Source organism: Humulus lupulus, chromosome 9 (genome assembly GCF_963169125.1).
Source record: "Humulus lupulus chromosome 9, drHumLupu1.1, whole genome shotgun sequence".
Lineage (NCBI taxonomy): Eukaryota > Viridiplantae > Streptophyta > Magnoliopsida > Rosales > Cannabaceae > Humulus > Humulus lupulus.
In genome coordinates, this window is record NC_084801.1 from 135,195,547 (window position 1) to 135,267,635 (window position 72,089).

General features: G+C 37.2%; 1 protein-coding gene across 1 annotated transcript; it reads right to left on the minus strand.

Moving 5' to 3' along the window:
• Nucleotides 1–31,425: 31,425 nt before the first annotated feature.
• Nucleotides 31,426–35,906, minus strand: LOC133802590 (TPR repeat-containing thioredoxin TTL1). The gene is made up of 7 exons (XM_062240930.1): nt 34,594–35,906; nt 33,629–33,824; nt 33,345–33,529; nt 32,926–33,259; nt 32,630–32,834; nt 32,432–32,538; nt 31,426–32,308 (listed from the first exon to the last, which is right to left on the minus strand). The coding sequence occupies exons 1-7, from the start codon at nt 35,532–35,534 to the stop codon at nt 32,156–32,158; spliced, it is 2,121 nt and encodes a 706-aa protein (XP_062096914.1). The 5' UTR covers nt 35,535–35,906; the 3' UTR covers nt 31,426–32,155.
• Nucleotides 35,907–72,089: the final 36,183 nt, after the last annotated feature.

The following is a 72,089-nucleotide window of genomic DNA, read 5'->3' on the forward strand; positions in this document are numbered from 1 at the left end:
AACATTTTGACAAAGCACGAGGTCGAAAAGTTAATTTTTAAAAATTAAGGGTAATCGACCAAAACAACCCTTACACAAAACATATATTTCTTTATGCATAATTTAGAGTATTTATAAAAATAAAAAAAACTATGCAAAGTGTATAATAATAAATATATAAATAAAATTACGTGTATGACAAGCTGTTTGAACTTTGTTAACTGGGGTCAAGACGCGCTCATATGTCCATATAAGGAGCATGTATGGGTGGGGTGAAAAATACTTCTTACGACACAATCTTCCCAAAAAAAATTAAAATATATATTTTTTAATTATTACAAAAAACTACGCCAAGCGCGGTTATATTTTTTAGTATTATTAATAATTCTCATTACCAACACACATTACGACACAATCTTTCAAAAAAAATTAAAATATATATTTTTTAATCATTACAAAAAACTGTGTGAAACACAGTTATATTTTTTAGTATTATTAATAATTCTCATTACCAACACACATTAAAAATACCAACCCAATAAAAGTGTCCCAAGTCTCTTAGAAAAAATTTCATTCATTGACCAATAGTCTTAAAACACGTAATGAGTCTGGTTTCATACACTTCCAAAATAATGTGTAAAAAACTAGAATACTTGGCCACACTCAACATACACTTAATTCATACATTATGATGTATCATTAATTCTAACTATATAATTTAAAATGATGAGTCCCACGTGAAAATATTTAAATGGCTAAAACTGATCACACGTCATAATGTATGAATTGAGTGTGTGTTTTGAGTGGAGCTATGCTGCTCGTCATGAGTACAAGCAACATCAGGAGCCACATCCCTCTTTGTTTGTCAATTATTCTTTTAAAAATGGGAATTTGGACATCACTACCTCATCTCTTTCTTTAATCATTATAGCATGAAGGGCACTAATTTAGACAAGTTATGAACTTATTTATTTATTGATATTATACAAGAAAAAAAAAACTGAGTGTATAATTAAATGAGTGGTTATTAGGCCATTTGTTTAAATATATTTTGTTATATCGTGGATGCATCACTAATTGCTTCACTAAGATCATCTCTAATTAGTGGTGTAAATTTTGTGTTTAATTTGACTCAAAAAAATGAGTCAATACTATGTTTGGTCCAATTTTTATAAGAAAATTTTACATAAAGTGTCAAAACTATCACAATATAAATTTTTTAACTGTCACACTGCAATAATAACTTTTGTACTAGTCACATTTTTTATGTTTACCGTATGAGTTTTTTTTAATTATAAAAATACTACTTTTGCCTCTTCCGTGTAATTTGTATTGATTAAGTTTTTTTTTTTAATTTTTTTCTGACAATTTCCCACTCTTCACAATATAAACTCTTCTCTCCATTGCTTTTTTTTTTCTGCTCCACAATCACACTACTCTCTTCATTTTTTTCCCCTAAAAATTGTGTTCTTAACAGTTATTGAAGCATTTAAGCCCACGTTCTTTGTTGTTATATATAGCATTATCTGTCATCTATGGCTATCTTACTATCGACATCTTCTACTCCTTCTCCTTCTGTTAAAAAAATTGCTAAGTCTCCAAAGATTTCTAAACAAGCTTTGTTGATGGGGAAGAAAGCTTCTGTGAAACGGATTGAAGAGAAACCAAGCTCTCATAACTCGTCCAAAGCCGAGTCATCGAAATCTCAATCTCAGAAACGGAAGTTGGTTTCTAATGTTGTTGAAAGGAGGATGGCGAAAAAGGTGAAATCAAACAAAGTTTTGGGAGATGATTCGAAGGAATTTGTTGTTAAGGTTTTTATGTTGTTTGTACTGTATTGTTTTGATGTTGGTTTTTAAGGTTTTGCATGTTTTTCTTATCATTTTGACTATTGAATGTACCGAATTTGTTTGTTGTAATGTTTGTTTGAATACATATTGTAAGTTTTAGTAATTTGCCCATTTTAAAGTTTCTTATATCATCATGTTGTTTGGTTGTGTTATTATTGTTGTTCTGTTTACATTTTTTCTAATTTTATTGTGTGTCGGATCGTGATTTACAGTTGAATGAAGATAATGTGTTTATTTTAATGTTTGTTTGAAATTGCATTATAAGTTGTTAGATTAATTTATAGTTTTGGTAAAAAAAAATCGGAGCTTATTTTTTATTTTTTATTCTATTTTATTGTTGTTGTTTCTAAGTTTACTGTTTGTTTTTGTTGTGTGGTTGTTTTGGTGTTATTTTATTATTGTGTTTTTTGGTGTTGTTTTGATGTCCGTTGTTGTTTATGTTATGTTTGTTTTGTTGTTTTATGGTTGTTTCGATACTATTTTTGTTAATTTAATTTTTCTATATTTTTTTTGTAGGATTGGCATTACTTAACCAATCTGAAGCAATATTTTACCGCTCAGGTTGTATCTTGTTGTACTTATCAGGTTATTAAGGACTTTAATAACTATTTGTCTGATAAACAAAAAGATATATTTTCCGAAACTTTTTTTGGTAGTTTATTGAATCTTCCTGCATTTAATCGTCAGCCTCAATTAATGCATGGGCTGTTATTCAGGGAAATTAAGCAACCAAATGAGTATGAGCAATGGGTTATGATTAGTGGTATTAGGCTGAGATTTAGTATTGAAGAGTTTGCTTTGGTTTATGGTTTAGATTGTGAAGGGGAGTGAAATAATTTGAATTTCAAACAAGAGTCAAATAGCTTTTTGGATAAATATTGGCCAGGTTGTGATAAGATTTCTAAGCAATCTATTCATGAGTGTTTTAGGACTAAGAGGTGGGGTGGTGATGATGAAGTTGTTGTAAAGTTGGTTGTTCTGTATTTTGTGCAGTGGTTTCTACTTAGTTCTAGGAAGGAAAAACAAGCTATGTGTGAAGATTTTGATGTTGTTGATAGTGGTTGTTATAGTGAGTATGCATAGAGTAAGAAATCTTTTGATGAAACCATTATGTCTTTGAAGGGTAAATTAGATAGTTGGTACAATTTTGTACAAAATTCAAATGAAGAGAAGAAAGTTAAACTTTATTATACATTGGTTGGTTGCCTGCATGTGTTTCAAGTCTGGTTTTATGAGTGTTGTCAATATATGGTTGGGAAGTACTGCAAATTGGTTTTTGAAACTATTCCAAAAATTGCTAGGTGGAGTTGTTCTAGTACTCCTAATCTGGGATTGTTGAAGGTTACTGTTTTTTATATTCCATCTAAGAAGGTATAGTTTTATGTTGTTTATATGTTAGTTTACTGTTGTTTTAGCATTTTCTGCCAATTACATTTTAATGTTTTTATGTTTTTTGGTTGTTGTTTTGTAGAAATCTGAAGCCAAATGATAATGAGGTTGTTGTCTACAAGTTGCGTGGGTTTGCTTTCAACGCAGATGTTGATGAAGTTGGGGAAGCAAAAGTAGATTTTGTGTCTAATGTGGGTCTTGTTGGTGGTGAAATCCCAACAACCCTCCCTGATGGGTCCACCCAATTTGATTCTTTAAATGTTAAGATGGATTCGTTGGTGTCTAAGCATGAAGGAATGGCTGCAGAGTTATTGGATTTGAAGGAGTATGTGAAGTCTCAATTTATTGTTGTTACTATTCTGTTGTCTACTACGCAGGAGAAGTTCGGCACTATTTTTGTGGATGCATTTGATAAGGTAGTGTTGTTTATATGTTGTTATGTTATTGTTCTAGTTATATTACAACCTTGGTTTATGCATAAATGTTTGTTGTTTAATGTATTGGTTTTTAAATAAAGGGTGAAGAGAATGATTCTGATGATGATGATGATGAAGGGAGTGACAGCGATCGTGAGAAGAGTAATGAAAATGAAGAAGAGGTTAACGAGGAAGAAGAAGAGGATGCGAGGAAAGATGAAGGCGAGGACAAGGGGGAAGAAGGAAATTATGGTGTAGACATTAAAGGAAAGCAAAATAAGATTAGTGGAGAAGATGATGATGAGGTTGACAGTGAAGATATTGACAGTGACACGGAATAGAAGGTATCTACATAGCCGATTTCAGTCCACTCATGGCATCGACATGAAGATTTATTTATTGTTTTTGTTGTTATATTTGAAACTTTAGTTTTTTGTTATTTTGTTAAATGTAGTTTTTTTTTTAACATTCTTTTTTGTTTTTGTTTTTTTTTTGGACTAAAAACAGATTTAGTTATTGTCATGTTCTTACTTTAATGTATTTATGTTACTTGATGCATATCCATTTTTTGGATAATTATCATTGTATGGTTGTAATTATTTTATATTTTCAATTAATATTTTATGCTTTGTCATTGTTATTGTCAACTTTTTTTTTTGCATAAAGTTATATATTCATTGTTATTGTTATTATATATTTTAAGTATGTACAGTTTTCTTTTTATTTTTTCATTATTGTTGTTTTATTAATGTTGTAGTGTTACAATTTTGTTACTAAAATTATCAATTTCAGTAAATGTGTTTTTATGTTGTTGTTTTTGCAGGTGGCTGATGTTGTAGCAACTGTATCTGATGTTGTGAAACCTATGAAGGAGCGTGAACTTGATGCTTCTAATGAATCTATGGATTTTGGAGATGATGCAGTTGTTTTGCCTAAGGAGGACATAGTTGAAAACGATGTTGTTGTATCTAAGGATGTTATTGATGAAAAAGATATTGTTTCGGGCAAGGTAGTTTGTTTATTTTTATTTTATTTTTAAAAAATATTTATTTTATTCCATTGTTCACTTTTTATTTTATTTTTGAAGGCTGTCAGTGAAAGATTTTGATGCGTTTTTCAATGGCTTAAGTCAGCTTCAAATTGTAGAAACTGTGCTATCTGGACTAGAGGCTGTTTCAAAAATAAAGGTTTGGGTTGTTGTTTATTTGTTGGTGTTTTATTGTTGACATGTTGTTATATATGTTTGCTATTGTTGCATACATTTTTCAATCCAATGTTGTTTTACAGATTCCTTCTAGTTCCTCTGCAGTTTTTGAAAGCATGGTCATTGGTGATCAATTAGGCCAGGAGGGACTTGGTGTTGTACCAGCGCAAGAGTCTAATGCTATTATTTCTGGTAGTGTTGTTGAGGTTAAGGATAGTAATATTATAGAGAAAATAATTATGAAGCCTAGAATAGCTTTGAAATCTTCATTCCAGCAATATTTTGTATCTTCTGGTTCTGGTTCTGGTGAAGTGGGTGAAGCATTTTAGATGGTGACTTATGTAGAAGGATTGTTTCTGCTGGATGACAACATTGGAGATGTCCCTAATGAAGAGCATGAGAATGAATTTGATCTTTGGCTTCTTTATGGTCGAAATAAAAGAGCAAAGTATGTTATTAGTATTTTTTTTTTTTTATTTGATATTGTTCTTTTTATTTTTAATATGTTTTTTCTTTATTTCAGAAAAAAAAAATGTTTATTTGAACGGTAAGAATACATTTAAGCATGCCTTTGACTTTGGAGTTGATACAGTGAATGATAAGATGTGGTTCCACAGACTTTCTCATTGTGGAGAATGTCTAACAGACTCAGTGAGTTTTTTTTTTTTTTGCTCTTATATATAATTTTTGTATTTTTTTCTAATGTTGGTATAGTGTTGCGCTTATGTTGTCATGATGTGGTTTATCAGAATTTATTTTGTTATTCTTTCATATTGTTTTCAGCATATTGATGTCATATTCTATTACTTAAGGGAGAATGGGAAGTATTCAGCTTCTCCTAAGGTGAACTTTACAACAACAGATTATTTTTTTAGCGATAGCATATCTTCTCTTTATGAGAAATTTTTGCAAAAGAATTGGGCTGCATCAATTCTTAACCTTAGGTATTTAGTTGCTCAGTTTATAAAGGGTAAAAAGCTTATGTTTGGTAAACCATGGATTGAGTGTGACCATGTTTTGTTTCCAATCAATATGAGGAAGGAGAGCTATCGGATTCTAGGGCGTTCGAATATAAGGGAAAGGATTTTTTACATGTATAACTCCTTGAAGTCTGGCCGGTATGAAGCTGCATCTATGGCAGCTATGGAGCCATATTCTGTCTTGCTGCCATTGTTTTTTGAGTTGCTAAATTTTTACAATATTAGAGCGGACCCTAGTGAAATTTCTATTGATTCCAAGGCTCCTTATACTGTTGATAGTGTTGATGGATTACCTCAACAAGACAGCAAGTAAGTAATGTCCTATGTTTTTTTTATTTGTTCTATTTAATATTTTTAATGCTTGTTTACATTTTACCAATTCATTAAATGGTGTCTGTTTTGCAGTGATTGTGTTATTTTTGTTGCATCCTTTGCTGGGTAGTTTGCTGATTGTAAGGAAATTTCATCAAGTGATTTTTCAGTTGAAGATCATCGTTCTAGATTGGTTGTTCTTCTTTATTCTTATGGAAAAATGAAGCAGATAGAGATCGTTGCTAGTTAACCTGAACTTCAAAAGAAGTCTCCTAAAAAAGTTAGTAAAAAGTTGGAAGAAAGTGCAAAAAACTGCGTTTGAAGGATTCATGATTGTGTTTTTGTTGTCAGCAACTTTGTAACAACTCTTTAGCAACAATAGAACATCTTCAAACATTGTGTTTTTTTTTTATGTAATTTCAGTTTTCTAGATAATAGTCTAGTTTCTTGGTTTATTTTGGTAATAGTTATCTTGTTGGTCCTATTTCATTTTCAATATATTTCCAGACTTTCATATTTCTATTCTTTGTCATTTTTGTTTGTTTGACTATTACAACTATATATCAACAAAACAACAACATCCTCATAATATAAGCAATTATGTTTTAAAAATAAGGTTTAAAAAGAATAACTAGTCATCAATAATTATGACTTAATATCTGTATGATGCATATGTCCCAAAATCTATAAAGACAATAAAAAAAATATTTCATTGTAAAACAAGGGAGCAACAAGAATTAATCAATTTCCTTCCAATGTTTAAGTATTTAAAATAAAACAATTGAAGCCAATGTTATTTATTTAGGTGATTTGATAAACTAGCATCTTTTTTTGTGTTGCTATGTTATTATTCTCAACTTCTTGGTGGTCGGGTTCGACATGTCTTCCTATTATGACCTCTTTGTCCACACTTGTTGCACTTGTTCTTCTTTTTAGTTTCCCAAGCAGCTATAATTCTTCTTTTCTTTGGTCTTCCAGCCTTCACTCTTTCAAATGGAGGCAATGTTAGGGTTTTATGCCCTAATTAAAACTCAATTTCTTTGTAATCTCATTTATCATCAATAAAAGAATAGAAATCATTTTTTGACTTAATCAATCATTTTTCTCACATGTTTTATTTTCATGATTATTTGTTTAATATAAACTTCTATTAAATCCTGAGCATATAGCTAATCGTATTTATAGGGACGTAATCACAGTGGAATATAAATATGATTATATGTTCAAAATAAGTTAGTCCTAAGATTAGTCAGTGCACAGGATTTACACTGACTTGTCAATCTACGATATGATCTACTTACACATTGTAGTGTTATGTTCTTTCCAGAACATTAGCAAAGTAGATAAGATCGGATGTATTTCTTACATCGGACAAGACCGATATTGACAGTTGATAAGATAAGTAAACATACCATTATAATCTATTCTAGTAATATCATATAGTTGATCATAGGTCAATTCAATCTTAATTCTGAGTGGTTAGTATTCTAACTAATTGTATTATTTGAGTTCTTTGACTTGTTCGTTACCAGCTTACCCTACGGACTAGCCAATACTTACATCTTGGGAACTCGGTAGTATAATGGAGTGGGAGTGTTAATCATAGATATGAACATCTATAGCTTCTGATGAAGAAGTGAAACGATGGTTTCCTTTTAGTTTAGTAAGGTGTTAAATGATAGAGATCTCATTTCAGTAATTAAATTAGTTTACTGAAATACCATTTACAAGAAACTAAGTGTTTTAAGGATAAAATACAATGAGGGGTAAAATGGTATTTTAGTCTCATCTCATTGTAGACCGTCTATAGAGGATTGAGTGACAATTATGGTTGTAACAGTGGATAATGAATAGCGTATCTATATTTGTCATAGAGCGTTCTATGAATTCAAGAGTGCAATTCCAAGTCATTAGTGGAGTCACGATGAATTAATAAGTTAGTAAATTTATTTGTTAAATTTATGACAACTTATTGGAGCTTTATTTCATAGGCCCATGGTCCCCACTGTAACTTGGATAAAATCTCTAGATAGACTCAATTAATTGATTTAATTATCAAAGTTGACCAGGTCAATTTTGGATAGTTTCACAGAGTTATGTAATTTTGAGAAGAAAAGAGAAATTATGGCATATTTATTAATTAAGATAAATTTGTATATAAATTAATAAATAAGTTTAAATCAAGGTTCAAATTATAAATAATTAATTTGATAAAGGATTTAAATAATTATTTAATTAATTAAATCAATAGAAAATAATACAGGCATTGATTTTAAGTCCAATGGGCTTATAATTAAATGGGAAATTTCACGGGCCTAAAGTCCATGATAATTTCAACCTAGGGCTATTAATTGGCTATTATTTTATTTTATTTTTAATTAAATAAATGACCTAATTGAGTCTATAAAAGGAATGTTAAGTGAGAGTTGAAAGACAAGTCAGATTTCTGAAACACAAGTTTCTGATAGGTTTTTTATTCTCTCTAAACATAAGTCTTTTTCTATGCCTCATTATTGTTTTTTTCTCTTCTTTTCTCTATGTGTCTATCTCATGTGTTGAGAATTGCCCACTCTAGTCTAGGTGATTCTAAGGATACTTTGGAAGGCAGTGAAGAAAATTGAAGATCGGTTCAGTTTCTTGGTAATACTCTACGACATAAAGGATACAATGATTAGAGAAACTGAAGGAAGGACGCATTCATTCTGCTGTGCATACTGTAAGTATTCTTATCATTGTTTCTCTTTGAATTCAATTTTAGAAACATGTTCTAGGTTATCTCATATTAATTTGTTTAATATTAGATCTACATGAAAATAAATAAAGATCTTGTATAAGTTTCCTAACAACTATCCTCAGAGCCTTTGGTAATCTTTATTTTCATGCATGAACATGTTAAGAATTGGATTATTTGATGTGTTTGAATAATTTGATGGATTTTCATATTTTTATGAAGCATGTTGATTTTATGTGATTATTAGCAATTTTTAGGTTATTTTGTTGTGTGTTTATATGCCATTAATTTTATATATGCTTTATTTTGTGTAAAACATGTTAAAAATTAATTAGAAAATGATTTTAGTTTGAAAAATTGCACAAATTTTTTTTTTTTTGAAAAATTGTTTATCTAGCTGCCCCCACACACGCGCGCACACCTGTGCACACCACCACCTGCACGCGCATGCGCACACCCCCAGACACCGTATGTGCACCCATGCGCACGTTCCCCAGTCGCGCGTGCACACCACGGCAGCCAAACTAATCCGTGCACACGGTGAACGGTACCTGGGAGCTGTTCATCCAGAAATTTTTTTAAAAAAAAAATTTTTAAAAATAAAATTGTGAAAATTAATTATTTATAATCAAAGCCAAAAATATCAGATTTGTCTTTTTATTTATAAGATATTTTTGTTTGTTGAGATGTAAATAATTAGATATTTTTACAAAGACTAAATTCAAATTTAAAAATAGACTAACAACTTAATTTTAAATATTAATATATTAAAATATTATAATTAAGATATCAGATATTTAAGATATTTTCTTTTAAATAGTTGTTATTTTTATTAAATCTTTATTTGAAAATATAAATATCTGTTTATTCTATAGTTTTTAATATTTAAATTATTTGAAAGTTGTTAGTTAGATATTTTTATGGATATTTGAATTTGTTTAACTGTTATAAGATATTTTAGGATTGTTATAACTATTAATTTGTTTTTAAATGGTTGAAATATTAGCTTATAGTTGTAACAACAAAATATATTTTTTGAAAATCAGTTAAGATATTGATTTTTAAATTTTAAATTGATTAAATTTTGAAAAAATATCACTTTTTTCAACTAATTAATAAAATATTTTTTAGTAAATGGGATTTAAATTAACTTTGGTTAATTGTTGATAAATCTTATTTAAATTAAATTAATATTTTTTTTCAAACTAACCTAAAACCAAGTTGATTGTTGATAAATGAAATTTAAATTAACTTTTGTTAATTGTTGATAAATTTCATTTAAATTGACTTATTTTTGTAAAAATTTAATTAATTCGAATTTTTTGATAAATTCTAGATAATTATTGTGGTATTTTTGCAAATAAAATAAATTATGGTATTTTTGCATAAATTCATAGAATTGCTCATATAGTAATATGATTAGGCCCATCCAATTATAACATGTCTGTTTACACTATATGTGGTATTTTTGCAATTGGGCTTAGATGCATATCGTGGCCCCTATGTTTGTTAGATATATGGTTTTTGCCAAATAAAAAATTCATAAAATGATAGGTTTTATTTGGGCTCATTATAAAATGTAAAGTTTAAATTCCTCTCTTGTGGGTGATTCCACTTGTGAAGGCCCATTTGCTTTGCATGACTATAGTGGGTCTAATCAATTAATAACAATTAATAAAATGAAGGTTTAAATTCCTGTCTTTTGGACCTTGTATGGAAGATTGGGGGCATTTGTAGTGGGAACGACATATTAGACTAAGCCCTCCTTCATACAAGCCCAATTATTAAAGCTCATTTATCTGAGTTGGACTTAATTGTATATATTCATTATATTAGTTAAACCTAAATATTGATTAGCAACAAATTAATTCTAAATTAATTGAATTTGTTTCAATGTGACACTTTAGAATTAATAGGAAATTATAGGACTTTGGTTTTAAAAATTCTATTTTTTTTCAATTTTTGGTAAGCCATAGTCATTAATTTTCTAAAATTAAATAATAAAAATACTATTTTCAATTTTATAATAAGCTTATTTTAAGAATTATATTCGATCTCCACCGTTGGTTTAACAAAGTCAGTAACTTAATGGGGCCTCGAGACGCTTTGATTCGTCCCCCTACGGAAGGTGTTCATTAGTTATTTTAACAAGGTTAGATTTCGAAAGATATATAATTATAGGTCAAATTCTACTAGACTCACCCCTGCGGTGACTACTAGGACTAAATCTGTGATTATCAAAACCGTGAGTCTAGCTCATAAAATAAGAGATTTTTTTTCTTATTTTGATCGAATAGTAGGTTGTTAATAATGCTGTCCATTATTAAATAAGTTTACAACTTTATTTAACTAGTGGCATTTTTTACTCTCGCCAACCGGGACAAGGATATCATAGATTAGTTATAAAACCTAAAGAAATAGAGATATGATTATTTTGGTATTTTTTCTCATATCTTACATATTTTTGGTATATGTTGTACTATTTCTTGAAATTTTGTGTGAATAGGAGTTTTATTGAGAAAATGTGATTGATTTCTATTTTATTGATAATTTGAAGTTTTAAGCTAAGTAGTGCCTGTGTCTACTCCCATCCTTTCTCAACTTTTGATGGAGAAACTCACTAGAGAAAACTTCCTCAATTGGAAGCAGAATATCAACATAGAGTTGATTGGTGACAACTCCGAGTTCGTCATGATTGAGGAATCCCCAGAACGAGCATCGTGTTCGCACGTTCATGATGGCACCGTCAATGCTCGTGATGGCATCGTAAATGCTTGGACAAAACCGTCTCCGCACATACGTGATGACACCGTGAATGCTTGAATGGAACCGTATCTGTACGTTCGTGATCAACTCAACTATGGTCTGACGCAGCTCATGAACGAGCTTCAGTTTATTGAGCTTATCATGGGTGGACCAAGTAAAGGAGGAGAAAATAAGACTACTGCAGTTACTGCTGATCTAGCTAAGGCTAAAGCTAACCAAGCTTCGTCTTCAAAAGTTGGAAACAAGAGGAAATATGGACAAAACAACAATCCCAAGCCTGCAAAGGCTGCAAAGACGAGTGCACAACCAAATGCACAGACGCCTAAGGAGAAGAACAAGAAAAACAAGAAAGGTAAAGGTAAGTGTTTTCACTGCAAAGAGAAGGGGCATTGGAAACAGGATTGCCCCAAGTTTCTAGTAGCGAAAAACAAAGGTAATGATTATAGTTCATTTATCTTAGAAACATGTGTTTTAGATAATGATAAATCAGTTTGGATTATTGATTCTGGATCTACCAACCATGTTTGCAACTCTTTACAACTTCTTGAATCGTGGGAGAAAGTGGACGAAGGCAGCTTAAAGCTTAGAGTTGGGAACGAAGCATTTGTTGTGGTCCAAGCTAGAGGATAGCTCATCTGAAGTTCGAAATAAATACTTAATTTTAAAAGGTGTATTTTTTATTCCTAATTTTAGTAGAAATTTAATTTCAGTTTCCATGTTGCAATTAGAACAATTTGTTATGACTTTTAGAACAATTTGTTATGACTTTCACAAGTTCTAATATATCTATTTTCTTCAATGGATCACAATTGTGTATTGCATGTTTGGAAAACAGGCTTTATATTCTGCGACCTAACGAACCCCTCACTCTTAACAATGATTTATTCAAAGTAGCTAAACCTAGGACCAATAAACGTCAAAAGACTGATAATGATAATATGACATATTTATGGCACTTGAGACTAGGCCACATTGGCTATGATAGGATTCAAAGACTTACAAAGGATGGGACTTAGAGGGAACTCACCTTAGGTGAATTACCTGTCTGTGAATCTTGTCTATGTAATGACCCACTAATCTAGACTAATTGGACCATTATCGAAACTATACATAAAAACTTACATTTTACGAAAATACCATAATTTATTGAGTAACTTGAAAATAAGAGTTATTTACAAAGAAACAGAATACTAAGAAGGATTTTGGGATCCCATTGTCTTTAAAACAAAATAAGATTTAAAATAAAAGACATTACATAATAATGCGGAAAATACACATAAAAACCATAAAAAAACATAAAAGGAGACTATATCCTCGAATCGAATAACGCTCGGCCCCTTGACTCCATTCATCATCGATACACATCCTCCAAGCGTCACGAATCTTACCGCCTCTAAACTTATTTTCCTGCACATAAACAGAAAGGAGTGAGCCTAATGCCCAGCAAGGAAAACCTAACACATAGTCATATACATAATTTCATAATAAAATATAAAGACATATCATAACACATAATTCACTTATTATAATGGTCATTATTACTTGGGGTCCCATAGACTAAACAAGCTTATGCCCATGAGATTAGTGGGGTCCTACCAGCTAAATAGGCTTATGCCCACAATCCTTTTGGGGTCTTGTTAGTCAAATAGGCATATGCCCAAGCCTACAACATACACATCAATAACATATAACATATGAAAACATAACACATAAAATAGCATAATCATAAACATGTAGATTCTAGCCTATTTTCCTTACCAAAGTTATCGAGATTATGGACTGAGTTGGGATTGTTGGAACACTCCTAAAACCATAAGAAAGAGTAAGTCTAAAGAAAGGAGATGAAATGAAAGAGATGGAAAGACTAAACCATAGAAAACATACTTACCAACTTATATGCTTAAAAGCTTGGATTCCCTAACCAAAATAAGAATAAGGTTAGGGGACTGAGTAGAAGGTTTTGAGAAAGGAAATAACATAAAAATACAGAAAAGAACTAGAGTTTTGGGTTTACCTCAAAGATTGCAAGATCAATCTAACATCCACCGAAATACTATAGCACTCACTTACTTCCCAAAGTGTTTGATAAGCTTATGATGTTTAAGCTTATAGTTTTTCCCCAAACCAAGTGTTTACACTCTCTCACTCACTTAACACTAGCAGCCTCTGAACTTAGAGCAAATGGTGAATAATGGCTGGGTACTAGGTCCTATTTATAGAGTTTGGGAATGAAAATATCTTGATTTTACTTGAATAAAAATAATGGCTTTTTAGGTGAAAATCATTTGAATAATCGTTCAGCAGAGGCTGAAGACTCGTTCAGAAGATGCTGGACTGTTGAAGGAGTTTGAATGGCTGAAGGGAAAAGAATTCAAATGTATTTGAATTCATGCTGGTGGAGGCGATATATCGCCCCCTATAGGCGATATATCGCCTGGACCTTTGTTCCCGAGGCGACCGTGCATCGATTCGTGTTTTCCGTATCTACGTGCTGCGACATATCGCCCCCTATAGCTGCGATATATCGGCATACGCTGAATATTTAAACACGAATTTACACATTTTTAGCTGAGTTTGAATGGAGTAAACAGCCTTGACTAAGCCCTCAACGTGCTCAAAGCTGCTGACTGACCCTATACATTCAAACTTTTACCCTTATTTAATTTAATCCTCAAAAATACTTAATCCTTAATTACCATTCAAAACATGTGCTTAAAAATCCTATTGGTTGTTGTCTAAACCTTATAATATAATAATATAATCCTTAATATCAGACACATTAATCAAACCTTAGGTTATACTTAATATTCTTAAACTATAGGTTAAACTTAGAAAATCTATAAGTACTACTATGAGTGTCCAAATAACTCCCGGTCTGAACCAAAAATCCAAAGTAACAATGATAACACTAAACATACTATAATACTACTAAACAATTAGCTAAGTAAAGTTCTTGGACTCTACAGTCTAGAAGGCGAACTAACCAAGTGTTCATTCTCTGCAAAGGGTGATGGGGCCAAAGAACCACTTGGACTTGTGCAATCAGATGTTTGTGGATGTTTGAATGTACAAGCTAGGGGTGGTTTTGAGTATTTCGTCACTTTCATTGATGATTACTCTAGATATTCATCTCTTTACCTAATGCATAGGAAATCATAAACATTTTCAAAGTTTCAGGAATTCCTAACTATGGCTCAGAACCAATTAGGTAAAACGTTAAAGATTTTTCGATCTGATAGGGGTGGAGAATATTTGGATATGTAGTTCCAAGATCATTTAACTGAACTTGGGATTTTATCACAACTTACTACATCGGGTACTCAGCAACAAAATGGTGTAGCGGAACGCTGGAACATAACTTTATTAGAAATGGTTCGATTCATGCTTAGTTACTCAACTCTACCAACTTCATTCTGGGGTTATGCAATTGAAACCGCAAACGATATTCTCCATGTCATGCCATCTAAATCAATCTCCAAAACACCTTTAGAACGCTGGAATGGTCGCGAACCTAGTTTATGCCATTATAGAATCTGGGGGTGTCCCGCCCACATCCTGAGGAAAAAGGAAGGAAAGCTAGAACTACGAACTGAAGTTTGCATGTTTGTTGGCTATCCTAAAGGTAATCAGGATGGACTTTTCTATAGTCATTCAAAAAAGAAAGTGTTTACTTTTACGGATGCTACTTTTCTGGAAAATGACTATTGCCAAAACTTCAAACCACGCAGCAAAGTAGTTTTAAAGGAGATGATTAAAGAATTGACTCCAACCAATGTTCCATCATCATCAATGCGATTTGATGATGAAATTCCCACTCTTCATGTCCAACCAATTCAAGTCGATTTAAATGAAGATTGCACCACTGTTCTTGAGCAAAAAGTCACGGAGCCTCGTCATAGTGGGAGGGTTTCAAGGAACCTAGTTCGCTATGGTTTGGATGGTGAAACCAATATGGTTTTTGGTGACACTGGTGATGATGATCCATTGTCTTTCAAATAGGCAATGGCTAGCCCTAAAAAGGAACTATGGCTCGAAGCCATGAAACAGGAGATGGAGTCCATGTACTCAAATTATGTCTGGGATCTTGTGGAAGCAACTAGTGACTTTAGGGCTATTGGATGCAAGTGGATCTACAAGAAGAAACAAGGTGTTGATGGAAATATCGAGACTTATAAAGCTCAATTAGTGGCAAAGGGTTATACCCAAAGAGAAGGTGTGGACTATGAGGAACTTTTAGTCTGGTAGCTATGCTCAAGTCCATTCGCATCCTCCTATCCATAGCAGTCGCTCTCGACTATGAGATCTGGAAAATGGACATCAAGACAACTTTTCATAATGGAAGCTTGGCGAAGTCATTTATATGGATCAGCCAGAAGGTTTTAAAGTAGCTGGACAAGAAGGAAAAGTTTGCAAGTTGGATAGGTCCATTTATGGACTTAAGCAAGCTTCTCGTTCCTGGAATCTTAGGTTTGAAGAAATAATCAAGACCTATGGCTTTGAACAAAATATTGATGAGCCTTGTGTTTACCAACTGAAGGCAAATCAAATAGTGGTATTCTGGTTCTTTATGTAGATAATATCTTACTCATTGGAAACAATGTTATGAAATTATCAAATGTGAAGAATTGGCTAAGCACTCAATTCCAGATGAAGGATTTGGGTGATGCAAGTTAAGTTCTAGGTATCCATATCATTAGGGATAGAAAGAACAGACTCTTAGCTCTATCTCAAGAAGCTTACATAGATAAAGTGCTTGAACGTTTCTCAATGACAAATTCCAAGAGAGGGCGTTTACCGTCCTGCCATGGAATTCATCTTTCAAAGAAGCAGTCTCCCCAGACTCTTGAAGAGGAAGATGCAATGAGAAAAGTTCCTTACGCATCTGCAGTTGGAAGTCTGATGTATGCCATGTTGTGTACTAGACCAGATATCTGCTATGCAGTGGGAGTAGTGAGCAGGTATCAGTCAAACCCGGGACTAGAACATTGGATAGCAGTTAAGCATATCCTGAAGTATTTAAGACGGACTATGGATTATATGTTAGTCTACAAGGGTGGTGTTCTGAACCCTGTAGGCTACACCGATTCATATTTTTAGACTTATGTCGATGACAGGAAGTCTACTTCTAGAATGGTGTTTACTCTTGGGGGTGGAGCTATGATATGGAGAAGCGTAAAGTAGTCTACAATCTCATATTCCACCATGGAGGCTGAGTACATAGCCGCGTCAGAAGCAGCTAAGGATATAGTCTGACTAAAGAAGTTCTATTCGTATCTTGGTGTTATTCCATAAATGGATAAGCCGCTTGTGTTGTTTTGTGACAATACAATAGCGATAGCCAACTCGAAAGAACCTCGTAATCACAAGAGGAGTAAGCATATAGAAAGGAAGTATCACATTATTCGAGAATATGTGGCCAGGGGAGATGTGAAAGTTATGAAGATTGCATCTGAAGACAATCTTGCAAATCTGTTTACGAAGACACTACCAGAAGCTACATTTGATAAGCATATCAATGAAATGGGATTAGTAGAATTAAGACATTAGTTTCAATTAGTGCAAGTGGGATATTGTTAGGGTTTTATGCCCTAATTAAAACTCAATTTCTTTGTAATCTCATTTATTATCAATAAAAGAATAGAAATCAGTTTTTGACTTGGTCAATCACTTTGCTCACATGTTTTATTTTCATGATTATTTGTATATAAACTTCTATTACATCCCGAGCATATAGCTAATCGTATTTATAGGGATGTAATCATAGTGGAATATAAATATGATTATATGTTCAAAATAAGCCAGTCCTAAGATTAGTCAGTGCACGGGATTTACACTAACTTGCCAATCTACGATATGATCTACTTACACATTGTAGTGTTATGTTCTTTCCATAACATTAGCAAAGTAGATAAGATCAGATGTATTTGTTACATCGGACAGGACCGATATTGACAGTTGATAGGATAAGTAAACATACCATTATTATCTATTCTAGTAATATCATATAGTTGACCATAGGTCAATTCAATCTTAATTCTGAGTGGTTAGTATTCTAGCTGATTGTATTACTTGAGTTTTTTTTACTTGTTCGTTACTAGCTTACCCTACGGACTAGCCCATACTTACATCTTGGGAACTCGATAGTATAATTGAGTGGGAGTGTTAATCATAGATATGAACATCTATAATAGAGGTACGAGGTTTACTATTTGATGTGTTTGAATAAATTTCGAGGATGAAATTATTATAAGGAGGGGATAGTTGTAACGACCCAAAATTACTAATAAGGCTTAAGGGCCTTGATTAGTGTGCCGGGAGGGCACAATTGGAAGTTATGTGAATTAATGGTGAAAATGCATGATTATGTGATAAGCATGCTTATATGATTATTTGGATATATGTGATGCATGACGATGCATATTAGAATGCATGTAGGCCCTGATTAGGTTATAAGGGCATATTTGTAATTTTGGCCCGTTGAGGGCATAAATGTAAATATTTGTGATAAATTGTTGAGACCACATTATTATGTGAATATATTTGCAGCTTGTGACTCAAGGCGATCCTAGTGAGCGGTTTAGCATAAAAGTCACGGCGGGGATTTATACCTAGCTCGGGGTGAGTCTGGGGGTATTTATGAGAATTTAGAGAATATATTGGAGATTATTTGTTATTGAGGAAAATAATTGGTAATTATATATGTTTCGGGAGGTAAGTGGTAATTATTAAAGACACTCGAGGAATTAGCGGGAATTGGGAGCAATGACCAAAATGCCCTTAGAATGATTTAAAGGTTTAGTTATTATTGGGAGGGCAATGTGGTCACTTGGCTTAATAAGGGGTAAGTATTACTCTGCTTTTTTTTTTTTACCCTTAGTGGAATGTTTAGAAACTAAAGGAAGCTGGAAAAAGAAAAGAAAAGAAGAAGGAAGGAAGGAAAGAAAAACAGAACACTTGGAGCTAACCCTTCTCTCTCACTCGGTTGGCTATTCTTCTTCATTTCTTGAGGATTTTCTGGAGCTGTAACTCAGGGAGAGCTTGGGCTAGAGCTTGGAGTTAGCGTCTTTAATTAAGCTTGAGGATTAGCAAAGGTTACTCACCCAATTGAGGTAAGTTTCAAGGTTTTCTTTAGTTTCTGGTTTTTATGTTGAAATGGTTTTCTAAGCTGAGTTTTGATGGGAATTCAAGGGAGTTAAGCCTGGGGATTTGAGGAATTGAAAGATGATGAGGTGTGGAAGATAACCTAGGTCAAAATTCTCCATTGAAGGTATGAAATTCTGGCTTTAAAGTTCTGAAGTTTCTGATGTTCTGTTGAGTTTGAGCTTCAAGCTCAATCATGGCATTTTCTTCATTTTGGGGTGCATGTGCTTAAGTTTCATATGGTTGGGTCATATGGGGTGAGTTATAGGTGATGGTAGGCTTGTGTTTGGTGTTTGGTGTTTGGTTGAAGTTTGGAAGGATTTTGGAGAGTTTTGGCTCAAGGAAGTTTGAAGGGGAAAATCAGGGTGTGTCTGTGCTGTGACTAACACTGTAGTGCTAGCCTTAGGGTGCGACAACGCTAGGCCTAGTTGTCTGGGAGCTTTTTGGCTCTGCCTGTAGCGCTATAGCTCCCTCTTTGTAGCGCTGTAGCGCTACCCTGTTCCCAGAAGGGGGCTTTTGAGTTATTTCCTAGGGTTTTTTCCCGAGGGCTCGGGGTTTGATTCCACCACCCCGTTTGGTGGAATTAGCGCTTCCTGAGGGCTCAGGATTGGTCCCGAGGTTAGGTTTTGGAATTGAAGTTTGGTATGGTTCTAATTTGTGGCTGTGGCTAGGTGTATGCTAGGGCTCGGATGGGATCGTGCTTGAGGGCTGATTTTATTGAACAAAGCTAGCGGAATCAAAGGTAAGAAACTGCACCTGGTTATGTGTTAATGATGGGACTAAAAGCTCCCTATATCTGTATGATGTCTTAGATGGTATTATTCCATGGGACATGTGATAAACGACCTAAGAGTGCCGGAATCAATATTTGCGCACAGGGCGCGGCTCGGCTAGTGGTAGCTGAGGACAACTTAATATTCACTGAGCTCGGTTTAAGCGAGTCGGAGTCAGTGGAATAAATAGGGGGTGCGACCTAAGGGCATCGACCCTAATTAATATGTGAATTGATTATTAATGTTAATTGATGAGCTTGATATGTGGAATGCCTGATTGTGCGACTGTTATGGATTGTTGAGTATATAGCTATGCTTTATGGGTTGTTTAGTTGTTGATTTGTGAATTGATTGCTTAATGGCTATGCTCTGTTATCTGGTTTCTTGCTGGGCCTTGGCTCACAGGTGCTACATGGTGCAGGTAAAGGCAAGGGCAATGTGGACCAATCCTGAGTTGGAGAGCTTTGGGGCTGAATGTACATAGTCAGCTGATCGGCCGCCACGGCCAAGGAGTAGCACAAGACGGGAAAAGCCTAAATGTCTGTTTTGCCCTTAGAGTGGCTAGTAGCTGTATTTATATCCTGAGATTTTGTAAACTTTCTTTTAAACGTTATTACTTTTGGGATCCCATGTAAAAGAATGTTTGATTATATGAAATGAAACTTTTGTGACCGAAATCTTTTAACCCTAGTTCAACTATAGTTTCACTAACACGTTTCTAACTAAATGACTCGATTAGCAAGTCTTGCACTTTTATAAACATACAGTGTAACAGTCTTGGCTATCCAGGGCGTTACAACTTGGTATCAGAGCGTCCTAGGTTTAAGGGTTCCTGAAGACTGGCTGGACATGTACATTCGCTGCGAAAGACAAGCTCGACTCAGGGTTTGGTAACTGTGTATACATGATTATATGCTTAAATGATTGGAAAGGAATATGAATGCTAATATCTGTATGATTAATAGGAAGCATGAGATACTGATAGGGCCTGGCCCTTGCTATTGCGTGATGAGATTGAAGCGTGCTGATTAGCATTGCTATTGTATGTGAATGAATATTTGGATAATGGTTTGCATTGTTGCGATATTTTTGCTATGCAAGTGCACACAGTCCCAATTCGTAATAAAATGGTAAAACCAAGTATCGTCCTCAAGGACTGATTTATCAATTACCAATCAATTAATTTCTTGTTCTATATGATGAATTGAAATTCTTGATTTTTTTGTAAAAACAGCAAGAGAAACTATAAAGAGCAGAAACAATAATTGAAAATTGAATGGAATAACAATTAATAGAAAAACTTATAATTTAATCACTGAGAAGCAATTAGGATATTTAATCTCATCAACTATCCTCCCTATTATTCCCTAATGCAAAGTGTGAATTCTTCTTCTTTTTACCTAATTCAATTAACAAGTTGATACAGCAGCCTATAATCATACTATGAATTATAAACTCAACCTAGGTGACAATTTCCTATATTTCTATGGTAAATTGAACCACAAAGGTAGCATTAATCTCGACAACTTAATAACAGTTACACAATTAATTCAGATACTTTCGTTCTAAATTAGAATTATGTCCAATATAACCACAGCAGAATTAAATCTCACTTCTCAGATTTTGACTTAAAAACATATGTATATGACTAAAGATGGCCAATCAATAATCAATCTATAAAAACAGGTTATATGGAATTGAAGAAGATTGAAGAAGAAGAAGAAAATTGAAATTGCATTAGTTCATAACAGGGATTCAAGTGATTCAATTAACCATCCTAAATAGAAAATTTAGTTCATAGTCATAATGCTAATCACAACAAAAATTAAAGATAACATCAGGAAGAAGAAGAAAAACATGTAGAAATACTCTAAGTCTTCAGCCTTCAAAACCAGCTCTCATCCCTAATCCGTACGTATGTTTTCTCTTCTTCTTTTTCGCCATATTAAAACCTAGGACTCAAGTTTTAAAGAGGCGAGTCGCGGCATTACATACACTATGCCGCAGCCCGTGTCCAATTTCCTGGGCAAAAGGTACTCTTCATGCCGCGACATTAGTCAGCCATGCCGCGGCCCGTGTCGACAAAATCTGGGTTGATGCTCTTCAATGTCGCGGCCCTAGGATTTCCTTCAAAACATTGGTTCTGTTTCCCACCTAGCCACGGCTCTACTTTGCTCATGCCGTGGCTCTTAAGGGATTTCTCAATTTTTTGAGTTTTTATCCCAAAAATTCACCAACACTTCCAAATTATGTTGAGAACCATTCTTCCTCGAAATATGATGAAAAACTTGGTTATTTCTTCCATTTCTTTGACATTTTCTTCCAAGAGCTCAATTCTTCCTGCTATTCACAAAGACAGACAAAAAAAGCATAAACCCACACTAAATGATAGAAAAACAAAATAAAAGACTACTAAAACATCACCAAAACATGATAAAAACTAGACTCAACATGCATACTGAGTGTATGTGGTTAACTACCTTAATTGAATTCATATGCCGTATATGTTTATTGGTTTGTAGGAAGCATGATAAAGTGTGAGTATACTTGGTTGTAATAAAATTTGGTAGCTAAATGTATAGTATTGTGGATCTGTGTTTAATATGATTTAGGTGTGCATAATAACTGTGGTTATTTGGACCTGGCTGAGGAATGGTTCGGAGTGTGAACCTCAAGGTTGAGGAGTTTTGTCAGCAGTGGCGAATGAACTCAAATTGTTTGCACCTATAATGGTTAAGTGGATTTGGAGTTGTTTTATAGGGGGATTGCAGATGATATTTGGAGTTGGAAACCTCCATCTGCCCCTGAAAGCCACAGCAGATGTTCGCTAGTATGTGAGTAAGCTGTGGGGTTTAATAGTTGAGGCTAGATGGAGAAACAGCGGACTTCTCTGGGGAAAGAGCTGCTTTGTATGCTTTGACAGTGAGGTTACCAGTGTTGGTTTAATGTGAGGGTATAGACAGATAAGGGTATTATATGGAAGGCCTAAAAGGCGTTATCCTCTGGTTTTGAGGAAAAGTTTAGGTTGCCTAAGAATTGGTCAGTGGATGGGCAAAGCTAATTCCATCCTTGGTTATATGAATATGAGAGGTCATGACTAAGGGTTTGTGCTAAGTATTTGTGGCAAAAGGATGCCTAGAAATGGTACTCGGGCCAAGACGTTGGCATGATGGGTTGGAAAGAACTCGGATGGTGAATTGATGAAAGAGGTTAGAAAGACATAGTTTAAGCTGCGGAGACTGGTAGGCTCATAAGCTTGATTTGGAATGATAAGGTAACAGCAGTGTATGTCAATGAGTTTTGTGAGTTGGGTAATTCAAAATGGTACTAGGTGTATGCTAGGGCTCGAATGGGATCGTGCTTGAGGGTTGATTTCATTGAACAAAGCTAGCAGAATCAAAGGTAAGAAACTGCACCCGGTTATGTGTTAATGATGGGACTAAGAGCTCCCTATATCTGTATGATGTCATAGATGGTATTATGCCATGGGACATGTGATAAACGGCCTAAGAGTTTCGGGATCAATATTTGCGCACAGGGCGCGGCTCGGCCACTGGTAGCTGAGGACAGCTTAATATTCACTGAGCTCAGTTTAAGCGGGCCGGAGTCAGTGGAATAAATAGGGGGTGCGACCTTAGGGCGTCGACCCTGATTAATATGTGAATTGATTATTAATGTTAATTGATGAGCTTGATATGCGGAATGCCTGATTGTGTGAATGTTATGGATTGTTGAGTATATAGCTATGCTTTATGGGTTGTTTAGCTGTTGATTTGTGAATTGATTGCTTAATGGCTATGCTCTGTTATATGGTTTCTTGCTGGGCCTTGGCTCATGGGTGCTACATGGTGCAGGTAAAGGCAAGGGCAATGTGGACCAATCCTGAGTTGGAGAGCTTTGGGGCTGAATGTACATAGTCAGCTGATCGGTCGCCACGGCCGAGGAGTGGCACGGGACGGGAAAAGCCTAAATGTATGTTTTTCCCTTAGAGTGGCTAGTAGCTGTATTTATATCCTGAGATTTTGTAAACTGTCTTTTAAACGTTATTACTTTTGGGATCCCATGTAAAAGAATGTTTGATTATATGAAATGAAACTTTTGTGACCGAAATCTTTTAACCCTAGTTCAACTATAGTTTCACTAAAACGTTTCTAACTAATTGACTTGATTGGCAAGTCTTGCACTTTTATAAACACACAGTGTAACGGTCTTGGCTATCCAGGGCGTTATAGGTAAAACGGTATTTTAGTCCCATCTCATCGTAGACCATCTATTGAGGATTGAGTGACAATTATGGTTGTAATAATGGATAATTAATAGTGTATCTATATTTGTTATAGAGTGTTCTATGAATTCAAGATTGCAATTCTGAGTCTTTAGTATATCACGAGGAATTAATAAGTTAGTAAATTTATTTGTTAGATTTATGCTAACTTATTAGAGCTTGATTTCATAGGCCCATGGTCCCCACTGTACCTTGGATAAAATCATTTAGATAGTCTCAATTAATTTATTTAATTATCAATTAGAATTATCAAAGTTGACCAGGTCAATTTTGGATAGTTTCATAGAGTTATGTAATTTTGAGAAGAAAAGAGAAATTAGGGCAGATTTATTAATTAAGATAATTGGTATCTAAATTAATAAATAAGTTTAAATCAAAGTTCAAATTATAAATAATTAATTTGATAAAGGATTTAAATAATTATTTAATTAATTAAATCAATAGAAAATAATACAGGCCTTAATTTTAAGTCCAATGGGCTTATAATTAAATGGAAAAATTCACGGGCCTAAAGCCCATGATAATTTCGACCTAGGGCTGTTAATTGGCGATTATTTTATTGATTTTTTAATTAAATAAATGACCTAATTGATTCTATAAAAGGAATGTTAAGTGAGAGTTTAAAGACAAGTCAGATTTTTGAAACACAAGTTTCTGATAGGTTTTATATTCTCTCTAACATAAGTCATTTTCTAAGCCTCATTATTATTCTTTTCTCTTCTTTTCTCTCTGTATCTATCTCATGTGTTAAGAATTTCCCACCCTAGTCTAGGTGATTCTAAGGATATTTTGGAAGACTGTAAAGAAAATTGAAGATCGGTTCAGTTTCTTGATAATACTCTGCGACAGAAAGGATACAAGGGTTAGAGAAACTGAAGGAAGGACTTATTCATTCCGCTGCGTATAATGTAAGTATTCTTATCATTATTTCTCTTTGAATTAAATTTTAGAAACATGTTCTAGTTTATCTCATATTAATTTGTTTAATATTAGATCTACATAAAAATAAATAAAGATCTTGTATAAGTTTCCTAACAGGCAACACTATGATGTCTTTGAAAAAGTCTGGTAAATCCCAATGTTGTTGTTTCCCTACTGGATAGGCAGTTGCATCGTATTTTTCTAACCATACTTTTGTTGTGTAGTAATGTGAACAATAATCGTAGGAGTCTATGTTCATCTCCTTCATCACAGCAAGAGCATGACCACATGGCATTTCATCCTTCTAAAATCCATTGCAAGGGCAAATTCATTCTTTGAGATTTACAATCCATAACTTATCTTCTTTGAATACCTCAAACAGATATTCATTTGCTGGCTTTACTTGTATTATATGATGTATAGGTATGGTGGCAACATTAGAGCAACACAATAGCAACAACAATGTTGGGTAGAAATAATTGAAAAAAAAACTAAAAAATTGATCAATCTTACAGTTAATCTCAAAGAGTATATGAAGTTGTTGGTGAGTGCTTATTCTGCAGCTGATGTCAATCTTGTCATTGTTTTTTGAGCTAGTTTCCTATTAGTGTATGTCCAATCTTGGAGTAATCCACACAAACACTCCAAAAGTGTTTTGATAGGTACTTCTCTAGCTGCCACGGTAGCTGCGTTAAGTGACTCGGCAATATTGGAAGTCATTACCGAGTACCTTTTGTTTTTGGAGTAGAATCTTGACCATTTATGGTATCCAATTTTCTGCAAATAAGGTCTTGTTCACTTATCAAAGTTATCAAGCTCCTTCATATGATATTCGAATTTCTTTTTTGTGTACGATGTTGATGTAGCAAAGAAAGGTACACTATATTCCTTGGCATGTTTCTTGTAGGTTGTTTTCAGGTTGCTTAACAGGTGAAATATGCAGTAGCCATGTGTTATTTCTAGGAAAACTTTGTTTGTTGCTTTGATTATGCTTTCATGTCGATCCGATATTATACACTGGTCTTCTCTAACTCCATATGTTTCTCTTAATTTTGTGAAAAACCACTCCCATGACTTGTTGTTCTCAGAATCTGCTATACAAAAAGCAAGTGGGAATATTGTACCTCCTACATCTTGTGCACTAGCAGAAAGCAACGTTCCTCCATATGCAAACTTCAAGAAAGTGCCATCAAAAACTATTATAGGTTTGCATTTTTCCCAGCCTCTCAAAGATGCATTCAAGGCCAAAATAGAAACAACAAACTATCATCTTCTCCTTTTTCAATGTCAACTATAGTTCCAGGGTTGATTTTTTGTAGCATGTACAAGTAACTCGGTATGAGGTTGTAAGATTCCTTTGCATTTCCTCGTAATTCGTTGAGTGCATGTTCCTTACTTCTCCATGCTTTCATATAATTCATCTTTATATTGCATCTATCATTCAAGTCGCCTCTGATGTCTAGTAAAGTGCATGTTGTTTTCAGGTTGAGGAACTTTGGCTTTATGTAGTTGCCTATTAATGTTGATGTTGCTTGTCGTTGATCACCTAATATGATTTACAAAGAGCATGTGTGTATTTTGTAATATTTTCTAATGATGAATGCTTGTGTTGTTCCATTCTTTGATGCTCTTATGGACCACTTGCAGTTTTTGTCCAAACAAATAATGTTGTATTCATTAGAGCATGATTTAAACATCTTGTATTGGAAGTGGTTTGTTATTGCAAAGTAGCTAAGAACGCTTTTTAGTGTTGCCTTGTCTTTGTAGATCTGACCAATTTTGATTTCGAGATGGCAGGGGTTTGTGATTACAAGTAAATCTATATTGTCAAGCGGCTGGTCCTTATTCTTGTTGTTCTCTATTTGTTCCAACATTTCTGCAGTGACTAACTTTGCATAGTCAATGAAGTCAAATGTTTCATTGATTTCTTCTGTGATTTCACATTCTTGTTGCTTTATTGTTGATTCTGTTGTTCGTGGTCCATTCTCAATCATCGTCAGTTCCGCTGTTATTGTTGGCTCTTTATATGCGTAGAATGGAATTTGATTTGATATTGTTGCCATGTTGTCTACTGTGTTCACACATAGTGGATATCTTGTGAAGTCAGACTCGTTCATTTTCAACTGCAAGTAGAAAAGAATACTTGCAACATCCATTATTTTGAGGGGTGGGTAGTCATCCTTCACTTGATACTATAGTTGCATTTATGTTGTTGCAACGTAACTACAACAACAATGTATGCATAAGTTCTTCATATTTGCAATTTCTAGGTATCAATTCCCCACTAGGTTCAAAATAAACATAATTCTTGTTGTCATCCCATTTTTCGTTGCTCTGAATCAGTATTGGTATTGTTTCCATTCGCTGAATGTTAAATAGCAAAGTTACCATATGCAACAACTTACAAACAACTGGAAAACAACATAAGAGCAGCAAATAATATATACAGTCTAAATTCTTCAGTCAATTTGTTAACATAAATATCAAATATATTTTTTTCAACATAATTGGATGAATAATGAAGAGAATCTATATGAAAAATACATACCTGGTTGTAATGTTATAATGAGATTAATTGCTACAGCAACTATTTTCCAAAAATTTCTTCCTTGATCTGAATTTTTCTACAAAATTGAAGCAAAGATTATGAGATTCAGGCAGTTTTGATGAATTAATTTTTTAGTTTTTTTTTTGGGGTTTTTTTTTGCTTACCTTATAGTTGACTTGGTTATCCCATAAATTGAATGTGTCTAGCCATTTTCAACATAGTTGTTGTTGTCTTTTTGTTGAAAATGTTTCTACCCAAAATCAAACAGTACGCCATTGTTGTTGCTGTTTTCTCAGATTGGGATTAGGTTGTAGATGTGGTTTTGTTTTTCAGATCGAGATCTGTCATTGTTGGGGAGTTGTTTTTCAGATCTAAATCGTATGTAGTTGGGTGGTGTTTCATATCATAATCATCTATAGATTTGCTGTTGTTTTAGGTCGAGCTTCATCGTTGTTTGGATTCGAAATCGTCGTGGGTTTCATGATAGAGTTTTTGGCTGCAGTTTCGTTGTTGTTTGAGGTGGAGATTGGATGTTGTTGCAGCCAGAAGTCGCCATGGGTAATCCTTGACAAAGAGTATAGTTTGTCGCCTGCGAGAGAGAGACCGAGAGAGAGATGAAGTAGTATTTTTGTAATTTTCAATTTTTTTTCGGTACGGAAGTAAAAAAATTATGTGCTACAGTAAATATGTTAGTTTTTAATACTTTTTGGTCATTATAGAAAAAATCTCTTTTTATAATTATGGTCCAATGTATTTATTGCAAATTAACATAAAAAAATCAACAAAGTCATTTAATCTTTATTGAAAGTCTATAAAAAATTATTAAATAAATAGATAAAAAAAAATATTAAAAAGCTTTCAATTAAGGAAAAATTACACATAGCACTGTAAATTTAAAAAAATTTAAAAATACATAATTTTACAAAAATACGGATAACAATTTGTAACAATTTTGACACTACTTTTTACAATTTTCTATTTAATTTGTAAATATTGTTTATTGTAATATATGGTTATAAACTTGTAAACCTTAGCTGCAAATTTGTAAACTTTGGTTACAAAAAAATGTATTGTTACAAATTTTTAAACTTTTTTTTCAAATTCCATATTTTTAGTATATTTTTTCTTTAAATCTTAGGTATATTTGTAAACTTCTCTTAAATTAATATAAACAACATTAATTAATGACTTACCCCTTAGCCTTTTCCCAGTAGGATTTGCTCTTGTGGGGTTTTAATGAGGTCTTTCATTTTTTTTCTAAAAAACATTAATTAGTGACAAAAAAGTAAATAAAAAAAAATGATATTTATTTTGGGCTAAATTTGGCTCATGTTATGTTGTGTCAAATTTATCACAACTTTTAATATGGGCCAAATTTAGCATATATTTTGTATCACCGTTGAAATCTCATTTTGTCAAGATGTGTTAAAATATAGTAATACACCACTTTTATTCAATGGGAGATCCTCTAACTATAAAATGGAAAAGGGGTTTATTGGTTTTTAATTTGAAAGCAATAATTTCTAAATAATATTAGTTTGAAATTTCATGATTTGAAAATGTTGAAACTAAAACTACGTGTCTTCAAAAATATATATTGGTTAATTGTTTTCATACAAGTAAGATACAGAATCTGTAGAGGAAAAAATAATAATAAAATGATGTCTTCAATTTTTATTAAAAAATTGGGTATGTATTATTGGAAATGAATTTTTAATATTTTAAAAGCATATAATAACCAATAAAAAATTTTAGTATATTTCACATATTTTTTTTAATTTATAAGATCATTTCTAAATACTAAATTGATCAAGCTCTATAAAATCTCCTTTGAACCATATTGAGAGAAAGGGTGGACAAAAACTAACATAAACCTTCTTAAAAAAACTCAGTTGGGTTATATTCTCATCTCTTCACTAAATGTTTTTTTTATGTATTATTTGTACAAACGATGTTGGCAAAACCTTCCGTCAACTAATATAATATAAATATATCAATAATACTTAATTATAAAAATAGGATTTATATTTTTTTGGACCATATGTTTTTTCTGATTATCTGTTTGGAACTTATGTTTTAAAAAATTTATTTTTAGACCTTATATTTTGTAAAATTGTTCAAATAGACTCTTAAACTCAATTTTGATGAAGAAAAAATTGAATATAACAACACAGTTTTTAAGCGTGATAATTTTATTTTTGTTCTGGATTGTTAGTTTGGTGAATTATTTGTGATTTCAGTTGAGAAAACTTTGACCAAAATCGAGTTTAGGGTTCTATTTGAACCATTTTACAAAATATAAGGTCCAAAAAATAATTTATCAAAACACAGGGTCCAAACAGATAATGAAATAAAACATAAGATCTAAAAAAGTATAAACTCATAAAAATATAAAAGCAAATAAATAGAAATGGTTATCATAAACGTAACCTAATATGGTAAACTTTTCTCTTTTTTTTTTTCAAATAAAAGTAGACCCTTTAATTTTTCCTTCACACAAACATTGTTATCAACAAATATAATTTAATGAAAGTAATATATATTAGGAATTTTTAGCTATATAAATAAAAGAGTAACTTATATTAAAAAAAAAAAGAAGAAGAAGAAGAAGAAAAAGAGGCCACTACGATTATTTCTCTAACCATAATAACCAAAACTCAGTCACTTTGAGGTCACTCACACCATTTATCTAAAGATGACAAACTTTGATGGAGAAATTAAACCCAAAAAAACATACTTTAAACACTCATGGACAAGTCATTTTCTTAATGATTAAAAAAAGGGAAAAGGATGTAAATAAATAAAAGAAATATAAAAGAGTAATCAAGTCCCAAATGATTTGTCTTTTACTAATAGTAAAAACATTTTATTAGTTATGATATGAAATGGTCCCTGGCTCACACAAAGATCCAGCAACAACAAAAATAGACTAGTTTAATACAAGGCCACCACAAAAATAAACAATCTTATTTATTTTATTGAGAACATTTAAAAATGAACATAAAATTCAAAAAGTACAGCTAATGTGTGAAATGGACGGTCCAAATCATAATCAATCTAAATTTGAGGCTTTGACACCGACCAAAGAAGCCACTTTTTTTAGACATTAATATTTAATTGGGTAAGTAGTTGGATTTGGGATTCTTTGGGAGAATAGTAGCAAAAAAATAAACTTTAATGCCTACATGTGCATTCAAACCACTTCCCAAGTATATTAACACCCAAAAACCTTCCTAATCCCACTGCTTGATTTGCTAAACTACTTACTTTTGATCGCAATAGTACAAAACGTGCCTTAATTAGAGCCTAACCAATTACATTAAAAAATTATCAATTTTGTAACTGTTGACAGTTTAATAATAATGCATTTCTCCTCCCTCGTCCCAAATCCTGACTAAATATATTTAGTATGTCTTGATACAATTGGTTTGAGAACGATTAAGACACTTTAAATGTAAAATTTGAGTTTCCATCGTGAATACTATAAGACACCTTAAGATGACGAGTCAAGTGCCATATAAAGTGACATCTTATGTATTGTTAAATTTGAAATCGAACTCTACTTATATAATGTTAATGGCTTGTAACAATACAACTATCCATGAGACTAGTTATGTTGACAACCGTCCATATCACTACAAGGTTCTATACAAAACAAAACAAAAAATACCTCTTCTAATTAGACATGTCCTGTTGGAATAGTTATAGGTAACCACTTACTAATAATGGTTTTGGAGGGAAAGGAAAAGAGGGCATAATACTCAATGGCGGGTTTTGATGCATACCTATTTTGTCTTCTCTCTCTCTCTAAAGAGAAAATAACATAAAGAAAGCTGACTATAATGAATTGCCTCAACCACCACAGTCCACCCAAAAGTAAACCATACACTTGACCACATGAAACCAAAAAAAAAAATGACCAAGCATCCTAGGCCCTAAACATCCAAGAGAACATCACAAGAGAAACCTAGTGTGAATCAAAGTACATGAAGAGACAACAAAAAATAATTAGTTGGTTCCAGACTGAGGTTTGAAGTTTGAACTTTATATCATTTTACTTATTATACACACTCCCTCGACCACCGGAGCTAGCCCCAATTCGAAACTAAGTACATGGAGGAGAGAGACATGGAGAGAGAAAATTAGAGGAATTTTTATTGATGAAAAATAAATGGTTTAAGGAAATAAACAACAATAACATATTCATCCTTCTTTCACTAACCCAGTAAGTACCCACCAGACCATCCAATCTACCTTGTAACTTCCAATTTTTTTTTCATTTTTTCTTCTTCTTGTATATATCACATATATACATGTACAGATGCTTTTCTACCAAACAGCCATTACTCTACCTCTCTTCCCTCTTCCCCCAGTTTTGGCTGAATAGCCAAATTAATCAATTGTACATACTATTATCTCTTTCCTTCTTTTTTTTTTTTTTTTTGGATTGGGGGGTCCTTAAGTTGGGGATACAACCCACCAGGGCAGGCCTACATGAATATGGAATACATGTTCCAAAAAAAGGAAGGAAAAAGACAAGAGACGAGGGAAGAAATGATAAAAGAAAATGGAACCAGAGACCAATGAGGAATGAATGAATAAATAAAAACTGCAAAAGGAACTAAGCTATTATCTCTCTGGGATCCGCTGGCAATGGCTGCTAATAAGATTATTTATGTGGTCTGATTATGTCACGGGTGTCTGATAATATCCCTATATTATAAGGAAGCAAAGACTGGACGGGCTCTGGAAGTGTGCCAATACGATGATGATCAAGCTGGGGGTTTGGTTTGGGCAAAAAGCATGAAGAAGACTCAAAAATATGACACAGAAGCAGAGAGTTACAGTGTTGTCATGAGTTCTAAAAGCTATAATGCTTGACTGAGTGTTCCAACATTTCGCGACTTGGGCATATGATTTCCTTCACTCGATTACCGTTTTTGTAAATCTTGAAGGTTGGCACAATCCTCACATTCTCCATGTTCGCCACTGCAGGGCTGTCTTCAATGTCAACCTTTGATCAACCAAACACAAAATTAATATAAGAATATGTTTTGTTTACTAAAGGAAGAAAAGACGTGGTATCAAATGAAACAAAAGCAGAATCTTGTAAACATGCACAAATTGAGTTATCAACCTTAAGAAAATTTATAGATGGGTAACGGCCACATAGGGTGTCCACAAATGGAGATATTTGCTTGCATTGTGAGTTTGAGTTTGCTTTGAAATGGACCACCGAGATGCCTGTAAGTTTGAACAAAGATTAATAAACGCTTACTGCAAAAGTAATCTGGCAATATTATTTACTTCTTGACATAGATATTGAAAGTCATGCCTTGTAAGGACACTGCAGCCCTGAAGTGCTCAAGACCTGAAACTTCTTCCACTTCACCACCAAACTTTATATTATAAACTTCTTCTCCACGGGATTTCTTCAGTGCAACTTGAGCATGAAATAGAGATTCAGCAACTTCATTGTTGTATGGAAGTTCCTTTCGTAGAACCTCATAATCTTGTACAGCATCTTCCCATCTTTCTAGCTGCAATTATAAAATCACATAGGTAAAGACTAAACAAAATACTTGAGTCATGTGTTTAGGAAGCGTGCATGAGCTATGTTTGAAATCTCACCTTGTTGTTTGAGGCAGCCCTTCGAAGAAGAGCTTTCGTGTAACTTGGTTGAATACTCAGGGCTTGGTTGCAGTCTTCAATGGATCTTTCCCACATCCCAAGCTTAAACCAACAAGCTGCTCGATTGCAATAGAGAACAGGATTTGAAGGATCAAGCTTGAGACCTTCACCATACGCCGAGCATGCCTCAGTGAATCTTTCAGACTTGAATAGATCATTTCCACGAGCCCTGGCTCTTGCTACCAAACGCACGTTGTTGATGAGCACAGCAACTTCGACATTTCGAGCGTCAACCTGCCCAGCATTCTCAGCAGCTGTAACTGCATTCTCAAACCTGCAGCACATCCATCATCCATTCTCACTCTCACAAAACCATTTACCATCTGGTTTACAGTGAAGCTTAGTATTTCTGAACTCACCTTCCCAGTGCCATCTCATATTGGGCTCGAACAAAGTAGAGATAAGCTTCTGAAAGCATCCCAAAAAACCTTGTCTGCGAGCAAACTTTGGTGGATGGTTCCAGTTTGGGCACACTTTGTAAGCTCAATTCAGCCTCATCAATCTGGTGGAGCTTCAAAAGTGCCTCCGCTCTACAAATAGAGAGCTGTAAATTCAATTTGAACAGGTTCAGCCATTTGTTATAAGTTCACACTGCAACAAACCATTCAACTCAAGTACAATTTTAAGAATTAGCCCTTATTACCTGTGGGCAATGGTCGGCTCCAGAAGCAATGGCTGCATCACCTTCTCTCAACACACTTTTCCAATCGCCGATTCGCCTGGCATCAGTACATTTGTTGAGATGTTTCTCCACCGCCTGCAATCTCTGAAACTCGGCCAGACCTGGGTTGAGCCCCGGAAAAGTAAGATGCCTCCTCGCATTCTCAACTTGTCCTAATCTGTGATTTCATTGTATAAAGATTCTAAGTAAATACAAGAAGCAACATCCCGATAACAAATGGAAATCCAACATGGCCAAACTCATATTAAGAGAATTAATAAAAACAAGATATAGACCAAGCAAAAAAGGAATTAAAAAAGAACAATAAAAAAACTGCTGAAATTGGCAAAGATTAAAACTTGGTGTATGATAACATACATTTTGAGTTGGAAATGAATAATTCGACAATACCCAATATCTAAAGTCAACCAAAAACTGCACATCCATAATTACAAGTACCTAATACAATAGAACTAACAGGATACACATAATAATCAGATTCTAAAAACTTCAGATATAAAGCTGTGTAGTAGTTTAAATTCAACATCCAAAACTGAAGTTTCTCAGTCTAATATTCATCCACGGATGTGTATGCATTTAGGTGGTCTCATAAACTAAACCCGTTAAGGTAAAATACTGGAAAATGAACAAGAATATGGGCGCCATACGTATGAAAGAAACTAGTGTAAAACTCAAAAAGCAAAAAAAATCGATCTTTATTAGAGAAGCAAGAAAAGAAAGAATCCAAGGCAATGTCAACATAATTGCAACCGCAAGACAATAAACCAGATCCGATGTCAACAAGTAAAAGTATTGTGACGCCATTGAAGACCAAATCATCACCAAAAGTCACATATACCCATCAATAGAAACATAAGTCTTTCCCCTTAAGACTGTTAAAATCACATTGACTGAACATGTATCAATCCCTCCTCTTCAGTTCTCACCTAAGAAATAGAGACGCTAAACGTTGATGAGCCCTTCCATAGTTAGGATCCAACCTCACAGCCTCCTCACACTCCTTCACTGCCTCCCAAACCCTGCCTAGACCCGTCAATGCCGCTGCCCGGTTGCTCCGGTAGGCAGCATTGGCCGGAGACAACGCAATTGCCCGATCATACAAAGTCAAAGCCTCAGCAAAATGACCCCTTTTGTACTGTTCGTTCCCTGCCCTCTTCACCTCTTCCGGATCCACACTCGGCATTGATCTCTTCATAAAGTCTCCACCACCACCACTACCACCGCCGCTGCTACCACAACTGAGCCCCTGATTCACCGGGCTTCCAGGCTCTCCCCCGCCACCACATTTCGCCGCTGCCACGCCTCCTCGCATTATACTTCCGTGGCCGTAATTACCCATCCCAGATCCCAAAACGTCGCTTCTCTGGCTACGATTCGGCGTCATCCCGGTCTTGAGTATCTTCCCAGACGGGCATATATTCCCAGTGGGAAGAACATTCAAAGGCGGAGAGTTCACCGAACCATGACCGGAGTAAATTAGCGGAGAACTTCCTGAATCGGATCTCGCCTGACCATTGGTCTTGAAATTCCGGCCGCCGGCTGTTCCACCAGATCGAAGGCTCTCGGCAGCGGTGGGGCTACTCTCGCTCGAACCCGAAAGCTCACCAGAATGGCTATTCGGTCCCGAATCGGATCTCCTCCCAACTGGGTTCTGCCCATTTCGTCCAGAAACCGATCCAGACGAGCTGGAGCTACTACTAGTGGCAGTAGCAACCCCACTCTGACGAGTTCTCAACGGCGAAACAGGCGAACCCAGATCGAGTTCTCTGAAATCAGGCTTGTTAGCTTCGCAACTGAGCGACTCAGTAAACCGATCGTTGAGTGAATCAAGCCCTAACTCCGAAATGGACTTCCCAGAATGCGACATTTCCAATAACAAATACTAAAAATAAAAACCTCCGATTTTCTCTCTCTCTCAAAATTAGGTTATGCAACAATGTCAAGAAGAGCGAGAACCAGCGGTACCACAACTACTACTACTGCTGCTACTATTACAGTGAGAGAAACTCAAAACCAGAGAAAGAAGACTCTCCGAAGAAGACGAAGACATTAAAAAAAAAGGAAAGGAAAGAGATGAGGATCTCGTGATGTTAAAGGAGGAAGCAAAGAAGGAATGTGAGTCTCAGACAGACTTAGAGAGAGAGAAAGAGTATCTGTGTTTTCCCTTCTCTTTCTAGAGAGAGAAAGAAAAAGAAAGGAGGTTTACAGAAGAAGAAGTAATAGTACAAAGAAGAGAGAGACAAAAATAAGAAGGAAAAAAAAAAAAGCTATCTTATATAAAATTAATTAATTTTTTTTTATTTTCTTTATCTCTTTTTTTTTTCTTCACCTGCAGCTTCACGAGACAGATTTCGCTTCACTATCTCTCTCTAAAACTATCTCTCTCTCTCTTTACTTTTTTTGTATTTCTCCCACGCTGGGTGAAAGAAAGTGAAAAACACGCTCTTGCTATTGCTCTTGCAACCAACTACAACTACGCTTGTCCTTTTTATTTTTTAAACAATATTTTATTAAATTAATTATTGTTTTCAACAGTTGTTTAGGTTAATTACATAAATGACAATGTGTTTTATTATTTTTGTGAAATTTGATAAGATAATCAAATATTAGATGATGATGATGATTGGTTGAGATTTTAACATTTAATATGTTCAATAGGTCAATCAATGATCACCATAAAACAACCACTTGGTATGTTTTGTTTTTAATATTAATAGTATTTTTTGCTAATATAATAATGGAAATTAACTTATTTTAAAGTTGAATAATAAATGACATCAATTGCTTGTTTTATTTCATTTTTCTATTTAAGAAAAAAAATGAAATTATATTTTATATGAGATTTTTTATAGAGGGTTAAAAATAAGGTTTTTTTTAAAAAAAAAATTAATGTATGACTTTTTAAAAAAAATCACTTTTATGAATTTATTTTCTTTTATTTTTGTATAAAAGTTTGTTTATGCCATAGTTTTACTCTTAATCAAGTTTTATTAATTTAGAAACATATGTTTGTAATTTAATTATTATTATTTTTTATATTATTTTTATATAACTAATTTTATATTAAACTTTTCTTTGGTTGTTTTGCATATTTTTTTTAATATGAATTGTGTTTATTATTATTTTTTATTTATTGTAAACATTTTTTTTCTTTTTCTTTAGATTGTAAGTTTCTTTTTTCAAATCATGGGTAAGATAATCAGTAACTTGATTGATCTTTGACTATGTAAAAAAAATTCTAGAGCTAGGTTAAATAACATGTACCAGGAGGGGTAATCAATTACCCTGGGAAAAGTAACATTCTGCCATAAGAGAGGTAATCAGTTACCAAAAGAGGGATGACGGGTTACTTATATTAAATATGAAAAGAAAACATCAAATTTAAAGGGAAAGAAAGAATAACACTTCATTATAAAAGGAAGAAGTAACTATGATTTTAGTAACATAGGTGTTTACCGAGTTTTTCGGAAACTAGAATTATGAAAGATAAGAGAGCTAAAAAGAAAGGATTTAAAATACACAAGCAAGGTTTTTATATGGTTGTGGCGTTAATGAGCCTTAGTCCACGAATCAGTTGTATTAGAGCTTAGAGAGCTTTTGACAATAGAGTTTTCTGCAAGTTTGAGCAGAGTAATAGTTTACAAGAGAAAATCTGGGGATCTCCGCTACAGTGCACAACTGGTCCTATTTATAGGCAGTTTAGGTGCAATGGGCTTAGGCCAGACTAATCCGAACTGAATAGGGATGTAATCATGGTTTGCTCGCTGATGGAGGCTTAATACAAAAGATATTGCTAAATAATACACATTAATCACAGCCCATTGGGTCGGCTTGGGCGTGGCCAAGCCATACTGCTGTCAATAGTACATAACCTCAGACTGGTCCGCGTGGGCTTCTAAGGGGATCCTGGGGACAGGAACTATTAGAGTAGTGGCAGTACTGTTTCCTAGTAGCAATGTACATTCCGTATGTAACCTCTTCTGCAGGTTAGTTGAGGAGACCAACTTCCGTGTTTCTTGGGAACATGTCAGCGTCAGGGAATGTCAATATTGCCCTATCCGGATGTCTGGTCCGGGTTCCTTTACTAACATCCTGGTCCATTCAACAGGACCCTGGTTTGTTTACCAGGGCTCGGGTTCATTCTTGATAAGGTTGTACTCCCAAACTATCGAGCCTGCCACCTATACCTGCATCCCAGAGGATACGGATGGGTTGGGGCCGAGAAGATGAGTTGGGCCCACATCTTGGTCTCGGTTCCCTCGCTATGGTGGTGCCAATCGAACAATGATGGGCTTATTGATGATTGGGCTGCTAGGACTTTCCTCTTCCCTATTCATTGGGCTTAGAATGGGCCTTTGATCTCTTTGGGAGAGTCCACTGACCCATTGTGTCATGCCACGTGTCCGGGGGGGGAACAGGGATAATATTTACCCCCCAAGTCTTCATTCGTGTTTGCATGGTGGAGACTTGCCTCATTCTCCCGATTCAAATCCAAATATCCCAGTTTATTTCCTAGGAAACGGGTTCATTTTCGTGGGGGCCACTTGGGTAATCTTGCGTGGAGGAGATTTGCCTCATTATCCCTTATCAAGTCCAAATAGCCTGGTTTGTTTCCTAGGAGACAGGTTCATTTACTTAGGGGCCACTTGGGTGATCCCCGTCCTTTCGAATTCACCACGTTTTACACACGTGTCCCCCAGTAATTGGTGTGTCTATACCACTTGTGCCTTACAGATCTGGAAAGAATATTTTGATTGTCATAGTGACCGATGGGTGTCAGCATGATTTCTTAGGCATCCCGTCTGCACGAGAGATGTTGATAGGGTACTCGAGTGGGCTGTTAATGCCTCTACACCATCTGGGATCGTTGGATGGGGATATCCTTGAAAATCTTTTAATGCGGTCCGTTGGATCAGATAGGCGTGGATTGTGGGTTGGAGAATCCACGATATGGTGCTTGATTGGGCTAATTAAGGCATTTGCGTCATCCAGGACCGTTGGATAGGGATAGTCTTGAGATTCCCATTCTAAATCATTGGATCAAACAGTGGGTTTTTGCCCTATAAATACCCCCACAGTTTCATTTCCAACTTTACACATTCTAAACAATCAGAGCCAAAACGAGAGCTTTTATGTCCCAACTCGCCGACGAAATTTTCCGGCGATTAGTTCATCTCCGCACCTGTTTATTTCCAAACCGACCTCTTTCCACTCAGCCATCAAACAGTCTGGTCCCGGTCCAACCAGTAGATGACCTGCGGCACTGTCTTCTCCGATTCAAGGTTGAGATCCTGCCGACCCTGTCACCGGAGACTTTACAGCTTTCAGACCCAGTACCTCACAGTAAGTTTTCTGGTCTTTTTCCTTTGCTTATTCCTTATCTTTTTGTTTTTGTTCTGTAATGTTACCTCCGCAACCGTAGGACTGTTAGGGTCATGACCGCCGTGTTGAGTGGTTCTGGGTAGAATGGTGTAGGTTTGAAATATAGATTGTTTAGGTAATACCTCTGGTATGGTTGTCCCAGGTCGCTTCGGACGCTCCAAAGTTGATTCGGGAAAGTTAGAGAAAAACCTCTTATTCTTAGTTCCCGGCCAGGGTTCTTGGGATCTTCATTGATCCTGGATCTGGGTTCGGAGGAGACTTCTCCAAGCAGTTTTAGGAGAACCCCCATACCTTAACCAATTTTTTTGGGATTTTGGTGCTAACTACTTAGTTTTTGTTTCCTTTGTTGCTCCCAAGTCCTTGATCATGAGCCACAGTGTCACCCTACACCTGAAAGACTTCATGTAGCCAGGCCCCATCGTCCTGGAAGGGCATAAGCTTCCCACGGGCAACACATGGGAGATAGACGGGGAGAGGAACGAGTTCCAGAACTACCGGATGCTAGACGCCCTGGAGAAGCATTTGGGAGTGGAACCGACTCCTGGACTCTTCTATAACCGGCTGGCCTAGAAGGAAGAGAAGGCCCACACTAGCGTGGGCGAGTTCGTGTGATTCCTAAAGTTCATGGGGATTGCACCATTCCAACTCCTGCCCCAGGTGTACAAGCTGCTTGCAGGATGGTGCATCTTCTGCGCGTCAAAGGAGATCCCGACGCCCACCCCCCTGGAGGTGTTATACTTTTACAAGCTGGAGCTGCAACTTAATGTTAAGGACAAGACCCGGGACAAATTCTACAGATTGAAGCCCCGCGGTAATTACCCGACTCCCTTTAGCACCTAGAAGCACCCCCCCCCCCCCAAATGTCAGGCATTACTGGTTTATGACATCTGGGTTCCTTTTGGAGAAGAACCCCACACTGGTGATGGACTTTCAGCGCATGGGTAAGTTACTTTTCTTCTTGGCTCACTTAGTTTTTTTTTGTCTGCTTCCCACTCACGTTCTTGGAAAACAAGACCGTACACCCAGACTCTCCTCACCAAATAAATTCTGGACTGCAAGAAGTATTATGCTACCCTGAGCATGGAGGAGTTGGACGTAGGGGGCTTTGTGAACATGGCAATCTTCGACTAGTTGGGATGCTTGCCGCCAACTAAATGATAGATGCCCCTAGCTTCCAGGGGTTGCAGTGCGAGAGGGATCCCATCTTAAGGGAGGAGTTGGCCCTCATTCACATCAAGGCTATAGAGGTCGCAGCCCGGGCGAACGCTAAGAAGAAGAAGAAGGAGCAAGCACGCCAGGAGGAGAGGGTCGCGTCTGAAGAGCTGGACGCCCTTATCAAGGGGGCTCAGGTGAATACTGGGGCTCCTAGAGCTAGCATTTCAGGGCAAGTTAACTCGCCTCTGCTTTTAGCTTATGCTCCTCATTTTGAAGACTTAGTTAGGGATAGGAAACTATACCGAGATTACCTGATCGGGGCCGTCAGAGAAGTGGGGCTTCCTTGCCCCATTGTCTTAGATACGTTAACCCTCATGTACTCGTATGGGTTCTTACAATATGGTAACTTTTTGGACCTGGACGACATGGGGGACCGCATTCATTCTTTCGCCCTAGGGGAGTTGAGTCATGCCCATTCTTTATATAAGGGTTCGTCCCGGAGGACTTTAGACTAATATTTCCCTTATTGTTTTTTGACTTTCGTCCCCATTCGTATATTTTGCTAATGAGTTTTTGTCTGTCTATTTCAGGTGATCCGAAAATTTCTAACCCCATGGCCAAGATGAAGGAAATGATCGAGGCTAGGGCGGCCGCAGCCAAGGCATCGGCGAAGAAAACCACTAAGGGCCTAGCCAAGAAAAAGGTCAAGGAGCTGGTGCTCAGGGGTTCCAGGCTAGTCCCAGATGTTTCTGAAAGGGTTCCTCTCTGGTAGCGCCTACCGAAACGATCCTGCCCCAAGCTGCTCCTCTCCAATTTATTAACTTGGATCAGGAGCCATATGAAGGTGGAAGGGCAGAGAAGAGGGCAGCGGGCTCAGCCGCCGTAGAGTCCCCGAAGCGGGCCAAGAGGGCAAGGACCAAAGATCTTGCCTTGGCCGAGGAGCATTCCTCAGAGGAGGGCCTGATCATCACACAACAACTCCCAGATGTGCTCAGGCTCCCTGTCAACCCAGCTCTTCCTGAGGAAGGGGATCTAGTCCTCCAGGAGGAAAGGATGAAGATGGTGTCCCGGGCTTGGGACGACGGCCAGGACAAATGAGATGAGGTGTACCAAGCCCTAACCATCCGGCGAAAGGTGGAATTTGCCAACCGTCTGGAGGCTTTCAATGCTCCCTAACCCATCGTGGATCAACTGGTAGCCGAGACCAGGTTTCGGCCTAAGCTGGGCCAGGACACGACTCCGTTGGCTGCAGATTTGCTGGCCCAGGTGGGAAATACCATGTCTACCCTCCAGTTGAAGCGGTATGCTTCCTTGGCCAGCTAGGATGTCCTGTTCGTCTCCCAAGCCATTTGTCACCAAGTCACCGCGGTAAGTCACAAGCCCGTGTGAGCTTTTACTTTACCATACTTATTACTTGTATATTTTCTAACTTTGGTTTGTTCCAGGATGCACTGTTGGCTCCAAAAGGGCTCGTAGGAGGCCACTTTTGACGAGGCAATTTACATGGCCTGGCTCCAGGACAGAAACATGAACCTCCTCGTCTACCCAGATCCAGCTGCGAAGAAGGCCGAATTTGAGGCCAAGGAGAAAGCTGATGCGGAGCTTTTGGCCAGGGGCGAGCAAGATGAGACTATTCCGGATGTCTTGGATCAGGGCGAAGCCTAGGCTTGGGCCTTCGTGTTGTAATCCTAGCTTCTTTCCTTTTTGTTTGAACAAGTATTAATTTTATGGACGCAGATACGTCCAAGACAATTTTTATCGTTTGTATTTATGTATTGATTTTACCTTATGCACCCTGACTTCCATTTTTCATTCGTCTATTTTTCCTTAAAATTCACTAAGTGTTTTACCACTCTACATAAACCTGGGTTGAATGTTGGGTCCTAGTTCTAATGGCCGGGACCACTAGGGAAATGTTGTAGAAGGCATTTAGCCTGTCCTGGGACCCGTGTTCGGGTCTTGACGGCCTGGACCGTTTTGGGCTTATCAATATAACTTAGCTTTTTTACCCCGATTTTATAGTTCGGGCTGCAACGACCTGGACTGTTAGAGATTTCTTTTAGGTATGACTTAATTAGTTAATTCACTTTAATCCTGATGTTCAGGTTCCAACGCCCTGGACCGCTAGGGAGTTAATAACTATCGTATGATTTATTCGTTCTGACTCTGGTGTTCAAGTTCTAACGATCTGGACCATAAGAGGTTAGTTGATTAGCTTATTCTAAACATAGGGGTCAGGTTCCAACTTCCTGGGCCATTTATAAGACTAATTTTAAATAACTTAGACCTAAGACTCACTTTCCAATGTCTCTGGACCATTATACAGGAAACATGACCAGGGATTTGGTTATTTGAGACCACGTTAGGTCAACCGGTCTTTAGGTATTTTGCACCTTTCGAACCGTTCATATCCGGGTTAGGGTTGGGCTTTGAGCCTTGCGTCCTATTGGGTTTTTAACCCCCTGGGCCATGTATGTCCGAGTTAGGACTGGGCCTGAGCCTTACGTCCTATTGGGTTTTGTACCCCTTGGACCACGTATGTCCGGGTTAGGACTAGGCCTGAGCCTTATGTCATGTTTTGTTGGGAGTTGGGTTTTGCTATGCAGTCTATACGGTCCAGATCGGGATTAAGCTCTGCACTTTGCATTGTGTTTTATTTTTATTCCTGGACTTACTCGTATAGATGGTCATACCCCCCAAGTGATCGAAGACTGTAATCTTAGGTCACTTGCTAGTGTAAAAAATGAAGACGGATGCAAAATTTTATTTCATTACAATATGTCTTCATGATGTTTTGTACACACCATTTTTATTAAGAAATCGCCCTGGGGCGTACATTGTTAAAAAGAAGAAAAATTAGGAAAGAACAATAGAATCGGACCCTCCCGACTACTGATAGTACCGGCGGAGGTGTTCTGCATTCCAGGCCCTTGGGATCTTTGTTCCGTCTAGTCACCTTAAGCGATGCGTTCTCGGACATACTTCATTTTGGATTTCATAGGGTCCTTCCCAGTTTGGTCCTAGAACCCCCACGCCTGGTTCCTAGGTAGCAGGGAAGACTTTTCTAAGGACTAGATCGCCAGTTTCAAACTTCCGGCTTTTAACTTTAGAGTTAAAATGCCAGGCGATCTTTCCCTGATACATCTTCAGCTGAACCTGAGACTCTTCCGGATCTCTTCAATGAGATCTAAGGATTCTTGGAGTAAGGCGTGGTTCTGGACGGGATCATATGTGTCCAGTCTATAAGACGGAACTGTCGTTTCTACTGGGATGATCGCTTCACATCCGTACACCATTGAATAGGGAGTATGTCCCATTGACGTTCTTCTGTGGTCTGGTATGCCCATAGGACACGGGACAGTTTTTTCCAGCCACTTGCTCTTGCAGGCTTGTAGCTTTTTCTTTAATGTTCCCTTTAAAATCTTGTTCACAACCTCTGTTTGCCCTTTTTCTTGAGGCCTTGTGACTATGGAGAAGCTTTTGATGATGCCATGTATTTCACATAAGTCAGTGAAGTGGATGTTGTCAAATTGCTTCCCGTTGTCGGACACGATTTTGTGAGGGAGGCCATATCGACACACAATGTTACTGATGATGAAGTCCAGGACCTTTTTGGAGGTGATGGTGCTCATTGGTTCCGCCTTGACCCACTTGGTTTAATAGTCAACGACCACGATGACGTATTTCACACCACCTTTCCCGATCGGGAGCGATCCTACCAAATCGATTCCCCACACTGCAAAAGGCCAGGGACTGGTCATCAGGGTTATTTCCGTTGGAGGGGCTCACGGGATCTTCGCGTACTGTTGGCACTGTTCACATTTGCGGACGTAATCAACACAATCCTTCTTCATCGTTGGCCAAAAATATCCTTGCCTTAGGATTTTCTTGGACAAGATAAGTCTGGCCGTGTGATCTCCACAAAAAACTTCGTGCACCTCATGCATGATAGTGCTCATTTATGTCCTGGATACATCGAAGATATGGCATGGACAACCCGTTGCGATAGAGTTTGCCATCCATCATGACATATCTGGGAGCCTGGTACTGAAGTTTCCTGGCGACAGCCTTGTCCGCAGGCAACCCCCCTGTGGTTAGGTAATGGATGAGAGGGCCAATCCAGGACGTTGAGTAATCTATGGCGTTGATTTCGAGGGCCTAAATACTTGGTGCGGAATGATGGTCAATCGAGACAAGCCCAGAGAGTTCTGCTTCAATATCCATGGCCAATTTTGCTAATGTGTTTGTAAACACATTCTGTTCCCTAAGGATTTGGGAGATGAAGTATTTCTTGAAGGATTGGAGTAACTCTCGAGTTCGCATCATGATGGTGGCCATCCTTTCCCCTTTTGTTTGGTATTCCCCTAAAATCTGCCTGACCACCAATTGGGAGTCGCTGTAGACTCCTACATTCGCTGCCCCTACCTCCCAGGCCAAACGTAATCCAGCTAACATGGCCTCCTGCTCGGCTTCGTTGTTCGATGCTTTGAACTGAAAGCGTAGGGTGCTCTATAATTGATGGCCTTGGGGGGATATTAAGATGATCCTGACCCCAATTTAATTCGAGGCTCCATCTACGAAGACCTTCCATAGGGGCGTGATGGGGTCAACGGGTTCTTCATCTTTGGAGATCCCAGTGCATTCCACAATGAAGTCGGTCAGGGCCTGTCCCTTGATGGAAATCCTGGGAACATATGCTATGTCAAACTAACTAAGCTCTATGGCCCACTTCAAGAGTCTTCCCGATAATTCGGGTTTCTGTAATACTTGATGTAGGGGATGGTTCATTAATACCTGGCGTGGGCCTGAAAGTAAGGTCTCAACTTCCTAGACGCGATCAATAAGCAAAATGTCAATTTTTCGATTAATGGGTATCTCGACTCTGCGCTCAGCAACCTTTTGCTCACATAATAGACTGGGAGCATGACCTTTCCCTCTTCCCGTACTAACGCGGTGCTGACGGCGTGTTCCGACACGACCAGATATAGGTATAACGATTCCCCGTCCACTGGTTTTGACAAGATTGGGACTTGGGCCAGATGTTCCTTCAAGTTCTGGAAGGCCTCTTCACACTCGGTTGTCCATTCGAACCTCTGGCTTCTGCGAAGAATATTGAAGAACAAAATGCACTTGTCCGTGGACTTCAAGACGAAGCGGCTTAGGGCTGCTATTCTTCCCATCAAGCTCTGAACGTCTTTGTGCTTCCATGGCGAGGGCATTTCGATCAGCGCTTTGATCTTGTCTGGGTTGGCTTCTATGTTATATTATTTTATAATATAATGTAATACTATTTTATTTTATAATATAATGTTTTAGATTAAATAAATGTGACATAGAGTGTCACATATTGTAACATATAATAGAGAGTTACATTATTTGGATATATGTGAAATATCCAAATATGTAACATATTTTGTGTTACAAATTTATCACAAATTTGTAACTTCCAAATATTACCCATTATTGTGTAAATTTGTTGTTACACAATATTGAGATGAAATTCTTAAAGTCATAAGAGATATGACTGTTAGAGATGTGATTTTAACTCCCATAATGTGTATGGAAGTTACAAAATCAAGTGGGAATGAATTTGGAACGTTTTGGCAAAGTTGGAAAATTGGTTGCTGAAAAAACGTCTTAGGCTGCGGCCTGAGTTTTTCAGGCTGCGACTCAAGAGGCAAAACAGGCAAAAAACACACCGTGGGCCGCGGCTCGTGTTTTTCAGGCCGCGGCCTGAGCGGCTGATACCATTTTCCAATTTTGAACGTTTCCAACAGCCAAGTAACTCCCAAATCTCTATTTTAATTCCATAAACATCAATTAATCATTGGTAACAACCATGGGGGTTGGTGGAATTTGAAATTCAAAGGGTGTCTCAAAACTCTATAAATAGGAGCCTATTGTTCACTTGTACGACACAACATTTCTATCCATTAGAGCACTTGGCTAGAAACACCTTGAGGCTTGATAATTCCAGAAAGAATTTCCTATAATCTGTGAGAGATCCCTTAGTGCTTGAGTTAGGGGGAAATAAGCTTTTGGACAAAGGTTTCAAACCTTGTTCAAGTTGGTGATCCCCAACACTCTTCACTTTGGTAGTGTGAGTGAGAGTTGTTTATCTTTTGTTTCTTGTTCCTTTCTTTCATTCTATTGCTTTTCATCTTTATATTGTTCTTCTCTATTTACTTGTATTTCTTGTTCAAGAGTTGTAATCTTTTCTTTTCTTTTGTTTCAAACACTTTACTTTATTTGTAACCTTTTGCTTAGAGTTTTATTTTACTATTCTCTTCTTCTTCATCATCTTCTTCTTTTTCTTTGTCTATTTGTAATTTTCAGTTATAGAGTTGTTACTTTTTTTAATCAATAATTATTTATTTGTAATATATTACATAGAGTTGTAATTTATTATTATTTCCATTGAGGCAAAATACATATTTTCCTAACATTCGAAAGCTTATCCCTTGTTTGTTTCAATGGAAGGTGAGACCATCAAGATCATGAACCAAGACCTAGTGAGGTTGGATAGGTTTGATGGATCCAATTTCACTAGGTGGCAAGACAAGGTGAAATTCCTTTTGACAACACTCAAGATAGCCTACATCCTTGAGTCATCCTTGGAACCTCTAGCCGAGCCATCCGACAAAGACACTCCCGAGGAGGTGGAGAAAAGAAGGAAGAGAGAAGAGGACAACCTTCTTTGTAGGGGTCATATCCTTAATTCCCTATCTGATAGGCTCTATGACCTCTACACCGAGACCAAATCGGCCAAGGAGATATGGGATGCACTTGAGAAAAAGTTTAAGGCGGAAGAGGAAAGTACTAAAATTTTTTTGATATCTCAATACTTCGATTTCAAATTTTTTGGTGATAAGCCTATTCTTCCTCAAATTCATGAATTCCAAATTATTGTTAATAAATTGAAAGTGTTAAAGATTGAGCTTCCCGAGTCCTTTCAAGTTGGTGCTATTGCTGCTAAATTACCACCAACTTGGAAGAGCTATAGGAAAAGAATCCTTCATAAAAATGAGGATTATTCTTTGGAGGAGATCCAAAAACATATTCGAATAGAAGAGGAATCAATATGTAGAGATAAACTTGTGGAGGGGTCTAATGGAGAGACTTCCAAAGCAAATGCGGTGTCACAACCAAAACATCCCAAAAACAAAGGGAAAAAGGGTAATGAGAAACCTTTGGGTCCAAAAACCAACCCAAACAAGTTTAAGGGCGAGAAAGGTCCTTGCTTTGTGTGTGGGAAAAAAGGGTCACTATGCTAGAGAGTGCAGGCATAGAAAAGACCAACAAGGACCTAAGGTGAACGCAACTCAAGAGGAAAACATAGTTGCTACCCTTAGTGAGGTGAATGCGGTCCAAGGCAAGGTGAAAGGGTGGTGGTATGATACATGTGCCACCGTCCATGTCACCTATGACAAATCATTGTTCAAGATCTTTAAAGAGTCAAAGGGCAACCATGAGATACAAATGAGCAATGAGGGCAAATCCAAGGTACTTGGCAAATGTACTATTGAAGTCTACTTCACCTCCGACAAGAAAGTTACATTAGTGAATGTACTTTATGTTCCCGAAATGAGTAGAAACTTGGTAAGTAGTGATTTGCTTGGCAAGCCCAGCATTAAAGTCGTTTTTGAGTCCGGTAAACTTATACTTACCAAATCAAATGTATTCTTGGGAAAAGGGTACTCTTGTGAGGGAATGGTTAAATTGTGCACCAATGATGTAACTTTCAATGTTATCAATAAAAATGCTAATTCCGCCTATATTATTGAGTATGATTCTTTATTTTTGTGGCATCTTATACTATCGCATATAGGTTTTTCAACCATGAAAAGAGTAGTAAAATGTGGTATGATTGCATGCAATATTAAAAACTATGGTAAATGTGAAACATGTGTTAAGGCGAAAATGATTAAGAAACCATTTCCTAGTGTAGAAAAATCATCTAATTTACTAGATTTAATCCATAGTGATCTTTGTGAATTAAATGATGTTTTAACTAGAGGTGGTAAAATGTATTTTCTTACTTTTATAGATGATTTTAGTAGATATACATATGTGTTTCTTTTAAAGCATAAAGATGAAACATTTGATGCTTTTAAATTGTATAAATTAGAAGTTGAAAATCAACTAAATAAAAAGATTAAGGTGCTAAGAAGTGATAGAGGAGGAGAGTACTTCTCTAATGAATTCAATATATTTTGTGAAGAAAATGGTATAATTCATGAGTGCACTGCACCTTATACACCACAACACAATGGTGTTGCCGAAAGGAAAATAGGACTTATCTAGAGATGATAAATTCTATGTTGGTGTTTTCTAAGTTGAACTTCAACTTATGGGGTGAAGCGCTTTTTAACCGCTTGTCACATTCTTAATCGAATACCGATGAAGAAAAATGAGATATCTCCATATGAGTTATGGAAAAGAAGAAAACCCAACATAGGGTACTTCAAAGTGTGGGGGTGTCTTGCATATTGCAAGAAAAACGAACCTAATAGAACAAAGTTAGGTTCAAGAGCCATAAAGTGTGCTTTTGTTGGTTATGCCAACAATAGTAAAGCTTATAGGCTATTAGACTTAGAGTCTAATGTCGTGATTGAATCTAGAGAAGTTGAATTTTTTGAGAATATGTTATGTGACAACAATTCTCAAGCTTCAACATCTCTCAAGGAGAATTTGTTATATGAGAACAATTCTCAAGCTTCTACATCCAAAGTTGATTCTCAATAGGAGAATTCTCAAAAGGATGTAAAGCAACCCTTTGAACCTAGAAGAAGTCAAAGGCTTAAAAATCATAAAAGTCTAGTAGTGGATGAGATATATTCTCAACGAATTTCATTCTACATGGTAGAAGGAAATAGAGAGGAAGTCATTAAGAACATTCCTATTATACTTCTCGTTGAGGATGATCCTAAGACTTATAGAGAAGCTATGCAATCGAGAGATAGTGCATTTTGGAAAGAAGCCATCAATGATGAGATGGATTCCATTCTTTCCAATAACACTTGGGAATTGGTAGACCTCCCACCGGGGTCTAAGCCAATTGGGTGTGAGTGGGTATTTAGGAGAAAATACCACACTGACGGCACTATCAAAACCTTTAAAGCTAGATTAGCAGCTAAAGGGTTTAGGCAAAAGGAGGGTATCGATTATTTCGATACCTATGCGCTTGTTGCAAGAACAACTTCTGTAAGAATTTTGTTCGCTTTAGCTTCTATACACAACTTGTATGTTCATCAAATGGATGTCAAAACGGCATTCCTTAATGGTGAGCTCAATGAGGAGGTCTATATGGAACAACCCGAAAGATTTGTCCTACCAAAATATGAACATAAACTTTGTAGACTTGTAAAATCCTTATATGGATTGAAACAAGCTCCTAAGCAATGGGATGAGAAATTTGATCAAGCCATCATGTCTAATGGGTTTAGACATAACAATGGAGACAAGTGTTTGTATTCCAAAACTTGTAAGGGATATGTGATCATTGTTTGCTTATATGTGGATGACATGCTTATTCTAAGTAATAGCATGAAAGGGATAGAAGAAACGAAGAGGTTTCTATCATCAACCTTCAAGATGAAAGATCTTGGATAAGTTGATACCATACTCGGTATCAAAGTAAAGAAACATAGTGGGGGTTTTGCGTTAGGGCAAGCCCACTATGTTGAGAAAGTATTGAACAAATTTAACCATCTCAAGGTTAAATATGCCAATACTCCATTCGATCATAGTATGAAACTAGAGAAGAATGGAGGAAGAGCGGTGGCTCAATTGGAGTATGCTAGTGCTATAGGGAGTCTAATGTATGCTGCCCAGTGTACTAGACCTGATATAGCATTTGCGGTAAGTAAACTTAGTAGGTTTACAAGTAATCCAAGTGTGGATCACTGGAAGGCAATTGGAAGAGTCCTAGGTTATCTCAAGAAAACCAAAGGACTAAGCCTTCACTACTCCAAATTTCCTTCGATATTAGAAGGATATACAGATGCAAGTTGGATATCCAATCTTGGGGACAACTTGTCCACAACTGGTTGGGTATTTACACTTAGTGGAGGTGCAATTTCTTGGGGTTCCAAGAAACAAACCTGTATATCTCATTCCACTATGGAAGTAGAGTTCATAGCTCTAGCTGCTACCGGCAAAGAGGCTGAATGGTTAAGGGATCTGTTGATAGAGATTTCCCTAATCAAAGAGATTGTATCCACTATATCGATACATTGTGATAGCCAAGCAACATTGGCTAGAGCATACAACAGAGTGTATAATGGGAAGTCTAGACACATTAGTCTAAGACATGGATATGTAAGAGAATTGATTCAAAGAGGAGTCCTATCAATATCCTATGTGAGAACAAGTCAAAATCTGGCAGATCCTTTCACTAAGCCACTAACGAGGGATTTAGTGGCTGCATCTTCTCGAGGGATGGGACTTAAACTCCCTAAAGAGATTCACGATTGATGGTAACCTATCTTAACACTAGTTATTCAACTAGTGTTAGGTTCAATAGGTAATAACAAGTCAATAAAGTGAATATTAGTTGTACTCAAACAAGTCCCATCTGAGATGTTGAGTACTTGTGAGTTACCAAGTTGAGGGTTAAAACCGAAAGGTTTTTTAATAGAATTCAGTCTTGTGAAGACAAGTATTTTTTGGTAACAAAATACTGTAAGAATTCTACCTATATGGACCTAGGGGTGGTGCCGCCTCTCATGAGAATTGGGAGTATTCTCAAGAACGTCCATGAATGGAAAGTGCACATGGGCATTAACGGTGCAAAGCGAGACATAGAGGTCTCAAGTGAACATCGCAAAGGTGTGTGTGTTATCACCGATTTTTCATCAGGAAAAGATGGTTCAATGCCTAGTGCAACCAAAATTTCGACAAATTTTGTGATAATTACACTATAGTAAAGTTCAAGTTGAAAAACACTTTACTTTATGCATCAATGCAATGACTCCTATAAGAGAGAGTTCTTATTTAATCAAGTGGGGGATATGTTATATTTTTAAAATATAATGATTGATTAAATAAGTGTTACAATAGATGACTATTTAATCTAGTGGGGGAATGTTATATTATTTTATAATATAATGTAATATTATATTATTTTATAATATAATGTTTTAGATTAAATAAATGTGACATAGAGTGTCACATATTGTAACATATAATAGAGAGTTACATTATTTGGATATATGTGAAATATCCAAATATATAACATATTTTGTGTTACAAATTTATCACAAATTTGTAACTTCCAAATATTACCCATTATTGTGTAAATTTGTTGTTACACAATATTGAGATGAATTTCTTAAAGTCATAAGAGATATGACTGTTAGAGATGTGATTTTAACTCCCATAATGTGTATGGAAGTTACAAAATCAAGTGGAAATAAATTTGGAACGTTTTGGCAAAGTTGGAAAATTGGTTGCTGAAAAAATGTCTTAGGCCGCGGCCTGAGTTTTTCAGGCCGCGACTCAAGAGGCAAAACAGGCAAAAAACACATCGTGGGCCGCGACTCGTGTTTTTCAGGCTGCGGCCTGAGCGGCTGACACCATTTTCCAAACTTCGGTTTTTTCCAATTTTGAACATTTCCAACAGCCAAGTAACTCCCAAATCTATATTTTAATTCCATAAACATCAATTAATCATTGGTAACAGCCATGGGGGTTGGTGGAATTTGAAATTCAAAGGGTGTCTCAAAACTCTATAAATAGGAGCCTATTGTTCACTTGTATGACACAAAATTTCTATCCATTAGAGCACTTGGCTAGAAACACCTTGAGGCTTGATACTTCCAGAATGCATTTCCTATAATCAGTGAGAGATCCCTTAGTGCTTGAGTTAGGGGGAAATAAGCTTTTGGACAAAGGTTTCAAACCTTGTTCAAGTTGGTGATCCCCAACACTCTTCACTTTGGTAGTGTGAGTGAGAGTTGTTTATCTTTTGTTTCTTGTTCCTTTCTTTCATTCTATTGCTTTTCATCTTTATATTGTTCTTCTCTATTTACTTGTATTTCTTGTTCAAGAGTTGTAATCTTTTCTTTTCTTTTGTTTCAAACACTTTACTTTATTTGTAACTTTTTGCTTAGAGTTGTATTTTACTATTCTCTTCTTCTTCATCATCTTCTTCTTTTTCTTTGTCTATTTGTAATTTTCAGTTATAGAGTTGTAACTCTTTTTAATCAATCATTATTTATTTGTAATATATTGCATAGAGTTATAATTTATTATTATTTCCATTGAGGCAAAATACATATTTTCCTAACATTCTATTCCCCTCAAACTTACTATGAAGCCCAGGAATTTCCCAGATGCCATGCCAAAGGTGCATTTTTTGGGATTCAGCTTCATCCCATACTTCCGAATGATGGCAAACGCCTTTGCCAGATCATCCACATGTCCCTCTGAGGCCATGGACTTGACCAACATGTCATCTATGTAAACCTCCATGTTCCTTCCCAATTGGGTATGGAACATCCTGTTGACTAGCCTCTGATAAGTGGCTCTAGTGTTCTTGAGCCCGAAGGGCATGACAATGTAGCAGTATACACCTTTGTCTGTTTGGAAGCTGTGTGTTCCTGGTTCGTTACGTACATTGAGATTTGGTTGTAAACGGAGTAGGTATCCATGAAACTCAATATTTCATACCCGAACGTTGCATCTACCATTTGGTCAATCTGAGGCAGAGGGAAACAATCTTTCGGACAACACTTGTTAAGGTCGGTGAAGTCGATGCAAGTTCTCCACGTCCCGTTTGACTTTGGTACCAACACTGGATTGGCTAGCCAAATGGGATACATAGCCTCCCGAATGAAGTTGATTGAGGATAACTTCTCAACTTCTAATCTAAGGGCTTCTGCCCTCTCCGTCCCTAGAGGTCTTCGCTCCTACCGGACTAGAGTTGCATTCATGTTAATGTTCAGGGCGTGACATATGATGTTGTGATCGATTCCAGTCATATCTAAGTGAGACCAGGCCAAGATATCCTGGTTCTCTCTGACCCGGGCAATAATGGCAGCCCTGACCTCTGAATTCAAGTTTCTTCTGGCCCAGATAACTCTGGTCGGGTCGCTGTCACTAATGCACACCTCTTCTACCTCCTCCATGGGTTCTAGTGCCCTGTCCACTCCTATTCGCAGATCCAATTCGTCTTCTTCCCGGATCACCCTTCGTGCTGGTGGCGGGGGTGGAATCGGATTAGCATTTTCCTCTTCGAGAGGCTATTCACAGACCATGTAGATTGGTCAGGCAGAGATGTGATAGCACTTTCAGGCACTCTTCTGATCTCCCCAGACAGTTCCCACCCCTCCATCATCGCATGGGAATTTCATGCAGAGGTGGCAGATGGAGGTGATAGCACCGAAGTTGACTAGTGCGGGACGATCGAAGATAACGTTGTAAGCGGTGGGGCAATCCACCACTACAAATGTGCAAAACTTGAACAAGCCTTGAATCTCATTCCCCAACATTACGGGCAGTTGAATCTTCCCTATCAGGAGCAATGAGTCCCCGTTGAAGCCATAGATCTGCATTGGGCATGAGGCCAGATCTACCTCGGTCAAGCCAACTACGTGAAAGCTGGCTTAAACAACACATTTACGGAGCTCCCGTCATCCACCAACACTCTAGATGCCATTTTGTTGGCAATTTGGGCATCAATGACCAGGGGATCATGATGCGGGAAGTGGACATTCCGGGCGTCCTCTTTCGTGAAGGTGATGGGCAAGTTCATCAACTTCGGGCATTAGGCCAGAGTCTGGACCAAGGCGCATACCTCGTGGTCGTGGTCGAGTTCGCTGAGGTAGCGTTTCTGATCATGTCGGGACGGTCCTCCCAGATGCGGCCCTCAGAGGCGCGGTTCCAGGAGGATATGGCATTCCGGGTCTGGGTGCCTACACAATTGGGGCTCCCTAAGGGGCCTGTGCTCCCGGACCTATAAGCATACCCTCCCTGGGGAGGTCGATATGATCCACGTGTACCCGGGGCCGTAGGTTGTCAGGGAGCTGCTGGCAGTCCTGGAACACCCATTGGTGGAGATGTCCCAACTTGATTAGATTTTCAATCTTGTCCTTCAGTTGAAGACACTCTTCAGTCGTATGACCCATGTCCTTGTGATAGGCACACCTCTTGCTGGTGTCTCTTGAGTTCTTTCCCCCTTTGAACATGGGGACTGGCTTCCGGTAATGGACCGTACTGCCCGTCGCCAGGTATATATTCTCCCCGGTGTCCACCAAGTTGGTATATTATGTGTGTTGGGGTTCGTAACCCCTTTTGCCCTTTTTGGAGGGTTTGGACCGGTTCTGCCCTTTGCCCGATCTCTTTCCCTAGGAAGGGCTTACACTCGACTCTGTTCCCCCGACTTGAGACGGTTGGGCTCCGCTAAGAGCGGCGCTATACCCAACTGACGCCATGCTGTACCTGGAGAATGGGGCAGATTGAGTCAGTGCTTAACCCGTTGAAGTAGGACCATAGACCGTCGGGGTCACGAATGTCATCCCATGGGTACCAGTGGATCCGGGCGCCGTTGGGGGTGTCGGATAATAATTTGCAGGATACTACACCCCGTATCCTGGAAAGGTCTGGGCACTCGACTGGGTTGCCGACTGCCACCCAAAAACCTGGATTTGGGCCTCCTCCTAGTTGATAAAACCTTATGCCCTCCTGATGAATTCTTCTAGGGTTGCCGCCTTACTGTGCTGCATATCGTCCCAGAGAGGGGATCCAGCTCTGATCCCGGACTGGAGAGCCACCAGGCACTGTCCGTCATCCACCTTGGTTTTTGAGGCTTCCTCTGTAAAGCGCTAGATATAAGCTCGAAGGGTTTCTGTGAGATGCTGCTTGACATTGGGCAGTGCATTGATCTGCATGTCCATTTTCATGGCGGCCACAAATTGTTTACGGAATGCTGATTGCAATCCGGACTAGGATTGGATTGATCTTGGTTTAAGTCTCTTCCATCATTCTTCCGCGGGTCCGGCCAGAGTGATCGAGAAACACAGGCATTTGTCATTGTCGCAGACGTGAGCTACAGTCATCAGGTAGTTGTAGCGGGACAAATGGTCATTAGGGTCTGCATTCCCAGTGCAGGAGGGTAGGTTCAGTATTTTGAACCCTTTTGGCAGTACCACATCCAGGATGTGTGTAGCGCATGGCTCATTTTCCTCCTCTTCAGAATCGAAGCCCCCCCTTCTTGTTTTTGGACCAAGCGATCTGTGACCTTCTTTAACACGACCAAATGTTCCATGACCTATTTGCCCATTCCATCATCCAGGGGAACTCTCTCGTTCCTCCTGTCGTTGAGGTTATTCCTCAAGTCGCCCCCTCGGGGGCAAATCTTTTCCTTGCGGGCTCATTCCTTTCGGGCATTAAGGTCGTCTCACAAGTCTACCCAGGAAGTATCATCTTCCGAACTGATGGCTTCTAGATCTTCCTCGCGCTTGTGTCCTCTATGATCTTTATTCACAAAGGCGCTGGGATGGAAACGTCGCTCCCGTTCAATCTATCTAGGGACATTCCAGGGCCTGACACCCTGCGAGCGCTTCCCCTGCGGATCGATCGGATGATCCCGTCCTAAGACAGGATGCATCTATTCTTTCCTAAGGAACTGCCCTGGGTTAGCCCCAGTTTTTGGAACGGGATGTGCCTTCTTTTGGGGGTTTGCTTTTCCCACGGGGCCAACCATCTTGGCTTTTCCTTTTTCTTGAGCGAGATTCGACGGGCCGTCTCTAGGATGTGGTCCCGAAGGAGGGATCAGGCTCTTGTTCTGAGGTATGCCAGTCCTGATTGGCAGGACTGGCGGATCTGTTCCTTGAGGCAGAATAGTTGAAGGATTGGCTACCAATCCTTGGGCAGCGATGAAGGCCTGGAGAGCCATTAGGGACTCTTGCATCTGGCGGTTAGCCTCTTTCTGTTCGACTATCCTGGCTTCTTGATCCAGGACTTGCTGTCTCAAGTGGACCACTTCTGGATCCTCCTATTCGGGGTTCATATTTTCTTCTTTAGGGTCAACAGGGTTTTTGGCCTCGTGATCCTGATATTACCCTTCATCTTCTTCATAGTAATATTCGTCGTAGTCAGCCCCATCCTCGAAGTTTTGGGAGTCGTTAGGCAGAGGCACTTGATAAGGAGTATCCTCGGGTTGGTCCTGAGGAAATGGTTATTTGGGCAATGGTCCTTCATTTCCTTGTTGTTGCTGGTGAGCAGGATCAAACACGGTATGTCTGGTGTTCACCATTGTTGTAGACAGTCAAGATTGATTCAAGCTTTCTTCGGCTCTCAATGAAAGCACCAAAATTTTTACCGAGTTTTTCAGAAACTAGAATTATGAAAGATAAGAGAGCTAAAAGGAAAGGATTTAAAATATGCAAGCAAGGCTTTTACGTGGTTGAGGCGTTAATGAGCCTTAGTCCACGAATCAATTGTATTAAAGCTTAGAGAGCTTTTGACAATGGAGTTTTCTGCAAGTTTGAGCAGAGTAATAGTTTACAAGAGAAAATCTGGGGATCTCCGCTACAGTGCACAACTGGTTCTATTTATAGGCAGTTTAGGTGCGATGGGCTTGGGCCGGACTAATCGGGGCCCAATAGGGATGTAATCATAGTTTTCTCACTAATGGAGGCTTAATACAAAAGATATTGCTAAGTAATACATATTAATCAGAGCCCATTGGGCCGGCTTGGGCATGGCCAAGTCGTACTGCTATCAATAGTACATAACCTCAGACTGGTCCGAGTGGGCTTCTAAGGGAATCCTGGGGACAGGATCTGTCGGAGTAGTGGCAGTACTGTTTCCTAGTAGCAGCGTACATTCCGTATGTAACCTTTTCTACAGGTTAGTTGAGGAGACCAACTTCCGTGTTTCTATGGAACGTGTTAGGGTCAGGGAAGGTCAATCTTGCCCTATCCGGACGTCTGGTCCGGGTTCCTTTACTAACGTCCTGGTCCATTCACCGGGGCCCTACTTCGTTTACCAGGGCTCGGGTTCATTCTTGATAAGGTTGTACTCCCAGACTGTCGAGCCTGCCACCTATACCCGCATCCCAGAGGATACAAATGGGTTGGGATCGAGAAGATGAGTTGGGCCCGCATCTTGGTCCCGGTTCCCTCGCTATGGCGGCGCCCATTGAATAATGATGGGCTTATTGACGATTGGGCCGCTAGGACTTTCCACTTCCCCGTTCATTGGGCTTAGAATGGGCATTTGATCTCTTTGAGAGAGCCCACGGACCCATTGTGTCATGCCACGTGTTTGGGGGGAAAACATGGATAACAATAGGTAACGAGTTACCATAAAAAACCAAGAAATATACACACACATCAGAATGTGAAGGTAACCAATTACCCTCAGAAATATACACACAAAAAGAGAGAGTTTGTGTGGCTAAGGCTTGAGAGAGAGAATAGTGGAATGCTAATTTTACAATAGTATCCATGTTTGGCTAATGTGTTTTGGTTTTAAATTTAACTTCTATATTTAGTTAGTTAACAATTGTGTTTCACATACTTTATCTTTTTCTTTAATAAATTTTCCCATACAAATTTGCAAAAATATAATTCTCATATTTTTGCACAATAATAGTATAAAAGTCATATTTTTTAATAATTCCCCCAGAAAAAAACTTGTTCTTTTCTCTGTTAAGGTTTTGACCAACAAGATTTAAATTATTGTTTTTCATTGGAAATGAAGTATAAATTTATTATGGACTTTCATCCATCTAAAACGTCCTTTATTGCATTTACAAAAGAAGAAGAAAAAAACTCTAATGCTTATATTACTCAAATATAAGTTTTTTTTTTTAAATGTTAGAGGGGTTTTATTGTTTTTTAAAAAAAATAAAAGGAAAAACTTTCATTCAATGGCTTGTTGTCCAAAAGATCAAATAGAACTCAAAAAAACTGTACAAATCTCACAAGGAGATTATCCAAATAACAGTTAACCAAGCTAATTACAATGGTTAAGCAAATACATTCAAGAACTAAGTTACACCCAAAAGATAGACATAAACATTGAAATAGTAAAAGCAATGACCAATCAAACCCCCAACTAGACACACAGAAGGATAGATCCTATTTTAAAGATCTTACAATATGAGTTTTACCCCAATCTTTCTTAACCCCTTAATTTTTGTTAACAATAAAAAAAAGCATAAGTAGAATTTTCTTTTACTATGCCTCCATTAAATTTATTATTACTTATATTTTGTGGAAAATTTTGCAATAAGTTGTAGATTTTTAACTTTTAATCTCACTCTTAAAATAATATCTTTTTTTTCATCTTTAACTTTGATTAAAACTATTTTTTTCATAAAAAAAAATGTTCTTTATGAATTTAAATTTTTAGAAGCGGCTTTAGCCCCTTCTACTAGCTAGCTCCATCTTTGTTTATACGTAAATACAATATATCAAAAATATAATATTTATAAAAAAAAAATTAAAGTAACATTAGTAAAAACCTATAAGTATATATATATCATTTTAAGATGGGTAAATACTTATTTGTACCATGTGTTTTATCGAAATACAATCTTAAACACATGGTATTATGTATTTGTACCATGTGTTTATGATAATTATCAATAAATACCATCTGTTTGAAAAAACTACATAGTTCAGCACTCTCTGTGCGCTTAAATTTGTAATATTCCCATAATACCCCCCATTTTAATGATTTATTTGATTTTCAATTGTTTTATTATTTTTAAATGATTTAAATATATTTTCAGAATTCATAAAATAAAATAAATGTTTAATTAAAACTTTAAAATAATTTAAAAAAATTAAATAATTTAAAAAAAAATTAAATAATTAAAAAACTAATTAAAATCTTATTAGTTAACTTTAAATAAACCTAAATGTTAATTTAATTAACAAATCAGTCAAACTTTGAAACAAAAAAAATGTGGGTGAGATTGAGAGGGTGGGGAACTAAGATGGTGAGGGTGAGATTGGGTAAAATATGAGTTTTTTTTATTAATTAAATTAAAATTTAGGTTTATTTAAAGTTAATTAATACAATTTTAATTAGTTTTTTAGTATTTTAATTCCAATTTTTGTTTGTTTTTAATTAATTAAATTTGTTTATTTAAATTATTTTAAATTTTTAATTAAACATTTATTTTACTTTATGAATTCTAAAAATGTATTTAAATTATTTAAAAATAATAAAATAATTAAAAATAAAATAAATCACTGAAATAAGGGTGAGACTGGGAGTGTGAGGAACTGAGATGGTGAAGATAAGAATGGGTGAAATATGTATTTTTTTCATTAATTAAATTAAAATTTAGGTTTATTTAAAGTAAATTAATAAATTTCAATTAGTTTTTTAATTTTTGTATTCCAATTTTTTTAATTAATTAAATTTATTTTAAAAATAATTTTGTTTATTAAAATTATTTTAAAGTTTTAATTAAACATTTATTTTATTTTATGAATTCTAAAATATATTTAAATAATTTAAAATTAATAAAACAATTAAAAATCAAATAAATTACTAAAATGAGGAGTAATATGAGAATATTAAAAATTTGAACACATGGAGAGTACCAAACTATGTAGTTTTTATAAATAGGTAGTATCGATTGATAGTTATGAGAAACAAAAGGTACAAATTTTATATTTTAATAAAACGCATAATACCAAATAAGTATAAACCATTTTAAGATTGAATACAAAATGTAGACATTCTCAAAGGTTGGATATATTATATTTGTTTGATAATGATGTGTTAAGAAATTAGGTTTTCAAATATTATACGAGATATGTAATAAGTTAAATGCTTTAACAATTAATTAATTAAACGGAGTAAAGATATTTATAAAAAAATTGTATACTCTAAAAATTAATCATTAATGCATATTTTTAAATGATAGTTGTTCTTTTTTTTTAATCACCTTTTAACTTTCATTATCCTTTGACTAAAACTCACATTCAATTAATTTTGCAAAATAATTTTCTCTAAATTACTCATCTCATCCACTCATTTATTTATAAGTTTGCTTCCATCTATGTATGTATTTTCTTCTCAACATTAATTAATCTTCAAAAATTCTTATTTTGTTCTCTTCCATCCTAACTATGACAATTTATTTCTCTACTTAAAATTTGTTTCTATTAATTCTATGGCCTAAATTTATTGTTAAAGCATTATCTTAAAAAAATTAGAATCATATAATAGTAATAAAAAAAAAACAAATTTATCATTAGTCAATCATAGTTTTGGAGGGGAAATTTGAGTTTCAATCCATATTGTTGTGTACTCTTAAATCCAAAAAGTGCCACCCTATTCTAACATTACACAATAATGTTATTATTTGTTTTGTTTCCGAAAATACCCCTTCAATTTTGTTAGTCTCCCTCTTACTCGATCTTCCCTCTCTTGGTTCACTCTCTCTTTCTCTTGGGAGAGTCACGATAGCCACCACCACACCATTGTCACGACCAAATTTCTTTGAAATAAACATCCACAACTTTGGTACCCTTCTCTGTTTTTATTCTTCTCTCTTTCGTCTTCTTTCTTAAATTATCCATGGAGACTAAACAAAATATCACATGATAGTTTTTGATGATTTAAAACTTAAACCTACTAAAAGTTCAATTAAGGCACTAATTTATGTATTTCAAATAGATCTGAACATGATTTTTTTTTGTTTTTTTGCAATTTTTTTTTAGTTTTTTTTCCCTAATTTTTCATATTTGAAACGTAAAACTTTATAGAAAACTCGATACATCTCGATGTACCTCGGTGGACTCTTAAAAATCATGATTTTCATGAAAAAAAATGATCTGCCTCGAAGAAATTCGATGCACTTGATGAAACTCAATACAATTCATTGAAAATGCATAATTTTTCACTCGGGTGTCTGTTTTAGGTGTTTTTGTTGTTGAATATGAGTATTTTTTTTATTTGCATGTCTGAGATGTTTATACACACACTTGAGATGTTTAAAGCTTGAAAACACCCTAAATTTTAAAACAATATCCCAATATTTTGAACGTGTAGATCTCAAAAAAATACCCAAATTCAAAAAAAAATATCACCTCAAACGGAAACTCGAGTAAAAAGTTATGCATTTTCAATGAATTGCATCGAGTTTCAATGAGGTGCATCGAGGTGTATCAAGGTGCATCGAGGTCTAGCTCGATGGGGCCTTAAAATCATGAATTTCATGTGATGCACATCAATGCCTAGCTTGATGGGCCCTTAAAAATTATGATTTTCATGAAGAAAAAAAACAATCTACCTTGATGAAATTCGATGCACCTCGATGAATCTCGATGCAATTCATTGAAAAATGCATAAATTTTCACTCAGGTGTCTGTTTGAGGTATTTTTCAGATATACACATTTAAGATATGTACATGCACATTTGGGAAGTTTAAAGGTTAAAACCATACCCAACTTTGAAAAAATAGGGATATTATTTTAAACTTTGGGGTGTTTTCAAGCTTTAAACTTCTCAAATATGTATGTACACATCTCAAACGTGTAGATATTGAGAAAAAAACCTAAATTCAAAAAACAAATCACCTCTGTAAATGTGGAAATTCCTCCCTTATGAATCCTATTCACAAGTGAAGCTCTATACTATGAGACATCCTAAAAGGGCGTCACATGATGGTGAGGGAGTTGGGATATGAGAGTCACCCTCACTAGGCGAGGGCCTTCGGCCGCTTGCCAATCCAAACTTCACCCTCGCTATGCGAGGGTCCCCAGCTGGTCGCTCGCGTACGCCCCGTTCCATCAGGCATCAAGCCCCGCCTGCACTCGGGAGAAGAAGGTCAGCCTCGCTACGCGAGGCACCCTCGCTATGCGAGGGTGGGGGTTTGTTGTGGCATCCATGCCCCTAGCCTCGCGACGCTGTACCCGGGAGGAGGAGAGGCAGCCTCGCTATGCGAGGGACCCTCGCTATGCGAGGGTGCTACCTTGCTGCGACGCCCGAGCCATGCCTATACCTGAGGGAAAAGGGCCAGCCTCGCTATGCGAGGGTGTGGCCTTGCCACGGCGCTCATGCTGCGAGCCTCGTGTCTATGCGATCCGCATAAGCCGTCCCTGACCCCTGGCGCCTTGACTTCTCAGGACATGCATAGGTTGAAGCCTCCTTGACATAGGCACGGGATCACTTGGAGGAACCTTGTTGATATGCCAAACGAACATGGAGCATTGAACGGGGATTGATGAGGACGACCGAGTATGGAACACGTGCGCTGACACGGGGCGTACGGTTGTGGAGAGAACAGAGGCATGACCCTATGATCTGCGCCTAAGGAGTAGTGGCGGTACGGACCTGTACGAAGAGTAGTGGTACCACTTGGACACCCCCGACCATACGCCAGAGCCGACAGTACTTTGTCCTGGGCCACGACTCTGACACCATCAGGGTAGACACCACTACGCCCTGAGCCACTACACTATCAGAGTACCTGTGTACGTCCCTGTGGTCTGGGACTTGTTTGTATCCTGGGCCAATAGAGCCCCCCCTATAAATAGGCTCCAACCCCTCAGGCTAAGGGGACATTTTAGAAATTCATGATCTTTGTGTATGAGGGGACATTTTAGAAATACATGATCTTTGTTCCATTGTTGCTCTGGTTTTTTCTATTGATTGAAGTTCTTTCCTCTTGATTCTAAGCTACCCTTACTATAAAAATCTTAGTTTTCTAACCTTTAATCGTTGACGAGATTTCACCGTCAACAACCTCAAATGAACATTCGAGTGAAAAGTTATGCATTTTCAATTAATTGTATCGAGTTTCATCGAGGTGCATCGAATTTCATCAAGGCAAATCATTTTTCCATGAAAACCATGATTTTAAGGGTCTGTCGAGCTGGGCATTGAGGTACATCGAGTTTTCTGCAAATTTTTACGTTTCAGATCTATTGTACCCTAAAAGCATGAGTTGCACTATCTTGTTGGGGGTATATATGGCCCGTAATAAGTAAAGATGCAAGACTTCAGGGATATTTGGTTAACTTCAGACCAAACAGCTTGAGGTTGTGTCACTAAGTTCGGGATAGCCTAGGATCCTTCAAATCGTTTGAAGTACTAATGACAAGAGATCGAAGTATCCATGTCCAAATCTCCCTCATCAAGCCCGAGCATTATCTAAGTCAATCCGTCCTGGTGTAGATATATCTACTTCGAGAGCGAAACCTAGCTCGAGGTAGTTCAAAGATGCGCACATGGAAGAATCCCTACAGACTCGGATACAAAATATATCCATTAAATGTATATGATTGTTATATACATTTATTAATTGATGTAAAAGGCAATAGGCTTAATTAGGGTATTTATGTATCCATTAATTTAGAAAGTTACCCAATATTGTATGTTACCACTTATAGTACGGTTACCCAATATTGTCCATCATAATTCCCTATGAATATAAAGGGAAATGACAGTAAATGAGACCGACATCTTGTATGCCAAAACTCTGCTGAAGTTGTCATAAACAATTTCTTCAAGAGTTCCTAAGCAAGAATAAGAATGACTCGTGGACTAGGTGAATTTTAACCACTGAACCACATTAAAATCTTGTGAGTTTATATTTCTGGTTTATTAACAAGCTTAATCTCTCTAATGGGGTTTCTTAATCCCTTGTTGGCGAAAAACTGCGTCAATAGATTGGTGCTTTCATTGAGAGCAGATTAGGCTTGAAATTTTTCAGAGAATATTTGGCATAACAATCAACATGGTGGTAACTCATTCCATGCGCGACAATGAATCAGAGATACCTGGTGACCATGGAGATTATCGTGTGGTTGACCCAACTAGAGAGGGCACCTCTGTATAACTTAGTCTTGGAAAACAACATGTGAATTAGGACGATACTGGAAGTTCGGCTTCGCGCCCTCTGAACCCAAACCCTGGGTATCTAACTGCCATTGAAATGGAGAATTCCCAACTAAGAAGCCACCTCGTCCAGGCTAAGAGACGAATAGACGAGATAATGGCTCGAATACCGCATCCTACAATCGATGAGAATGTCGAAAAGAGGCAAAGTGGGTCCCACAGATCTCTGTCCCATAGGAACAATCGACCCAACGTGAATCATTCTGTCAGAACAACAACCCCGAGCTCTATGCCTTCTAAGTGGACTCCTAGAAACAACCCACCTGCAAATAAACACAGGAATGAACAAGTAGCTCACACTCACAGAAATCAGCCTGGTCAGACAGGGTGAGCTGAGACTGCATCGATAAGGGTGGAGGTCCCTATAAATCCACCAGCACCTCAACTAGCTGCTTGGGTGCAAAGAAATGAATATATGTTGCCACCAACTCGGGAAATAGGGGTAGACAATGGGTGAGCTAGTCTAGTGCGTCCCAATGGGAGAGAAATTGCCTCACCAATAAGGCACCCTCCATCGCCTATACGTCATCCAACACCTCCTTGCCCACAGAGAAATGTTTCAGTTCACGGGAATGATAGAAGAAATTATGTACCCGTAGAAGATATATATGTCTCACGATCTCACAGGAACAATTAGGCCCCGCGACATCAGCCGTGAGCAGTAAGCTTTGTGAATGGTAGTTATTGGATGGAGAGCCATCGTGGAGGTAGAATTGTGAGTGTACACAACATGCACTCCCAGAGACACGAGAGTGACCTGAGAAATCAATTTAGCTCTGCTCAAAGCTTGCATTCCAATCCCCAGTTTGATCTGCGTGACCATCTAAACACTCAAAGAGGGCAGTTGGCCTGTTACAATGATCTTAGTTACACTTAGAAGGTGGGAGATCTGTCAATTGTGCGTGATGATGGGAACATCTCGCCTAGCCAAGCTTCGGCTTGGAGAGACAATAACCCATATAGTGCACAGATAGGATGGGAGCTGGTAACCAGTTCCCAAATAATCTAGAGACAAAGGATCCAACCCTTGAAAGACTGGCCTTGATGGAGGAACATATGAAGAGACTTTTATTTGGAAAAAAATGTGAACGACTGCGACTCTGATGAGGAGCTCGAGCCTTTTGCTCCTCATATCGTGACATCTCCCTATCCCGTTGGCTTCAGAATGCCAAATATGCCATCATATGTTGATCCGTCTAACCACGTTGGCACCTTCAACACTTTGATGATGGCCTAGAACGTTAGCATCGACTTGAGTCGTATCCTATTCCCGGCTACTTTAACAAGACCGACCAAGTTATGGTTTAACAAGTATAAGAAACACTCGTTCACCTCCTGGGAAAAAATGTCCACCGAGTTCAAGAGGTAGTTCCAGGATGCAAAGGAAGTTTGAGTTTAGGACGACTCATTGGCCAACAATAAACAACATCCTGGTGAACCCCTGAAAGCCTACCTCAACCGGTTCACCAATATAGCAGAACGAGCTAGAGACGCTGGCAACAGAGCCAAGCTCATGGTTTAACAAGTATAAGAAACACTCGTTCACCTCCTGGGAAAAAATGTCCACCGAGTTCAAGAGGTAGTTCCAGGATGCAAAGGAAGTTTGAGTTTAGGACGACTCAAACAAGACCGACCAAGTTATGGTTTAACAAGACCGACCAAGTTATGGTTTAACAAGTATAAGAAACACTCGTTCACCTCCTGGGAAAAAATGTCCACCGAGTTCAAGAGGTAGTTCCAGGATGCAAAGGAAGTTTGAGTTTAGGACGACTCATTGGCTAAACAACATCCTGGTGAACCCCTGAAAGCCTACCTCAACCGGTTCACCAATATAGCAGAACGAGCTAGAGACGCTGGCAACAGTGCCAAGCTCATGGCTACGAGGACAGGGAACACCATGGGTGGAGAACTATGGAACAAACTCCAAAGGAAATGAGTAAAGACAATGAACGAGTTCTTGGATCGAGCTCAGGAGTGGATCAACTTGGATGAAGTAGAGTCTGCAGTCATAGGAGCCAGCCAGACCCCTACTTAGCCCATTGGAGTGGTGACGGATGTTGTAGCTATTACTCAGTCCGTGGTCCATAACAATTAAGCAGGAAGTAATAAAAGAAAGGGGAATGGTGAGGGTGACCAGACTGGTGTTGGAAAAAGCTTATACAGGATCTTTTTTTATTTTCATGTATATCTAATATTAAACAAATTAATACGAGATAGCCTAAAACATGTTTCTAAAATTGAATTCAAAGAGAAACAAAGAATAGAATACTTACAGTATACGCAGCGGAATTAAGAGTCATTCCTTCAGTTTCTCTAACTCTTGTATCCTTTCTGTCGCAGAGTATTATCAAGAAACTGAGTCGATCTTCTATTTTCTTCACAATCTTCCAATGTGTCCTTAGAACCACCTAGACTAGTGTGGGCAATTCTCAACACATGAGATAGATATAGAGAGAAGAAGAGAAAATAACAAAGTGGCTTAGAAAATGACTTGTGTTTAGAGAGAATATAAAACTATCAGAAAATCTGACTTGTGACTTCTCAAACTTCTGTTTTGATTTCTCTCTAAGCACTCATTTTATAGACTCAATTAGGCCATTTAATTTAATTAAAAAATCAATAAAATAACAGCCATTTTGAAGCCCTAGGTCGAAATTATCATGGGCTATAGGCCCGTGAAATTTCCCATTTGATTATAAGCCCATTGGACTCAAAATCAAGGCCTGTGTTATTTTCTATTGATTTAATTAATTAAATAATTATTTAAATCATTTATCAAATTAATTATTTATAATTTGAACCTTGATTTAAATTTATTTATTAATTTAGATACCAATTTATCTTAATTAATAAATCTGCCATAATTTCTCTTTTATCCTCAAAATTACACAACTCTGTGAAACTATCCAAAATTGACCTGGTCAACTTTGATAATTATAATTGATGATTAAATCAATTAATTGAGACTATCTAGATGATTTTATCCAAGGTACAATGGGGACCATGGGCCTATGAAATCAAGCTCCAATAAGTTATCATAAATCTAACAAATAAATTTACTAACTTATTAATTCCTCGTGACTCCACTATAGACTCGGAATTGCACTCTTGAATTCATAGAACGCTCTATAACAAATATAGATGCGCTATTAATTATCCATTGTTACAACCATAATTGTCACTCAATCCTCTATAGACGGTCTACAATGAGATAGGACTAAAATACCGTTTTACCCCTCATTGTTTTTTATCCTTAAAACACTTAGTTCCTTGTAAATGATATTTCAGTAAACTAATTTAATTACTGAAATGAGATCTCTATCATTTAACACCTTGAACCAAACTAAAAGGAAACCATCGTTTCACTTCTTCATCAGAAGCTATAGATGTTCATATCTATGATTAACACTCCCACTCAATTATACTATCGAGTTCCCAAGATGTAAGTATGGGCTAGTCCGTAGGGTAAGCTGGTAATGAACAAGTTAAAGAACTCAAATAATACAATCAGTTAGAATACTAACCACTCATAATTGAGATTGAATTGACCTATGGTCAACTATATGATATGACTAGAATAGATAATAACGGTATGCTTACTTATCTTATCAACTGTCAATATCGGTCCTGTCCGATGTAACATATACATCCGATCTTATCTACTTTGCTAATGTTCTGGAAAGAACATAACACTGTAATGTGTAAGTAGATCATATCGTAGATTGGCAAGTCAGTGTAAATCCAGTGCACTGACTAATCTTAGGACTAACTTATTTTGAACATATAATCATATTTATATTCCACTGTGATTACGTCACTATAAATAAGATTAGCTATATGCTCGGGATTTAATAGAATTTTATATTAAACAAATAATCATGAAAATAAAACATGTGAGCAAAGTGATTGACCAAGTCAAAAAATGATTTCTATTCTTTTATTGATAATAAAATGAGATTACAAAGAATTTGGGTTTTAATTAGGGCATAAAACCCCAACAACTGGGTCCAAAAAGAATAAGCCCGAGGAGAAGTACACTTCTATCATCACTGCGTATACCGACCTAACAAACACACAGGAACACATTTATCTAGCTAATTTTGTCCGTCTTCCATGGAAGAAGCTAGAGCCCCTGAAGCACCAACGGGCAAAGAGAGATCCGACCAAATTTGTCATTTTCATGATTACATTGGCCACAACACTGATGATTTCCATCAATTGAAGGATGAGATCGAGACACTCATCCGAGCTGGACCGTTAACACAATATGCTCGGAAGAGGGTAGCCCTTAATCAACCTGCAGTGCAAAATCCTCAGCAAGCTCATGGAAACCAAATCAAACCACACTCTCCCATCTCTTAGAAACCATATCATTCCTCCTCTTATTGAAGGAAAAGATATAGTCACCATTGCAGGCAGACCTCACCCAGCAAGTACAAGCAATGAACCTCAAAAAAGATATATCCAGGAGCTAAAAATTCATGAGGGCGTAGTATTTACTCTAGAGCAGAGGTTATCTAAACAACATTAATTGGATAAACAACCAATCGTTTTTACGAAATGAGACACTAGCCATGTCCAATTCCCTCATAATGATCTGCTGGTGATAACCATTCAACTCGCTAATTGAAGGGTGAGAAGAATCTTGATTGATAATGGGAGCTCAGTGAATGTGCTATTCAGGTCCACTCTTGAAAAGATGGGACTATCTATAATCGACCTTAAGGCGACCTCCATGACTCTTTATGGGTATTCAGGAGAAGGAATGGTAGCAATAGGAACAATTGAGCTCGTTGTAACCTTAGGAGAAGAAGCATGGGCTATTGCTAAAATGCTTGAGGTTGTTGTAATTGACTGCCCAACTACTTACAACGTAACCTTGGGGAGACCAGCGTTGATGGCATTCGAGGTCATAACTTATGTTCGCCACTTGGCCATGTAGTTTCCTTCATCCTTGGGGATATGCATAGTAAAAGAGGACCAGCTCACTGCCAGGGAATGCTACAACATTGCCATGAAGGGAAAGTCACAACTCAGGCAGCAAGCCATGGTGGTAATTGAAGAGAATGATGGGTCTCATGCAATGGAAATTGCTAAAGAGGCGGAAGAATCTCAAGAGAACACAATAAGGCCGCCCAATAAGATGAAATAGACCCAAGAATAGGTGAAGACCGATTTGAGCTCCAGGCTCTAGAGGAGCTCGAAGAAATAATTCTCGACCTAGAGACACCTTCGAGGGTGGTAAAGATTGGGAAGAATCTAGGAGTCGAACGAAAGAAGGAGTTGATCAAGTTTCTGAGGAAAAATCTCGATGTCTTTACCTGGTCACACAATGATATGGTGGGAATCAATCCAAGTGTGATTATGCACACCCTAAACTTGGACAAAAACGTGCTTGTGAAACAGCAGAAACAAAGGCTATTGGGGAATGAGCGAGGAGAAGCTTTAGAGGAAGAAGTAGCTCTCCTATTGAAATGCGGGTTCATTAGAGAAGAAAAATATCTGACCTGGATTTCCAACCTTGTTCTGGTTCCAAAGCCAAACAGAAAATGGAAGACTTACATTGACTTCTCCGACTTAAATAAGGCATGTCCAAAAGACTATTTTCCACTGCCAAGAATAGATCTACTGGTTGATGCCACGACTGGCCATGAGCTCATGTCCTTTATGGAGGTGTATTATGGTTATAACCAAATCGCGATGAACCTTGCGGACCAAGAGCACACCAGCTTCATGACCGAACACAATGTTAACTGCTACATAGTCATGCCATTCGGGCTAAAGAATGTCAGTGCCACGTATCCGAGGCTAGTCAACAAAATGTTTGCTGATTAGATCAGGAAAAACCTGGAAGTGTACGTCGATGACATGCTCATCAAGTCAAAAAATGTCAATAACCATGTTCTCGATCTAGAAGAATGTTTTGGCATACTGAGAAAGTATCATAAGAAGCTGAACCCCCATAAGTGCACCTTTGGAGTCTCGTCAGGGAAATTTATAGGCTTTATAGTTAACTCAAGGGGGATCGAGGCAAACCCTGAAAAAATAGATTGTTGTTAGAAATTTCATCACCCAAGTCGTGGAAAGAAGTCCAGAGTTTAACTGGAAAAGTCACGACCTTAAATCGGATTGTGTCTAAGTCCACGGACAAATACCTCCACTTCTATAATTTGCTTAGGGGGAACAAACAATTTGAATGGACAGAAGAATGTGAACAAGCATTTCAAGATCTGAAGATACATTTAGCCAAACCCCCCATTTTATCAAAACCAGTTGTTGGGGAATGTCTATACTTATACCTAGCAGTCATGAAGAACGCAGTTTGCACGGTGTTAATTTGAGAAGAAAATCGAGCATAGAAACCAGTGTACTACACAAGTAAGAGGCTTTTGGGAGCTAAATCCAAGTATCATCTGATTGAGAAGCTTGTGTTCTATTTAATCTTGGCTTCGAGGAAGCTCAGACCATATTTTTAGTCCCACACCATACATGTCTTAATCGATCAACTATTAAGGTCGATCTTGCAAAAGCCCGAAGCATCGGGATGTCTGTTAAAGTGGGTCATCGAACTCAGTAAGTTCGAAATATTATACAAGCCATGGATAGCAATAAAAGGCCAGGTGCTCGCTGATTTCGTAGATGAATGTATCGGGTTCTAGGAAGAGCCTATGGGGGAATTGGTACAAGAATTGTGGAAACTCTTCGTTGACGGATCATCCAACGAAAACAAATCCAGAGCTGGAATAATCCTAATTTCACCTTAAGGACATCTCTTCCATACAGCTCTCAGATTCAGTTTTGACGCATCCAACAACGAAGCGGAGTATGAGGCTTTGTTGGCCGGAGTTCAGGTAGCAAAAGAACTGAAAGCAAAGGAGATTCAATGTTTCAGTGATTCTCAGCTTATGGAATATCAAGCTCAAGGAATCAAAATGGCATCTTATCTAGATATGGTGAACAACGAACTGTCAGAGTTTGAATTATATTCTATCAAACAAGTGCCACACGAGTAGAACACAAATGCAGATGCTTTGGCCCGACTCACCACCACCAAAGAAGCGAACACATTGAATGTGGTCCTCGTAGAATTCTTGGACAAACCAAGCATAGATGAAGAGCCGAGAGAGGTCAAAATGATGTGTGAAGGACTGACCTAAATGATTCCAATCATTGAATACCTCGCGTCTCGAAAACTGCCTGAAAAACTGCAAGGATGCATGAAAATTGCTATACTAGGTCCCAAGGTATGTTATGGACAAGGGGATTCTATATAGACGGGGTCACTCTATGCCTCTTCTAAGATGTGTTCTATATAGACGGGGTCACTCTATGCCTCTTCTAAGATGTGTCTACCCGAGGAAGTGCAAGCTATCCTTAAAGAGATTCACAAAGGATTTTGTGTAGACCACGCTGAGGGGCAAAGATTGGCCTTAACGGTGTTAAGGCAGGGCAATTTTTGGCCCGCACTGAAAAAGGACTCGGCCTCGTATGTTCTCAAGTGTGACAAATGCCAACACTTTGCCACCATCACCTGAGTCGCACCTATGGAGCTAACCATGATATCCTCGCCTTGGCCATTTGCAGTATGGGGGATCGACCTAATTGGATCGTTGACAACTAGAAGGGAGGAGTTTTCTATGAGGTTGTCGCAATCGACTATTTCATGAAGTGGATTGAGGCCGAACCACTGGCAACTATAACCTCGAAGAGAATACTAGACTTTGTGGTGAAGAACATAATATGCCGATTTGGACTCCCAAAGAAGATTGTGTCAGACAACGGGACTCGATTTGACAGCAACATATTCACAACTTTCTACAAGAAATACGACATAGTTAAGAGTTTCTCTTCAGTGGCGTACCTCAGGCCAATGGGCAGGTCGAGGTAGTAAATAAAACCCTTAAGGGAAATCTAAAGAAACGACTAGAGGATGTTAAAGGGCTATGGCCAGAGCAACTCCCACAAGTACTCTGGGCCTATAGGACCTCACATCGCACTTCCACTGGGCAT

Bases quoted from the DNA above. Each gene is read 5' to 3' on its own strand.
- LOC133802590 (XM_062240930.1), bottom strand. From the start codon at position 35,534: ATGTCGCATTCTGGGAAGTCCATTTCGGAGTTAGGGCTTGATTCACTC. The intron at 33,530-33,628 runs GTAATAAGGGCT...TTGAATTTACAG, and splicing joins GAGCCGACCATTGCCCACAG to CTCTCTATTTGTAGAGCGGA. The intron at 32,309-32,431 runs GTTGATAACTCA...GGTTGATCAAAG, and splicing joins CATCTATAAATTTTCTTAAG to GTTGACATTGAAGACAGCCC.